The sequence below is a fragment of the Mya arenaria genome, chromosome 15 (genome assembly GCF_026914265.1).
Source record: "Mya arenaria isolate MELC-2E11 chromosome 15, ASM2691426v1".
Taxonomy (NCBI): Eukaryota; Metazoa; Mollusca; class Bivalvia; order Myida; family Myidae; genus Mya; species Mya arenaria.
In genome coordinates, this window is record NC_069136.1 from 5,561,288 (window position 1) to 5,633,376 (window position 72,089).

Consider the following 72,089-nt stretch of genomic DNA (forward strand, 5'->3'; position numbering starts at 1 on the left):
GAAAGATACGTCACCACTAATATATCTAAATATGCAAAAGAACATTCGAAATCATTCTAAGAGTATCAATGTTACCCCACTGCTTGAACATGTAAATAATCGTCGCCACGTGCAATGCTCGTGTCAATAGAAATTAAAGGTCACGCCTCTTTAGTAAATGGAGTTGTTGGCATGCTAGTGTAACATGCGAGTTAAACAAACACCAGCAGATCACTCCAGGGAAAAGCATGCTCGACTCCGGAGGGGTCCACATGTCTTTATATACACTAACTTCTCTAATCTCACATAGCCCGGGCTTTGCTAATTTGCACCAACCAAGTATGAACGTACTTCCGTTTTATACGGAATATTGCACATCCGCCTACAGCGGACCGTCACATTACTTTCCCCTCCGAAAAGACTTAGATTGTGAATCCGATGGGTAAAGCAACTCCGTTCCGGTATTTGCCATCATCCCACCGCTGCCACGTGCGAGCCAAACATACACGAGCAGATCCCTTCAGGGAAAAGCATGTTCGACACTGAAGGGGTCCACTGGTCTTTATATACACTAACTTCTCTATTCTCACATAGCCCGGGCTTTGCTAATTTGCATATTACCAACCAAGTTTACATCCGGTATGAACGTACTTCCGTTTGATACGGAATATTATGAACGCACATCCGCCTACAGCGGACCGTTACAGTAGGTATGAAATAGGATACCCTGTTGCGACCTACATATCGAGGGGTTTTAACAGGACGATAGTAAGTCCTTCTATATACTCGGTTAGTTGCTACAGTCTAGTCGGATCTCCTCGGCCATTTTTATCGAAAATAACCTCGGATGTATGTGGACGGTTTACAATGTCAGAAATCGGTACACTTTAAGTCCGCTGCAAGTAGATCGCGTAGTAATTTGATTTAGCAGTTTAGCTAAACTCTTGGGACTCTTTATTATGTTTGTAATAATGCACTTCACTGGAAATCAATTTAAACTAAGATTAATAAGTACAACCTAAAACACTACATTTAAATGATGATATAATTCAAAATATTACGAACTTCTTCAACTGATGTACTGGCATACATCCGATAGAAATGTTTTCGATAGAAATGACCAAGGAGCTCCGAATGTCTTGTCGGCACTCCCCGATAAACATGCATGAGAACATAATACCTAGTTAGTTTAAGAAATCCGAGACACACAGATGCTTGCTTTGAATTCCTGGTGACCGCGTAATATTTTGCGTTCATACGAAAGACTTGAAAGTGCAGAAAAATAAAATGTTATACTAAGTTTGAAATTGATGAAGCGAACATGTCAACTTGCCTTAAAATGGCATAAAGGGTCCATTAAAGCCCAAAGTCAGTTGAAATAACGAGCAATCAAACACACTACAATAGCTTTATTAATGATGAAGTTTCTGGCCATTTAAAAACATATTCGACGACCGTTCCCGCGATTTAAATTCTAACAATGAATTAAGGAAATCAAGCGAAGAATTACCGAAAAGGAATTAAAGGTACTAGAGGTACAAGAGTTATCTCCCTTTTAATTAAGATTTTTGAAGCAAAAATTGCACATTATGGCACATGGAACCATCAGAGAACTAGCTTATTTGATGGCCGGATTTCCTGGGTTAACATGTTTCGTATTTACTTTTTAGTAGTGGCAAGGTGGACGACGAAGAGAATGCCAAGAGGCTGATGACACTTCAAGACAAGAAACATGTCAAGGGAGTAATGAGACTGTCGAACCTGGATGACTGGTAGTAGTTGTGGAGCTGCACAAACATATTCTATATAAAATGTATACATGTTTGTTTTGAAAAACATTCATTGTAGCTGAGGTTGCATTTCATCTGTTTGCTGTTGAAAATAATAATAACATGCATGTTCTGAAAGATTAAAAACATAATTCTGTAACTGCTATTTCACCTTGAATTTTATATTCTGCAGGTATACACTAATGTTTGAAATATGCACTCGCACTTTAAATCTGTCTTAGACAGTTAAGTTAGCAAAATATAATATATAATATAAACTCGCTGATTGCGAGTAGTGGTTTTGCATCGAATGCGGAATACTTGTTATACTAATTGTACACGTTGAACATTAAAGTGGCACAACGAAGGTTCATGCAAAACATCTTTTTTAAGATTGCAAAGATGAATTTGTTGAACAAATTTAAAAATAAACAAACATATGATGTGAACAGATAAAAAATGATAGCCTTTATAAAAAAATAAATAAAAAAAAACCGCCATTCGGCCACAATTTTTTTCACAAGTTTTTAAAGCGCCAAACTATCGCTAATATTATTTTTTTTACATGATTTCAAAAATAATAATTCATGAAATTGAAACAAAAAAGCATCAACTTTTGTGCCCCTTTAATTAACATAGTGTTGATTAATATGAAACTGACATGTGTTGTTAATATCGACTTTATTATATACACTATATATTTATATTTTCGTATGCAATATAACCCGGTGTTTATTTAATAGTTTCAGTAGGTTTTATGATGTTGTCTTATGATATGCCTACCTGTTTAATTGATTTACAAACAGTTATTTCTTAATTTTGATCATGGGCCATTTGCTGTTGATTGAATATGTATTTACCAGCGTAAGTTATACCTAAAATAGGCATTCAACAGAGAAAGGTTTTTATAGAGCTCTGATATACCTAGAAAAGTATATTGATTTTTTGTGATTTAGATAAACCTATTTATAAGAATGCTCCACCATACATGTATATGTATAAGCCATTGTATTTCATTAATTTGATCAAGGGTCATATTGGGCTATTTCAAATATGAAGTGTGTTGTATATTGCTTTTGAATAAAACTTTATTCTTTTTCTATCTTCAATAATACGTATTATCTGAGTGTCGTGAGGTAGACCGGTAGCTTAGGGGTATTCGATATGTAGAAAAAATAAATTTAAATACCAATAACTTACCGAAAATAATCAAAAAAACAATCAGAACTTCTGTTGACTTTAGTGTAAGATCGTATTAGTGAGTTCTGTTTATTTATTTAAGGAATTAATTACGGGGTTGATGTCATTATCGGGGTATGAACGCGATTGGGGTGGTCAATGTGAATGGACTCCACGCGTACTTTGACCAACCCAACCCCGCAATTCATTCCTTGAATTACCAATAGTGCATTTTTCATTCTAGAATTGCTGAAAAAAATCTTCATTTCATTCAAGTAAACTTTTCAGTAATCCTTTCTTACCCATTCTCTTGATAGAATGACCCAACTGTAACCGGAAACATTTTTTTCAACTGAAGTCACAATAACGCGAGAAAAGATCAACCACTTGAAATCACTTTTAAACGTAAAATTGAAACACTTACGGCAAAAATACATTTAAAATATAATAAATTAACTTTCTAAAATATTGAATTATATTTTACGGGACCTGCTGACACAATACAAACAACAACAAGATCAATAGTGTTCATGTATAGTGTTATGCGATGAATTGCGATCCGAACATATCCGAAGATGTTGCGTTCATCGATCGATAAACGCAATTGCCGAAAGGCTGTTCATTTCAGGAATGGAAGTTGAGGTGTAAATATATAATAAGTGTATAAACAAAACCTATTCAAATTTGGTACAACTATGTTATTTATAGAATTATAGGTCTAAGGCCCAAGATCATCTGCCCCCTTAACAATTGTTGCTTCTTCTGATTACATAATATTAATTCAGTTAATCAAGTCAAGTCAACAGTTTATTGAGTAAGGGCGTTTTTGTTGGTTATAAACTGGTTTCGGTTTTATATCGGTTTCACGAACTGTGTATTTGTTGTAACAGTTTCAACTAAAACCAAAACCAGTTTCAATCGTTTTTTTAACGAAAACCGAAACCGGTTTTTGAAACTGTCGAAACCCCTACCGGAGGCGGTTTCATCGGTTCGTTCCATCCGAAAACTAGTTTACTTCGAAAACAACATGGCGGATAGTGATCAACTTCGTTTGTTGAAACTCAATCTTTTTTATAACAATACCTTACAATGGGCAAATGAGCTAAATGAAAAGGGTTACATTAGTAATTATGTAGCTCAGTAGCTACAGTAACTCAGCCATATTAATTGTTGAAAATGTACACAAAACCATGCATTTGTTACTTGAAGCAAAACTATCAAAACCGGTTTCGTAACTGCTGAAACCTTTCAAACCAAAACTGAAACTGGTTTGGTATCAACAAAAACGCCCTAAGTAAAGGCATCTGGCCCACAATACACACCATACAAGAAAGGCATGAGTTGTGTCAGGGTAATTTATCGATACAAGCAAAGTGTAAATAAAAATCATGATTACTTCCCCTTAATCTTAACCATAAATGTTCAGAAGGAGATGGTATACACAAAAAGCTAGTTTTCGTAAATGTTCAGTTTGATTTGTGTTTAATAACCTATAAATTGTCTCATGCTCCAATTTGCTATGCTTTATTTTCACTCATTAACATGTTCAACCCCAGTAAACCAAGTATGTTGTTAACCGTTTCAAGATACAGGCATGCGGATATATCAGTTTGTATACCATGTGATGAATTGCGCCGTAAATGCTACGTCGAAGGCAACTTTTTGCTTCGAATGAAAAAATTAAACAAAGATAACTTCACTATTTCTTCACCAATATAATTGAAACATAGCGCAGTCTACGCCCCTTACGGAGCACCGCCTTTGGTCTTTCACCAGAATTAAATTGCGAGTTTAGTTTCTTAAAGCACTTCGACAAACCTTTTCGAAAACAAAACGTCCGCCTGACGAAGCACTGTCAACACATTATTTTGGAAACAGGTTTATCAAAATGTTTGATGAAACTTATCACCTTATCAAACTCCGGTACTAAAACAAAGGCGGTGCTCCTTAAGCGACATAGACTGCCCTTTGTTTCATTTAAAATGGTGTAGTAAAAACAAGTTATCTTTGTTTAGTCTTCATTTTAAGCAAAATATTGCCTTCCTACGTAGCATATATAACACAATCACAACCACGTGGTATATATAAACTGTATATACGTTATCTGTATTTACTGTTTTGAGACGTTGTTTTTCTCTCGTTTATTGTATATTACTCTTTCACCCTGTGCCTCTTGACAGAGTACTCGTAAACACTTCACCATTAGCGCTGTCCCTGTAGCTCTTGACAGAGTATTCGTAAACACTTCACCATTAGCGCTGTCCCTGTAGCTCTTGACAGAGTATTCGTAAACACTTCACCATTAGCGCTGTCCCTGTAGTTCTTGACAGAGTATTCGTAAACACTTCACCATTAGCGCTGTCCCTGTAGTTCTTGACAGAGTATTCGTAAACACTTCACCATTAGGGCTGTCCCTGTAACTCTTGACAGAGTATTCGTAAACACTTCACCATTAGGGCTGTCCCTGTAACTCTTGACAGAGTATTCGTAAACACTTCATCATTAGGGCTGTCCCTGTAACTCTTGACAGAGTATTCGTCAACACTTCACCATTAGGGCTGTCCCTGTAACTCTTGACAGAGTATTCGTCAACACTTCACCATTAGGGCTGTCCCTGTAGCTCTTGACAGAGTATTCGTCAACACTTCACCATTAGGGCTGTCCCTGTAGCTCTTGACAAGTTCTTGACAGAGTATTCGTTAACACTTCACCATTAGGTCTGTCCCTGTGGTTTCTATTATACATTATCAATATACAATTAATCCTAATATTCGTCAAATTATTGATAACTGCACGCAAAAGCGGATCCATCTTTTGACCATAAATAATTTGTGCATATATGTGCTGAGTACATATTTGAGTTTAATTTTGAAAAATGATGGATATTTTTTACATTTGTGTTGAAATTTGATTGGTTTAGAAACATTATGAAATAAAATGAGCCGTGCATATGTGATAACTTTCATTTTTGTTTGTCATTTTTGTCTTGATAAACGTCATCTTTTACAAGAGATCAATTATCCGAAGTAAAAAAAATGTTTTTGCGGTATTTCAATATTTGCACAAATTGCCGCTGTTTGGATGATCATTCAAGATTAGCCTATATCGCTGTTGAACGGTAACTCAATATATTCAGTAAAACTGAACAAACGATACATCATAAAAACCGAATTGATTTTCAACAGGCACTTGAAAACAAAGCAAAAATTGAGACTTCTGAGATCTACTCCTGCCCAAGATCTACCCCTGTCCGAGAAATATCCCCCTTATGGTAGTCGAATTCATTTGAATTCAATATTTTAGCAAGTGATGGAGTCATATGAAAATTGTAGACATTTGACGATTATTTGAAATTCGGGATACTTATAGCTGGTGTCTCTTCTACATGGTACAAATCTGGGCCCCGTTTCAGTAAGACATCTTAGTCGTAAGCCTTACGCTGCTTAATAGTGTTCGGGGACAATCATAAAGTTGCAGGCAGAATCTATGCGATATATATATAATTACGTTACGATATTTTTTTTGAAACGCACCCGAAATTTACGATTGTACGCCTTATGCTCATTATTGAAACTGACCCCTGTGGCATTTTGGTCGTAGCTTTAATGTTTAAGTCGTTAAATTTTAACTACATAGCGATATTTGTTATCTGTAAGGGCATGCACTATTTTGCAAGTAATATCTTCATGTTAATAAAATTTAACAGGATCTTTCTAAGAAATTTCTGTTTTATAGTGTTATGTCTGTAACTAAAATATATACATGAGATTTCATGAATATAGGCAAGAATAATGTGCTTGTCAACTCGTCTCTATATTGCGATCTTACACTGAAACAAACAGTTTTGTTGTATTCCTAAAAAGGATTTAAAATGTCCATTTACTAAAGTTTTTTTAGGAAAGCGCGCCAAATTGTATGCGCACGTAACGTCATTTCCGAAATGACGTCGTAGAATTGGTATCTTAGCCCTGTCCGCGATGACGTTTGATTTGGTATTGAGAACGGGCTTAAATTTCAAAACAGTGAACAAAATTCAAAATGTTATATTTGTTATTTTACTCAAGGGCATTCTTGGCTATAGCGGGTTCATTTGTTTTATTCAGAAATGAATAAGTATATAACAGTATGAAAAGGGCATCTTGAACTCTTCCTAATCCCAATCTAGCTGATAATGAAAAATGTCCGCTAAAATGATCTACCGTATTCTAAAAAATGTTCAATAAGCATCAAACAAAACCAAAAACAAACATTCCGATGTTGACAGTTCATCCGCAACTCTAAGAGCCATCACAGGATGTGATAAGAGCGCCGGATGATATCATATTTGACAAGGAGGAGGGATGGTGACAATTTAAGAGTTAGTTCACCGGTACAGCCGCAAATGTGGACCATGCATTTAACTGTTGCTCTTAGAATAATAAACACTTTTGTTGAGACTATTGAATTGGATCATTATATACAAACCACGTGTGCAAATTGAACAAGGGGATTTGATTTACCAAAGACATGTAAAGTATGGTTTGACCATTTAAGAGTTCTTGCATCTGTTGTGCAAATTCACAATGCCATTTGCTCCAACGAAATACCAATACATTTTTTTCTATTATAAATATCAAGTAAGGTATCTTAACTTAGGGGCCAATGGAGTTCTACAATACAATATTGCTATAATCTTATTACGGATGTTTGCTTCCTGACATATTCATATACAGCATACTTGTTTGTCAAAGGATACAATATATGGAACAAAAGGACAATGATGTTTTTTTAATTGTGCACAATTCCCTATAACCATTGACCTCTCTGTCACTGTTCATACACTTCTCTTAAAATATTAAATGGTGAATTTTATGGGGGGCGGGGGGGGGGGTAGTTTCAAGCAAACAAGAGCTGCCGTAGGGCGGCGTGCTCGACTCCGCTTTGACTTTGTGAATTGTCTCTGTCTAGGGTGACCTTGACCCTAGGAGCCCCAAATGCTTTCCCATAAAAGGTCTTAAAAGTTAAAACACATGTAACAATTTTGGTCACTTCAAATCTAACTTAACTAAAAAAAGACTTCTGTGTTAAGTATAATGTCCATTGAATAAGCAGTGTTTCAGATCCTAGTTAAAACCCAAAGTTGTCCAAAAACTTTTACCAAACTTTTTAAGTCGATCTAGGGCAATCAAGGGCAATAATTTGTATTTAGGTTTTATGGAGTTATGTATCCTAATTGTGTGATGGTCCTGAACAACAGTGTGAAGTATTAAGAAAATTGAATGAAGGCTATTGGATTTGTAAGTGAAATTGCCAACTTGCCCTAAACTTTAACCGGACGCAGACGCCGACGCCGAGCAAGCTCACCAAGTTACCAGTTTTTTGTACAACACTCAGGATCGCATCACAAATAATCAAAATCAGATGGAAAGTAAATCCATATGTTAAAACACATTTCAATGAAGGCCATTGGAAATAGTAGGCTACAGATTTATGCTTCTTGAAATGTGCACCAGGCAAACACGTTGATTGTATTACCATTTCAGGTAAGAACACGGACTACAGATTATGAGTTACCGAGTTCGATTCTTGTTGCTATCCTATGTTTTCCATTATTATCCGTACATTTATAGACCTAACTTCATTTCAAACAATCTTACACATAAATGTCTAAAATAAGTATATTATGCTTTACATTTGATAACAACAAAACTGTATTCAGCAGAGCTGTAAACATAGGGTGTAAAAGACAACGTGTAGAGAGATGAATGATGTAGTTTATTCACAATGAACACAATCTTATGACACCATGCATCTAACATTTCACAAAGCTGGAAGTGAAGTCTCAATACATACAATAACATAACAGGCGGATATTATTCCAATATCCTGCACCGTTAAACAAACATTTTCTGCCCCATTTGTATTTTCTATAAAACTTCCTTTTACATTTTTATTGAGGAAGTACATAAGATAATTGCTACCTGATTTTCTATTAACTTTTTGGATTAGAGAACAGTTCGATATAACTAACAATTTCATTGTTGCCAGCACTGCGTGGAGCCTGCAGAAAGAGGCAATACTTCAGCATATTTTTTATTGTAATTATTTCTCTTATTCTTATGACAGATGTATGCTTATCCATGACCCCATTTCACAAAGGTGGATTGGTTTCTCAAGACCTATGTACAGAGTCTCAAGATATTTACAATTTTGACAAATACAGGAATGTAGCTATAAAACAAGCATGAATCAATCTGTAAGCCATATTTCAGTTCAACATTGCTCCACTCAACTAGCACTGTTCTCCATTAAAACAAGATGTATATACACATGATACTATATGAGCCGACACTATCTTCGGTAGCGCTCCCTTTTGAAGTGGAACCAGAGCTGCATGATGTTGTTCGCAAACTGACAACGAAAACTCCGCTTGTAAGAGTGTTCCCATTCCTTGTTGACGACCTTGAACGCAATATCCTGGAAAGATAAAAAATAATTTAGAACATGCCTTAATCAATAGGGGTCATCTACTGGTCAGGCCCAACCTTCATGTCAAGTTTGATGACCATACGTCCAGGAATTGTTGAGTTATCACTCGGACAAGCTTTGGTCTACCGACGGACCGACTGACCGACCGACCGACATACCAACATGCCTGTGCAAAGCAATATACCCCTATTCTTCGAAGGGGGGCATAAAAATAATTTAGAACATGCTTTCGTTGGTACTTATTTCTTTCAGCTGGATAGTGACAGAAGTTGACAGCTCATTTTATCACGCTCGAGTCTATTTCCTGGGCAGGACCAGTACAGGTGTATGTTAGGGAGGCTATGAGGAAGTACCTCCGGTGGGGATTGAAACCCACAACCTCTTTAGTGAGAGGCTAACACCTTCACCAGTAGACCAACCCTAAATAGTAATACTTGCTTTCAATTTAAGTTCAATTATTGTAAAGTAAATGTACAAATGTTTGATGATCCATTTTGATATTTTAAAGCTACACCGATTGACCTTTTTTTTATTTTTTGTCTTGGAGTGAGCCAAATTCTCGTGAATGTCTGGAAACCAGTGATATAATACAGCTTACAAAAACATCAGATAACATCTCACAGTCAGTCTGTGGGAGTGCAGCTTAAAACAATGAGGCAACTTTAAAAAGACCATATTACACATTTTTGTGCTAACACGTTGTAATGAAAATCTCTCAACTTAAAGAAGACTGGGATAGGTTAGCGCAAAACAAGCAACTTTGAGGCGTGGCCTTAGTAGCAGTATTTGATGTTACCTCATACGGTGGCCCAGCATGGAATCTAAGGATGGCAAAGTCTGGATTCTCAGGTATAGGGGTCTGTATAAGAAAAACATAGAAACATGTATCATTCAGGTTATTTTCGAATTCACATGGATTTTATCCATAAAACTCACAATTTCTGGATAGTTTGAAATGCACAGTCCTTTAACTAAAGGCGATAGGTTACTGTAAGAAAGTGAAAACTCTCCTGCATTTATAAAACAATAATTCGGTATTTACATGTTTTTTGCCAATCAAGTCAAGAAATTTATTAAGTAATCAAAGGCCACTGGCCCAAAATACGTCACATACATAATATACAAATAATAAACACGTCACATACATAATATACAAATAATAAACACGTCACATACATAATATACAAATAATAAACACGTCACATACATAATATACAAATAATAAACACGTCACATACATAATATACAAATAATAAACACGTCACATACATAATATACAAATAATAAACAAGTTTTGTCAAGAAAATGAATTCAAGCATATATCTTAACATGATTGTTTCCCTTTCATTGATAATTTCTAAAAGAAGATGATATACATAAAAAGACAAGGTACTTAGCAGACAGCATTTAAAATGATGGTTAATGTGTATATTTACCACTGTGTATTCTGGTGTTCTAGACTTGTCAATCAGATCAGGATAGAAGATCTGAAAGTAGAAAAGTATTGTAATAAATATTAGATAATTTATTGACTCATGCACAAAATTTTTGTTAGAGTTTCGTAAGACTTCATAACCTTACATCAGCATCAATCAAACTTCTTATAATAGATCAACTGTTCTTTAATGCACACGAAAGTAACGCAAAAAAACAAAGGGTTACATTTAGTTGTGTTTCAAGGATTTGACAATATATGTGAGTTCACGACACCAATCTGACCCACCCATCCCATTCTCAATCATCAGAGGTTTGATAATGATAAATCTATGGTATTTATAGCATCATCACTCTATTGTATGAATATGACCCATCCAAGACTGGTACATTTTGAGTGGGTGTGAAAATAGCCAAATTCTCTATGAAAATAATGGTTAAAGATGTCAGTATTTTTATTGTGATGTCTGATATCACAGAGTTTTCTTTGTAAAACAGACAAGCCATAAGCTATTAGTGCCCTTTTTTAACATGCCACTAACTATAGCATTACAAGTAAGGTACTTACATTGAACTTGTAGCCCTGTACTATCTTATGCCACTAACTATAGCATTACACATAAGGTACTTACATTGAACTTGTAGCCCTGTACTATCTCATGCCACCAACTATAGCATTACAAGTAAGGTACTTACATTGAACTTGTAGCCCTGTACTATCTTATGCCACTAACTATAGCATTACAAGTAAGGTACTTACATTGAACTTGTAGCCCTGTACTATCTTATGCCACTAACTATAGCATTACACGTAAGGTACTTACATTGAACTTGTAGCCCTGTACTATCTTATGCCACTAACTATAGCATTACAAGTAAGGTACTTACATTGAACTTGTAGCCCTGTACTATCTTATGCCACTAACTATAGCATTACACGTAAGGTACTTACATTGAACTTGTAGCCCTGTACTATCTTATGCCACTAACTATAGCATTACACGTAAGGTACTTACATTGAACTTGTAGCCCTGTACTATCTTATGCCACTAACTATAGCATTACAAGTAAGGTACTTACATTGAACTTGTAGCCCTGTACTATCTTATGCCACTAACTATAGCATTACAAGTAAGGTACTTACATTGAACTTGTAGCCCTGTACTATCTTATGCCACTAACTATAGCATTACAAGTAAGGTACTTACATTGAACTTGTAGCCCTGTACTATCTTATGCCACTAACTATAGCATTACAAGTAAGGTACTTACATTGAACTTGTAGCCCTGTACTATCTTATGCCACTAACTATAGCATTACACGTAAGGTACTTACATTGAACTTGTAGCCCTGTACTATCTTATGCCACTAACTATAGCATTACAAGTAAGGTACTTACATTGAACTTGTGGCCCTGTACTATCTTATGCCACTAACTATAGCATTACACATAAGGTACTTACATTGAACTTGTAGCCCTGTACTATCTTATGCCACTAACTATAGCATTACAAGTAAGGTACTTACATTGAACTTGTAGCCCTGTACTATCTTAGGTGGAGGGTTATCAATGTCGTAATGGGTCTGGTTATACTTGTTCCATTCAAATCCCTGCAAAAAAAGATACCATTACATTAAAGTTCCCACATTAACCCAATATTAAAGTTGCCATTCTGTCTTAGCTTACAAAGTATACTTTCAATTACTGCAGAGAGCAACAAGCCCATCATAAGAACTAGAATTCAACAAGGTGGATGTGCCTGCTGTCAGGTCTGAAGAGAACAAATATTGTTCTAGTAAAGATAAACAGGACCTTGGCATTAGACTTATTGAAACCAAAATCAGAATAGGTCATCTACTGACGATGAACATTGTGCATACCAAATTTGAAGCCTTCACACTGAGTCATTCAAATGTTATTGATTGGGAATAATAGTGTGACGTAGAAAATGTGATCGAAGTTGTAGAACAAAGTAATCCCTTTATGTCAGTTATGCACGTAGGCTCCACAAAAAATGAGAATCTAGGTTTGTGGAGCAGTAACAATGGGATATCAGGTAGGACTGTATCTTATGCATGAGCTGCACATTAACCTATACACCCTTATCGTTCTACATAAACAACACCTACCTACTGTGCACACATTGTTAAAAGAGAATCCTGTGTCTCAGGAGACAGCACTTTTTGGATCACTGTTTTTGCTCTTCATGCTGTACATATACCCATTCCTATGTATTGTATACTACCAAAACAACCATCACTTACTGTATGCACTCTGTTGAAGAATCGTGGTTTGCGGGGGCGATATTTATCGGACCACAGGAATGACTGTTTCTCCAGCTCATGTTGCACCGAAAACTGGGCCTCCTCATCGTCCATTCCCTCCTTGGCTTTCTCTATCATCTCAGTCTCCTGGTCCAACTGCATAACAAGAAAATGAAAACTTGATACATGTGGGTAGAAACAATGCCATATCAACATTAAAAATGCTTGGATGATAAAAGTGAAAACTGATGAAAATTCATAACAAACTTTGCATTGATTTTATCACTGATGCCAATATGTGTAAGGCAAAACAAACAAGACCTTTAATAGAACGATATAATATAATCAATACATAGAACAAAGAAAGAGTCCAAACTAGAAATGTGTCCATAGGACACGGATGCCCCCACTTCGATTTTTTGTCACAGAAAATAAGCCATAATGATTATTCAGGATAATCTGAGGGCCCTAACTCCTAAATGATTAAAGCGATTTCCATGGCTATCGAACTTGATCAAGAAATTATGGTCACAAACATGTGTTAAAAGTTTGGTGAGGATTGGACAAACAGTTTTCAAGAATTAGATCGGAAACAATCTTCGGGACGTATTTTTCAAGTCTTTTTTTGCAAATAAAGGGCCGTAACTCCTAAATGACAAAAGCGATTTCCATGGCTATCGAACTTGATCAAGATATTATGGTCACAATCATGTATGTAAAGTTTGGTGAGGATTGGACACATACTTTTCAAGAATTAGATTGGAAACATATATTTTTGAAGTATTTTTGGCAAAAAAGGGCCGTAACTCCTAAATGACTAAAGCGATTTCCATGACTATCGAACTTGATCAAGATATTATGGTCACAAACATGTGTTTAAAGTTTGGTGAGGATTGGACAAACGGTTTTCAAGAATTAGATCGGAAACAATCTTCGGGAATTTTTGGCAAAAAAGGGCCGTAACTCCTAAATGACTAAAGCGATTTCCATGACTATCGAACTTGATCAAGATATTATGGTCACAAACATGTGTTTAAAGTTTGGTGAGGATTGGACAAACGGTTTTCAAGAATTAGATCGGAAACAATCTTCGGGACGTACGTACGTACGGACAAGGGCAACCCTATATGCCGCCACTTTGTGGGGGCATAAAAAAATTGTTGACCTTAAAAAAAGTACAAAACTGGAATAACTATTAAAATGCCAAACAGTAAAATCTTCTTTCATAAAGATCAATTTCTTGAAAGCAATTCTTTAACGCAACATGATAATGATCAGTAAAATCTTTAACAACATAACAACAAGCAGCAGCCAATTCTTGTCAACCGTTCAAAGTCAATAAAGGGACATGTTGCTACACATGTATCTAGAGTGTCTTAGTGAACATATCTGAAATAGTTTTTTTTAAGTAATGGCCAACATATCATTTTTTCACTATCAGAACAATGTGTCCACAGACATCACCAAGACCATGATAACACTTTGACAATTTTCATAAAAAAATAATACATTTTTCCTTGATTAATTTTATATAAAAAACCGCACAAAATGAATTAATCAGTAAAACCACATACCCGAACTCTACCAGTAGACCTGACTTGAATTCTAGCTAGAGCCAGTTTCTTCATGTCATCAGTCGGGTCATAGATAACAGCTTCCAGGTCATCAATATCGGCGGGCCTGATCAGCACAGGACTGTAACTTCCCGCTCTGTAATCCAATACTGACTGATCCTCTATCAAGTCTTCTTCTGTTAGTATAGGTTCATCTTCAGAGTCTTCCTCTCCATCTGCTTGTCTAAAAACATAATTATGAGATTTATTACAAGGATGATAATAGATAAAACATTTCAAATCCTAAAGATCCTGAAATTTAGTTTCAAATTGAGGTTTTCAGGCCTAAAGAAGGGTTAAAAGGCTTCGAGCCATGTCAAAATTGTTTCCAAAGCCATCTTTATCCATTTCAAGGAACTTTTTGCTTCAGTAGCACTAATAAATCATAATGATGTGCTGAACTGCATATTTTTCCCTTAATTTAGCTAATATATAATAACAAATTAGTCTTGTACTTTACCATTGCAATTTCATGCAAATATGAATATGAGGACTACCAATAAATTAAGGTTTGCTTTCAAAACTTTAAAACTAGCATCACAAAACTATGCCAATGCTCATCCAATTTCAATGGTCAACAAAAATGCTCATCTGTTAATTTTCAATCGAAAAATTTGCCTAACTCAATAGTAAGTTAAGGCTAGAGATATGGGCATTGCTGTCCATATGCATTTTATTCTCTGGCACAAATTGAACAATTATTCATTTGAATATTTATAAAGTTTTTTTTAGTTATGGCCAATGCCTAAGTTTTTGCACACCAACAGTAATGACGCCAAGGCAAAAACAATATGTAGGATATAGCATTTTCCCATACCCTGAAGGTCCAGCCTCAGGCTCTTCATTCTCCTTTTTCACCTCAGCTTCATCCCCTGAGTCAACTCCAGCTGTTCCAGTAGTCTCCCCTGATTCAGCTACACTTCCCTCAGTTGCCTCCCTTCTCTTCGTGGGAGTTCCCCTGCCTGAAGTTGGAGTTGCCCTCCCTGAGTTAGGAGTTCCCTCCCTTTTCATTCCCGCCGGGAATAGGCCACTGGACTCAATTCCTTGCTGAAATGAAAGATACATATCTATATAAAATGGTATATTTTTTGGCATTTTGAAGGAGTTGCTTCATTGAATCAACTCAATAAACTAGTGTAAGTATTGTGAAACATCATTTATCATTAATACATTGAAATCACATTTATGACTGAAACTTATAAATTGTTTTGCCTAATTTTCTGTCAGCTGAAATTCTGTATTCATCACTGCTGTATGCTTTAATAAGAACATATTTTGATTTATACAGACAATCTATGAGTCATTTAGAAATAAACAAGAAACGTAGCAATGCAACAAAACCAGGTTTTCAATGATTGTCTGTCATCCAATGGGCCAAAACACAATTCCATGAAAGGTCTCCATAAACTCTTTCTATATTCAAGTTTTGCTCGATATATGTCAAACCTAACTAAAATTCTTCAATACCATAGGTAAGTTTGACCCCGCCCACCCTAACAACAATGTACAACATTCATCACCTGATCATACTTTGTGAAAACCTGGTTAATAAAGACTGTAGTCTCAATCAGTACGATTAAGATACTAACTGTATTGTCACCTTTGGGCAAGAACTCATTAACTGCTTCTTTATTATATGCACTTACTGAGTTCTTGCACTAGGATGAAGATATATTTCAATTTATATATTCATTACCTCCTGTTTCAGTTTAAACAGTTTTCTGCGTAGCACTTCCTGATGTCTCTCCCGTAGTCGTGTCTTGGCCATGTGGGCCTTCAACTGCTGCAGCAGGGACTCCCAATACCCTAGATAATCAAACATAGAAATAGTATTCAGCCCTTAGCTTCTCAAAACATATAATTAAGCGTAACACGTTGAAGTATCTATTCTTATTTTATTTCGCAAAATTACTCCCTTTGAAAAATTTGTGAATATCCTTAATTATTTGATTTTAGAGAATTGTTAATTACCTTATTTTGCAATTCATACGGATAACAAAAAAAAAGGTGCTGAACTTGTTTCTGGTATAATGAACTCAAGATTGTTGGGAGAAATTAGGGCCTGGTTTCACTCTGTTTCAGAGAGCTTTTTGTAATATTTTCTTGTATTCCTCTCTCTCTTTCAGTTCATATTAAATTAATACCGCTAAAAGCGGTATTACTAGTTAGCTTACCTGATCAAACTTCATACTTTTAGTTTTGTATCTTTATGCCCATACAATTCTACTCCATAATTGTATATGCCCATATGGACATGCCTTGGGTACATGTGATTTTAAAACCACAGTCAACTGTTCTAAATGCGCACCACCAAACTTCCATATAAGTGTCATTATTTAAATATTCCATACCAACGTCAACTCCCTCCCCTCCCTGGAGTTTCTTCTTCATCTGATCCTCCAGCAGCAGTAGTTGCTTCGTGGACTTGCCCTTGAACACAGAGACCACTTCTTCGTTTACTGCCTCGTTGATGCCCTGACGGCGATTACTGAAATCTGGAGGACATAAACTTCGGTGAATAAATGTATGTTCGTTTATTATTTAAATAACATAAATGATATACAGTTACTAAATAAACATGTTTCTAAATAAGTCTTACAATTAAACCACAAAATGATACAGAAGATTAAAAGATGACATGATGTCAAGTTTAAAATGGAGCAGAACACTTGTGAGAAGTTATTTAAGAAGTCAAAGTTAACATTCGCTTTGGCAACTTCAAACTTAAAATACACTGAAAAACATTTCATAACAGACTGGGAAATTGAAACTTGGGTTGTTCGAAACATTGGTTCCTTCGAGGTTTTAGCTCAGACCCTGGCGTCCTTGAGTGATTGCAGCTTTACTGTATTTATTGCTAGATCATTCATAATTAATTTTCATTGGACTTAAAAGAGAGCACATTGAAAGGCCAAAAAGAATGACTTCTTCACAGTACCTCTTGCATTTTCAAGCTTCCTGAGTTTCTGCAGTTCATCCTCCGTGACAGTGACAATGTCCCTCCAATACTCCGTGTTCTTGCCCTGCTCTAGCTCCAGGTAAACTTTGATATCCTCTAACAGGTCCTCAAGGTCAGTTATGGTGAGGCCCTGTAGTAGTATAAATAATTTTTTTTTTTTTTTTTTTAAAAGAAACTTCAAAATCATAAACCCCTGGTACAGTATAAAACAGTCTTTCAAGTGCTAACCTGTATAGTTCTAGGAAAAACTTTGATATCAAAGACATTTATCCTGTAACATGTTCTCGAGGTTAGTTATGCTGAAAACTTGGTACAGCTTTTTTTAAAGAATTGCCCTGATTATTTCCAGGTAAACTTTGATATTCTTATACTTATACATAGATGAAGCCCTGGCAGAGCGTAAGTAAAACTAAGCAAATAATTCCAGCAATTTTTCAAAGAATCAAACACTATAACTGGAATAAGGCCCCTACTGTCAATATATTAACTCTAGCAGTTTTCTTGTTAACTTGCTACATTTATGTATCAACTGGTAGAAATTCTACATGTACAAGTATGCATTTTATCATAGAACTAATAACTTACATAAAGGTATGTGTAAGGTTCATGCATCTCGATGGCCAGTTCATCATCTTCAGCGCTGATGTACTTGGCAAGCAGGTCGATAGGCTTGGCCCGACCATCCTGGATACGAATCTCAGATCTCAGCTTTGCTTGTTGTAAATGAAACTGAAAAGGAAAGAAAGTTGAGACATTTGAAATTGATGTCCAAGTATTTGTTGTTGTTTGGAGGGTGTATGGGAGACAGTGTTACCAGCATTGCATTGTCAGATACCCTGATAGACTACTGAGCTATGCTTTGTTGTGCACCGAAGGTGATTTGGCTGAGAAATTATCATACTCATGAATAATTACCCTGTAATGAGGGAGTTTCATTTGTTATGATGCACTGAACCAATCTGGAAATATGTACAGACACTGAACAGTAATTTTTGGCGAAGGACGGTATTGAACAGGACCCACCAGATCACCACAATTCTTAAAACAGCTTTACTATTGACTTACAATACAGGGTTATTGAAGAGTTTTTAGTTGTAACATGCGATTTCATTTGAAGACAAGTTGTCTCCCCTGCCTCGTGCATATTTATTAAAACAAGATTTTGTATTAAAGACAATTTTCCCACGGTATTTATCATGGGAGCAAAGAGGAAAGGAGTAACATGGTTACCAACGATGCTAGCATTAAAGACTTACTGTATCTTCTGATTTCTCCCACTCGCGATAATACTCCGCCTCCTTATCTCTCTGTAACATCTCCTGTAAACAAGTAGGAAACACTTGGTTATAAAATGCTTCATTATTTGATTTGATTTAATTTAATAAGTCTTAGTCATTATATTTCTGACCATTTGTTAAAAAGACATGCTGCAACACAGGAACACATAAATAAGAAATATAATCACGTCAATGTCATTACATAACAAACATATGATACTTGCTGTGCAACAATCTTTTGTTTGGGGTGATATTGCGAAACAATTTTATTCTCAAATGAAACGTTTTTAAGCAATCATTTCATAAACGTGTTTTTTGTTGACCATATTAAATCAATTTGAGTTTTTGGTAAAGAGGAGTGTTTTAACTTTGCACTTTTTTCCAAATATGTACAATTTGTTGATCATACTTTTTCCTTCTTTTGAAGTTTTCCTCTAACCCTATAGATCAATGTTTTCCAGGGGCTGTATTTATAAAGCTTCTTAGTAAAAAAAATCAACTTAGTGAAAATACTCGATTTATAAATAACAATGAAAACTTTAAAAACTCTCTGTTTTTTATCAAATTAAGTCTCATGCATTTATCATTTTGACCTTTTTCTTGTGCTTTTTCGTACTTTTGGTGTAAAAACATTGTTATTTTCCCTAAATTCCACTTAGAAAAAAAACACTCTTTACGACGTTGAAATTTTCACTAAGATGTTTCATGAATATGGCCCGAGTATGCTTTATGCACCAGTCAATGGTAACCATGGCACCCCAGGGACAACCTAGGTATGGCCTATTATAATGTGCATATTTAAAGCATATGTTTTGTGTTAACTTCATATTGATGGTTATTTAAGAGGGAGAAGCAAGTTTACAACTGACTTGTGCATTATCAATTGTTTTACTCCACACTTACCCTTTCATTATCCCTCTCTTCTCGTTCCCGTTCTCGCTCCAGGCGACGCTTTTTCACCTTCTCCAGTTCCAGCTGTAACAACAAAGATAATTAGGTTACAAAGATGGTGCAACAATGGGAATTGCAACAATTATACATACATGCTCGTTGAAACAATGTTATGGAAGAGTGTGATCTTGTATATGGAAAAGTGTGATTTTGTGTATGGAAAAGTGTGATCTATAGTTGAAGAAACTGCAGTATCTGCAGAAAAACTGCTAGTCACCAACTTCATTTCTAGGCAAAATTTGAAAACACAGTTTTAGTCCAAATGACACATTCTTTTCCAATCAAAATGGCACTGGCCCTATTCCCAAACCTGTTTGAAAGAACAAATTCTTTCTTATTCATATGTTTGTTGCTTTGAGTCTATATAAATAAAAACTGTTAAGCAAAAGACTTTAAAGCTGCTTGAGCTACGAAGAACAACCAGACCTTATGAACACAATAGCAGCTGAAGTAATCCAGTCATCCACATTGAAACAGTGTCTTAAGCCAAGAAAAAATGTCATATTTCTAGCTGGTTGATCTGCAATTCCTCTAACAAAGACTTCCTTTAAGTACCCCTCTTTCTTAATAATCTTTTGTACGTTATGTATGTCCAGGGATAATTTTATACATATTTTCCCTTTCTTTGAGATAATTACAATTTATAACATCTTTAAAGGTTTCACACCCCTTATAATGATTTGTGAGACAATTAAACAGACATCCATACCCTGGTCTCCTCCATCTTCTTCTTCGTCATCTGGTGTATCTCGTTTCTGTCGAGCGATTCATTCCCCTCCTTTGAGATCTTCTTACTCCACACGAAGGTCTCTGTGAGGTGCTCATCTCCAAATGGATTGTCACCATTCGTATATCCCTGAAGAAAGCAGGTATATTTATTATATAAAGCTTAACATTGAAGATTCATGTTTCTCACGTTAGTTGTAACTGAATTATTACCCTATTGTCCTTTACCAACATTAAAATGTGTGTGTATGTAAACAATACAAAATAAATAAACACACTTTGTACACTATTATGTCGGAAAATAGCTATCAGCTAGTGTTGTTTATATTTATCATAACCGACTTTAAATAAAGATTATCTTATCTTATCTTATCTTACACTACCTAACTAGCATGCTTTGTTTTTTAGGCAAGCAACAGAAAACACACCAGTTTGCTCTCATCACTCAAATGGAAAAACGCAATTTTAAGGATGTCATTGACCTGGCAGTCAAAGAGCTAAAACAATGTTGACAAGAGGCTTTGTGGCCACTTTAGGCCCTTAGGTTCAAAGATGGCAAAGCATCCTGCCGCAGATGCAAAACTGACTTTTAGATACCCATTTGAGGGGTCTCCTGGCTCTAAATTTGAAGTAAACCTGGGTATCATTACGAGCAACCAAAAGCAACCAGTTAACTTTACCAAAATAAGGAGGGGGTTCAATTGAATATATTTGGTCCTTGGAGCCATCAGATCTGCGGAAATCCATGGACAAATCCTACCCCTGAATTCTACTCACCATATACTCCTTATCCCAGCCCATTTTCTCTCTCCTTCTTCTCTCTTTATTCTCCTGAAAAACAAAACCAGACATAATAAATAGCATTCCGATTTAGACCATACAACTAGGTAACAGGACATACAAATACTTATGAGTTTCATTACTCATTTTAATATCGTGCAATTCTATTTGTTATGACGTTAAGTTAGAGAGTGGAATGCGGCCATATTGCACTGGAGTGGAATACGGAACTAATGTATGTTGACGTTAAGTTAGAGAGTGGAACACAGCCATATTGCACTGGAGTGGAATACGAACTAATGTATTTTGTGATATGTATTCTGTGTGATTTTATGATGGGTACACAATAAAAATATAAACTATTGATGTTTATGGATAGTATTTCTATCGCGAGCTCTATTTTTTCTTCAAACTAGAAATGTGTGATGGCTTTTTATTTTTTAAACAACTAGTCATTATTCAATGATTCATATGTTTTAAGTCAGATACTTCAATCATCAAATGTTAATATCATTACAAAAATCATATCATATTTATCAATATCAACATTGTCACACATCAATGTGCCCAAGTTTGGGAAAAAATATCATGCCCTTTATCAATCCTGGAGGAAACACGAAACACACAAACCTTTTTAGCGAGTCTTCTGGCACGCTTCTCTTCCGGAGCCTCCACTGCCTTCAAGTAACTTTTTCTAAGCCTGCAGAGCAAAGTGGTAGAGTAAAATCTTGTTGACATATTTGTTGTATAATTTCCCATTAGCATTTTAACAGCAAAGGTTTCTAAAAGTATTTACAAGCATATAATTACCGAATTTTTAGTTGAAAGAATATTGAATCAGCATTAACTACACATGAATGTAATCAAGCATGTATATTTTTAAACTCATGTGTAAGTGTTGTCTCAACAGCATAAAATGGTACATGTTTCAGTACATATTCCAGTACCATGGAACTGAATTGCAATTGAAACTGCAGGTGTGATCCCAGGAATCCTAAAAGTAACTATTAGTGGTGGGCCGATTATCGGCAATAGTACATTTACCATAGCTGCTTAACAATTCAGTCTGTATAGTGTAAACAAAACAATTATTGATGATGAACAACAGACAACCCACACCACATTAGCTCACCCTTAGCATAATCAGGTGAGCTAAAAATAAATGTTAAGATCTTATGCTTTATGCTATTGAAGTTATATCAAAAAAGTCTTTGCCAATAGGCACAAAGAAGTGAAAATGTTCTTACCAGATTTTCAGTGTTTCTGAGCATGAAGGCATGACCATTTTTAAGATGATATTTCACCCAAAAAAAAAGCAGAAAATCTATTAGAAGAGTGTACAAAATATATGTTATCTAAACGTATATATTCACCTTGCTTCATCTTTCTGTTTCTCCACATTGCCTGAAGTTCTTCCTTGATCCCTGCTGTCATCAGAGTCTGGAGAGGAATCAGAACTCTGCTGTCGCTTTTTCTTCTTCTTCTTTTTACTACCTGGTTATATTTTCAAAATATGTTTGCTATCAATGAAAAACACAAAAACAGACGGGTTAAAATAGTGTGATTTGTTTAGTTTTATTGACTCAAGTTTATTTCAAAGTTGCAAATCTGAAAAAAAAAACATTGTTCGCGAGATCAGATATGAAGTTCAAATTGCACAGTATTTACTCTTTTTTTTCAATCTAGAAAGATAACAATTACCGGTACAATCATTTTTTCAATTTATGATTAATGAATATGACAACATAATCCTTGATTTACAACCATATGCTATTATATATAGACAAGATAGAATCCCTTTAATTAGTCAAATGAACGAGGATCATGTTAATTATATGCATTAAATAAATAAACATTCGAAAGAAATAAACAGACTTAAGACTTATATGCCACTTCCATTCATCCTTTAATAAGAATATAAATTACATTACAACAAATAAACAAAACTACCTGATGACTGTGACCTATCTCTAGAATTGCTATCATCTGAATCAGAAGTTCTGTGTCTTCTTTTCTTCTTGTCTTTTGAAGAACGTGACCGCTCCCTGGAGTAACTGTCATCTGAATCTGAACTACCTCTATATTTTTTCCTTTCTCTCGGTGAACGTGATCTATGTTTTTTCTTCTTCTTGTGTCTTCTGTCCTCATCGGAGTCATACCTTGATCTGTACAAATTAAAACAGTGACAACTGAAAAGTTATTGCTTAAAGTACTTTTATAGAAACTGGCTTAAAATGTTTTAAAGAAGCAAAAAAAAATATGTAAAAACGGAAGCAATTATAAAATAAAAACAAATCCCTTTAAATAATTCAAAACACATAAAAAAAAATAACATATACTTAAAAGTATATAATCTTACACTAGTGCACGACATCATAATTTTCAACAAGTCCTGCCATATAAAACCCAGTACTTGAGCATGCCCGTAAAACATTTTGGATCAATGAGTTGACAATATGTCATAACTGAAGTTTTTTTCTTATTAAACAAAAAAATCTGTACATAAGATGTACTCTTTATAACACACAGGCCTTTGGTATTCACACTTATACACCCCAGGAAATTTCAGCAGCAGTCCTTTGACCTTCATGGTTGACAAAATCTGAGGGTCTATGGTTATTTTATAAGGTTCAATTATAACTATTTAAACTCAATGAATGTTTATTTTGAGGATCCCAGGGATGCACGGTTGGAACTGGAGGTCCCTAGCCAAAAATTAAGACATGAACTCGGCTTTTTCTGCGCCCTGCTTAACCTTAGGTTAAGTCTAATGATTTTTATCAAAAGTGTTATTGTTCATTTGAACAAAGTTGTATTGTCTAATTGTCTATAAACTGTATTCAACGTGTCTCTTATTTTGGTATATACCTGGAATGTTTGTGTTTCAGACAAACACCACTTGAATCACTGTCCATGTCTCTGCCCTCTGTAACATAGAAGCACATAAGTAATACCATTACCAATAGTACTAGTAGTGTCAGAAACTGCGAAACAAACCTTAACAATGCCATAGCAAATCACGCTACTTACTCAATTTTATCTGTTTTAATTTAGTAATATTGTAAAAAAAATATGTATATCCCAGAGCAACCTGTTTTTGATCGCCTAAGGATTATTGACATTTCAATCATAAATAAGTGATAATAAAAGATAAATGTTTGTGTGTACCATTTAAAGCAATCATTCATCTTTGAAAAAAAAAAATCTGTTTCAATCGACTGTTTACATATTGCATCCGAAATGGCGGCTGTCACATGTTGTATTTGACCTTAATACAACCTATTTTCGACCATGACCTTTAACTATACTTCACAACAAAAGTTTGTGCACAATATGTTTCATTTTAATTTGAATAACTTGTTTTAACTGTTTTAAGTATTTTTTTTTTTAAAGTAATTTAATGTTTACCTATTTGCCATACAGTCACTTGATAGTTACCTATCACCACAAGAGGGGCAAAGGAATGCATCATCCCTTCTAATGGCTTTCACATGGGTACAAAATGATAAATTCACCCATTATGAACCCTGGTATCAATGGCCCCACTCTGAATGAGCCTCATTTGACCTGCATAGGCTGCAATATGTTTAATTTATGATAACTGAGAGCCCAGTTATAATTCAATATAGTTACCTGTAGATAAATTGCATTTATTTTAGAATAAGCAATATACAATATTTTGATGCGCTTTTAATGTTGAGCACTATAGTAAGAAAATGATAGGGCATAGGTTTTAGGCTTTGGTAGAAATGATAAATCTGGTAAACAACAACAACACGATTTTAAAGAAGTATTTCACATGTAAAATCATTCTGAATGGTTTAATTTGGCATTAATTAACAAGAGGCCCTTTTCCTATGCTCTACTGGCATGGCTTTTGTGGTCATATCAATCCAGAGCATGTATGTATGGGCAAAAGGCAACAGACATATACTTTATGTTTTGTGTTTGGGTTACCTGAAAACGTAGCACGTTCAACATCTGAGCCCAGAAAGTATTGTAAGCAGATTAGTTGCATGAACTATTTTAATATGTGCCAAGTAAAAGTCATCTGACAAAAAAAAAAATGCTTTCAAAACTGTACTCATAGTAAAAATTTCTGTAGTTTTAGAAGTTAAAAAAAGTTGGTCAAAAGGTCAAAGTCAAGGGCATACTAGGACAACATTGATCAATTTGAACAAATATTCACAATCAATTGTGCTGAGATGGATGCACGAACACACAAAAAGATTTTCAAACCTTTCCAGATTTATGTTTACCAAACCTGTGAACCCTGGGTGTGGCCAGTAATGACACCAGGTGCATAACTTAAACATTCACAACCAATTTTGTTAAGATGAATGTGCAAACTACAGAACTTAAAGCTAAAAAATGGCCTTTGGGCTTTCAACAAGAACAAGGCAGAGTAATTCACAAAATCAGCTGCAGAAGCAAAAAGCAAATTGTCTCTCAAAATCCTAGACTTGCAAATTGTCTCCCTTAACTCTAGACTTGAATTTACATGTACATGTAAACTTGGCTAAAAATAGAATTCGCTCATGCAGACCTGGCTAAAAATAGAAAGCATTTCTTTAAAACTTTCATGGCCTATAATCTAGGCATTTATGGACGGATCTGGCTGGTTTTCGAAAGGAATCAAGCTCTAATGGATATCTATATACTGTACAAGTTTCATTGAGATACAATCAAAACTGAAGACTGTATCGTGTTCACAAGCAATTGTTTACAGACGCACGACTGCATGGACGCACGAACTTTCATGGCCTATAATCTAGGCATTTATGGACGGATCTGGCTGGTTTTCGAAAGGAACCGAGCTCTAATGGATATCTATATACTGTACAAGTTTCATCGAGATACAATCAAAACTGAAGACTGTATCGTGTTCACAAGCAATTGTTTACAGACGCACGGACGCACGACCGCACTGACGCACGGATGCACATACTACGTACACATTACCATCGCATAAAAAATGACTAATTGGTGTTGTTTCAAGTAAAACTGAAGTGTTTTAACACTAGCATTCCCATTCTTTTTCAAATGAAGTTTTCTGACAGTTCTACTGTTTAGGTTAAAAATTGAAGCTTATTTTTACCGAAAGTGACGCAAAATAGAAGAGTTTTACCTACTTTCAGGGGGCGGTCGAAAATAAGTTGTGGTCGAAAATGGGTTGTTTTGGGATACATGTATAAAATGCTGTGTCACCCTCAATACATAGTCTAAATTTATAGACGTGTTATACAGGATTCTTCCAATCCCTAACGTCTAAACGGGTTTGTGCCAAAAAAAGGGGGGGGGCTGGGGGGGGGGGGTTGAAAAGTATTGAAATTGTATTAAGTGAAGTATTTTATGGTTTAAATTGATCATAAAGGTTTATATTCATATTTTACCATGTAAGCGAAAAGTTATTTTGCACAAAACAAGCATTTAATGCATTAAAACACATTATTTACCTTTCCAATAAAACGAAAGTTGACGGACACAGACAACAATTATGCCAAGCGGAACAACTCAACCCTATCGTAATAACTCGGCCACCTCCAACAAGCTTCGAGATAGACCTTGTATATACAATCATAACAACTCGACCATGGCCGAAATGTTCCGATTGTTTAAAAATTGTGCCCTGAAGCCTTGCAGGTGCCCTTCATGTATAAATCGCTATGTTTTGACAGCAAGAAATGAAAAAAACACGTCAAACTCATAAATATGCGTAGGATATGACATTTTTATGTATGGAACTGATATAAAATAACATAATCTGGTAATATTTCTTGTTTTTATGATATTTTTTAGATGTTAAATGCTTTAACCCGGAATACCGATAGGAATAACTACCCACTTTTGATACTAAACAATTTATACGTGAAGGATTTGCCATATCAAAAAACTTAAAAAAAAACAGTAAACGTACAATTATTTGGACTACCTCAATACATTTCTTTATGTCAGTAGCATAGGTTTAAATGCATTGTCATAAGTCCTGGATGTTGTTGTCATCGTTTTTGATGCTCATATCCGTCTGTTGTCAATATTGCTATTTAATATTGGTACTTATGAGTGTATTGATGGTGAAGTGAAGACACTAAAGTCGGTTGAAAAGTTGGAGATTCAAAACTTAAAATCTGAAAAATGAAGATCTTCGCGGACTTTAAATATCGTTCAATTCTTTATAACTGATACATTTCAAACAACTATATTGCAATACCTGTGTTTGAAGTTGTGTTTTTTTATTCTCTCACTTTTCGTTGATTTGTCGTTGTTCACAATCAACCAGACGCATGTTTGTAACAGACAACACTTTTGTTGATGATCGAAGTTTTGGAGACGCATGTATTTGAAACAGACAACAAATGCTTCTGCTACTGCCATGCCTAGCCTGGGTTACCTGCCCTTACCATTTCATTATCTTGTTGTGCAGAGTACGCTGGGAACCAGATTACTGCCATGCCATGCAAAATCTACATATATGCAGCGGTTACTTCCCTTCAAATACAAAATATCTCTTCATTTAATACACTGGTTGTTAGATTGTTTTCACTAAGATACATGTTCGGACTAGTTGGATTTTTTCTAGCCAAGGCTGCCTCCATAAACGTATTGTTAATATGTGTAGGTGCATACAATTGCTCGCAAATTTAACTGTGACAGACATGTATCCTTTTAATAGTATGAATAACCACCAATTTCACCACGGTGCATCTAGACCATCTTACACAAATATGAATATTCCGATTAAATAAAAAAATTATCGTCTTCATTCTATTCTTTTGACCTCTTCGTACCTTTCGACAAATGATAAATATATGTCCACGATGCATAATAGTGATATCGATACGACATGTTCGTCACGAAAAGGTAACGAATATGTCGTCATGAAACCACATTTGTAAAGCTATATGAAATAAATGTACTCCAATAACTCATTTGAATTATACTTACATGTACGTTCAAATGTATCACCTACCTAAAATAATATACAGTGCCATTAAACAAACACAATATGGTGCACATATTTTGCATAACCTTTATATTGGACTAGGAAATTATATTCATGACGAAAATTATGGTATTGAAACACATTGAACGTCCTGCACCTGGTTAATATAAATATAATGCACAATGATATATCACACTTATGTCCGCCCGGTTAGCTCAATCGGTAGAGCGTTGGACTTTGAATTGGACAACCCGGGTTCGATTCCCGGGCGGACCGGTTCACCTCTGTTGTGATTGGTTATGAAATCCTTTCTACGACCATTCGCACTGTACCACTGCCCCTGGCATGTACAGAAGTTGTCAGTTCCTTGCAGAGGTGAAGGCACCTAGTACTGGTTCTGCCCAGGATAGGTGTGCGGTGGTTGAACTGTCACTCTGGGACCCTTCAATGCGCTCACGCCGGCACCCGGGGTATAAACTGCTAACACCACCATATCACACATCTCAAAGTAACGAACATTTTAGAATGTGCATATGATTATTATATAGGTGGTAAACCATTTTTTCTGGAAAAATGGAGCGCAAAAAATGCGCAGAGCTGAACTCCAAAAGGCGTACAGGTAGAGTGTCAACTCTAAATGACCCTGAGCCAATAAACAAATACACAGGAAATTGGACACCTGTTGTTAGACCACTGCAATAGACAAGAGATGCACAGCAGGGAGTTAGCATGCCAAACATTCTTTAAAATAACGACACACATCGTCATTAAATGCCGGTATCTCTTGAACTTTCGGCATGCTGATTTCGCTGCTATAATAACCGTATTTGCCCCATGATGTCACACCATAAAACCTGTCACCGTGCATGGCAATGTTCTAATGAAAAATAAATCCACCAAGCCAATAATAACTTTGCGATGATTTGGATGGGCATCTTATCACGAAGAAATTTATAAGCAAGCACATTTCTTTTGTATAGGTAGAAAAAATCAATATCGAAAATCAGGCTTAATTTCAGTCTAAAATCATACCTTGTACCTGGTGATTCAAATAAAGAGGATGGAGAGCCCCTACCCGCTCTCTTACGTACCCAATCTCCTTCATGTTTAACCTAAATTAGTAAATTATGTGTTGAAATAACGTTTACTCACTCAATACGTGAGTAAACTAATTATTCACTAATCTCAAAATACAACAACACAAACAGTTTAGGAATTGGCGATGTATTTGGTGAACATGTACATAGGGAAAGGCAGTATTCGGATGCTGGAAGATTGGTTATAGCGTCTGAGCACATCTGGATCGTAACCTCTTCAATCGTGGCCACGTCCGTCCTTAGAGTCAGCAACATCAATGATGACTGGTATCTTAGAAAACATCATGAAACAACTGGAACGAAACTTAACATACGATAAATCTTAAATCATAAAAGTAACAAATACGTTACTAACTTATGTTAGGCAATCAAACGGCGGAATTCTGTAAATGAAAATAAATATGCATGTTAATTGAGCACATGTAACAGGAAAATCAATCTGAAAATAGGGATGGGATGGGCGGGAAATATTATCAAATGTATATCTTCGCTTTAAGACATTTCAAAATAACTTCTTATTTCACCAAATACAAAACCTCGAGTGACGAAAACAACATCGTTTCCCCCATATACCCACAAAAACACGAGGAAATCATGTTACTAGTGTCCCGCCAAACTAATCCACCTAAGAACTGAAGTACTACGAGTACTTGAACCAATTTCCTGAAATCAATAAAGTTTATATTTTTCAAAACGTGAATAATTGTATTTAGCTATTTTAAAGCCTATTTACCAAATAATGTACTTTTCAACTTTTAACTTTTATTTCACAAAAGCATAAGGTCCCCACATAGGGACAGCATTAGCATACATACTCATATAAAGCACAATAGGTACGACTATAATGATATATTAAGTATTAATTTATTTTAAGGAGGTTTATCATATGTTTTATCTTATACTGTTACTAATAACTTTTTGGTAGCTATATAACTGACAACACTGGCCAGACTTATCTTGTTATCGATGGCATCGGTAAGTCATATGTCAAAAAACACAATCAACTATCATTTCCATGGAGACCAGCCATGTGGTGCTATTCCCAAGGTGACACGTTGTCCACAAAGGGTAAATTGATAGAAATTGAAACTTGCCGTTCTCCATAGCAAAGAGAAAGTTTAAGCCTTCTTAAAGTGACCCCCACCCCAAATCCGTATACCTTCTGTATATTTATCTTTAGCTGTCTAACAGATCACCGATCTGACTTTCCTGATGTGCAGTTCAGCTCAGAAGGCTTTGTCATAGAAATTAACAAGAATCTTGTTTAGTTTTTTGTTTACATTTTCAAATATTGATAATATTATGAGTACAATGCTAAGAATAAGAATAAGAGTAATGTTATATATAATAGCCCATTAATATGAGTTTGCCATGGTGCTGCACAATTTGGATATATCAAAGGTGACTAGGCATTTATAGCGGTTTTAAACTTATTTTTATAGAACTATTTCAAAACTAATTAATCTTATTTGTTTATCATTTATTTATAATCGGTTAAAATAATAAATGCATAAGGGGAGGGGGGGGGGGGGGGCTTATTTATCCTCGCCATCGGGTTTTACCCATTCGGCGAGCACGCTACGTTTTACAATAATTCTACAGTTTTTAAAACATTTTTATGCTTCGTTGATCGTAGCGTGGGTGCTATGGACTATATAAATGTGTTAAATTCTACACAATAAGTAAAAATCAATATTAAAATAATACCTTAAGATTCTATCACATTCATTTTAAAATCGAACACTTCAAAACAGAAATAGAAGTTCTACTAGAAAGTGTTATACTCTATTAATATAAAAAAATACAAACAGTTTCGGCTCATTCTAAATAATAAAAGAATTTATGAGAATAAGTGTTTCATATATATTTTTAGTTAGAACGTATCCTTGGTATTATATTAACTAGCTAGTTTGAAATTTTTAAAATGACGGATTTCTTACCAGCTAGTTTCCTAAACCTCCCCTATCATTGATAGGGACGGTATGTGCTGGTTTGCACTGAGGACTTTGCCTCTGGGCCACTGTTAAAATTTTAAAAAGTATTTTCATTATTTACAAAAAAATGGATTCTCACCCGTTAGGAACGATAAATAGATAATATGTAACAGCTGGTGAATTTTTAAAACAACATAGAAACAATCTCCACAACGCCCATTTCCCCGTAATTGTGTGGGGTTTAAAAATAGAAAATGAAAATATAAAAAGGGGTCACGGAATGCTTGTGCTTTTCAACAAGGATTGCTACGTTCAGTTTTATTAATAATTCCCTCGCCCCGGGATAGAGAGAAGAAGGAGTTCGAGAAAATGCATAAGCTATACATATTGTTTATATGTATTAGCGAGACAATGAGATTAACTACTTGAAAAGTGTCATCTTAAATGGCCCTGAGCCAATAAACAAGTACACCTTGTCACAGGAAATTCGACCCTTATTATCACACCAGTGCTATAAACAGGAGATGCACAGCAGGGGTTGAGCATGCCAAACATTCCTTAAACTATGTCTGCGAACGAAGTATAGTGAGTCGATGACCGATGCTTCTGCCTCCCTAGCCCTGATGCTTCTTTTTGTTGTTGTTTTTCAGGAGGGGGTGGCGATAAATTCATTTAAAGTAAAATCAGGTATCTATATAAGATATCTGGTTTAACTCGAAAGATTAAATATTAAGCAATTGTAACATGACTCTTAATTATCCATACATTTGAAGGGATTGACCTCGGTCCATCTGGGAAATAAAGATGCTATTTGACTTGAGAAACATGGTTTGTTTAGTCACGGTATAAGTTTTAACAATATTACAGTTTTGTGGAAAAAACACAACTAAGTTGACAACTACGGCAAACGAAAATGGCATTACTTTGTAATTATGTTGGCAAAAAAACGACGAGCTATCAATTTTAGCGACAATAACGATTATTTATAACAAGCATGATGCCATCGATATCAGGGGCAAATTAATGTTCCGTTCCAGTCCATATTAAAACAGAAAAGACTAAGATGAACTCAATCAGTATGTCAGAAACTGAGGTGAACATAACATCTCCCACCTGGAGTTCGGCATACAAGTATAACAATAGCTGTGTTTATAACTGTGATGAAACATATATGATCAGACAAAAATGCTCCTGTAGCGGTTACAGCATGGGAGCAATTACCATGCGTGCGCTGGCTGGGCCTATCAGTGATGCATCTAACCAGCTACCGATAAGCCTTTAGGCCGTTTTTGCTTTAATCAGATCGGGGTAGTCCATTGTCTAATTATTCCAATGTACATCGATAATTAATTTACATGATTAAACTAAGAGACATAACAAAATACTACCGAGATTCGCTATTCGGAGAACCTCTGGTTTATGCTGTTTTACTGACAGCTGTAACGTGCGATTAATATTTTACATACTGAAGACAAATTCTCGTAGAAATAATCAGTCAAATATATAACTGCACAACGATCAATCTCGTACCCGCGAAATGGAGTACTTTACATAATTAAGTTTCCACAAAATACAGATCCATTCTTTAGAGTTAAGTTTGAACATATATTTCGTATTACAATGATTTACGTAGCATTATAAGAGCTCTTGTTTTTAATAAAGATGATAAACACACACTTTTATTTATATAAAAACATTTTTTTCTCATTTCTGGCGAAGTGATTATTGGAGTATCAACACCTGGCCCTGATTTCTCGAAACTTCCTAGGCCTAACAGACTTTAAGAGCTGATTTTGTTTAGCAAAATTTCTTACTCTAACCTGAGTTTGATAGAGTCTTTCGTGATAATTAGACAAATAACTTAATACAAACCATTAAAAATATCTTCCAAAAAATATATTTCATAAATTATAGAAGAACAAAAATATTGAGCTTAGCAATAGCTTAATCGTGTTATAACAGAGAAATGTCGAGAAAATTGGCCCCTGGTCTTCTTTGCAGACGTCGATCTATGATATTAAACATATTCGAAGTAAGCTTAATTATAAATTGAGTCTGAAGAAAGTGTCTCACGTTAAAGGAACAGAACAGAACAGAACAGTTTATTTGGATTTAAACATACAGTTTATCATCCATCAACATGTTCATACATATAAAAAATAGTCAATACACCATTTCGTATTACATTTAGAAGACATTACAAACATCAATTATATTCTAAGGAGAACATGCATCTAAACATAATATGAAAGCAAATATTATACTTGTATCAATGATAACAAATATTCAATTTATAAGCATATAGCTTAGTTTGACGTCTTATTTTTATGAAACATACATAATACAAAGGTTTGAAGAACTTATTTAAAAAGCAATAACCTGAATAAAATGCCTCAGTGGTGTTTTCTTGGTGCGTATATGAATGTCTGTCTCGCTGATGATTTAAAACTATTTTTCATTTTTAGTTGTTTTTTTTTAGACCGGCAGCGGTTTCGGATTGCAGATAATTTGCCATGGAGAGAAAACATTTACTGCCACCCATCCGATATACACTCCCTGTCTCAGAGTTTGCGTTTACAATGTGTCGGCCAATGAGGTTGTATTCTAAGTCAGATAGATGACATGAAGTAACATCTTAATAATTAAAAAGGCTCGTTCGTTATGCTTAATCCGTCCAATTCTTAATCATTCAGATGTTACTTCATGTCATCTAACTTTTACATTATTTTATTTGCCTTACAGTCCTATTGTATGTGCTATCACTTTAATAGCATCCAGTTTCTCTTTTGAAGTACCTTGGCTAAACTCCTGCATTCTTGTTTTACAAATTTACCATTGAGATAAAAGATTATTGAATATTGTGAGAAAACAAACCTGCGTGGTGATTGATTTCAAGAATAAAACTGTACCCCACGAACTTTTGAATATTACAGTTTTTGCATTCTGTATCAAAATAAGCCTAATAGTCCATTTGGTTTAACCAGTATTTCATTCCTAATAATAATACATCCAACATGAGTATAAACTCCGATAATAATAGGGTATTCAAATATGATAAATAGCAATGTATAGCAATACTATGGAGAACTAGCTAGAAACAGTCGTTGTCTCTCTTTGCTTCCATTCTCTTCTCGTCCATTTCAGGTGAATTCGAAAACTTAATAAGTAGTGAAGTACTTTAAAGATGCACTCTTCCTCCCAAATGAGATTTGCCACAATAGATACAATAGCTTTAATATACCGAAAATGATGAATACATGTCGAAATCAATGGTTTTTATGATGGATGTCTAGTGTAATTTGAAAGAAATGTGCAATCAGTTAATATTTTTGCGTATTCAGCTATTCAATACACAGTTACAATCTTGTTATCAGTAATTCATATTTTCCATAAATGCATTATGTAGGAAGTAGTTGAAAGCCTATCATTTAAAAATCAAGTTCGTTATACATATGTATGTTTTGATTTTGAATTAAAGTGTCACTCTAAAACAGTCGCCGTAAGGCCAATATAAAATAATTGCTAGATTTTCATCCAATTTATTTTTTTCAAATTGGGGCGGGGTAGGGGGGGGGGAGGATTTTATTTTTATTCGTATTAGATGACTGTTTCACCGTTGAATATGAAGAAGAAGAAGAAGAAGATTTTATTAACTATAAGCTTACAGCCCATGAGTTACATATAATATAGACATGAACAGTATATAAACATTTCCGATAGAACAACATTCAAAATCAATCATAATGTATAAACAAAGTAAAGTTATATCACATTTGCTTAAAATACTGAAAAATAGTTAGTGGAGAAATGTGTCTAATGTCTAAACTGACGTAATTTAAATAAATGTCGTTGAATATGTGTTCATGCTCTTTCCTATTGCATCATGGATCATATACATGTTCTATACGAACCAAAACCACCATTGTAACAATATTCTCATTTTTTACATGTGAATGTTTACCCCGATAGACGCCGGCTGGGTATGAGTAAATGCCGTTCCCAGGCAGTACCGGACCGATAGCAAATACAGACCCTATTTTTTATTGTGTCAATAAAATTTAATGGCCGGCGGAAAAAGAGGGGGCGGGCGGGGACTAAAATATTGCAATTCAATTTGAGTTGCTTAAATAGCACAATTACATGAAATCAAACAACGTATTTTCTACTTCTATATTCGCATGATTTCGCATGAAACACGGTTAAGCCTGATCCCGGAATGTGATTTTTTAATTCATTGCTTTGTCTGGTTCAAATAAAGTTGTTTACCGAGCAGGTGCCGTCAGTCATGTTTTTGCTGTATTTACAAGACAAAGATGGCATTGACAATATAATGTGCGCAAAATACAGGAGAGTCTGCGCAAAATACAGAACCCCTCTTGCCAGTAAATCAAATTGTAAAATGTGGCCGACCAAAGTTAAGGTATCTCATGATATATATTGAAAGCGTTGTATTCGAAAGGTTTTCTGCAATTCAGTCTCAAAATGCACGTGCACATGAACCCTAACGATTGTAAGAAAAGTAGGGTAAATTGATAAAATAATGGACCAGTTGGGGGTCCCATTACAGACAGCAAAACAGACCCCACTGCGTTTCTGTGGAATGTACAATCGTCATATTAATCGGTAACATATATATCTGATTGATCTGCACGAATATTGTAGAATAATTAATACTCCATATGAAAGCAGGCTGATACTCAGAATTGAGCTTGGATCAGATAAGCAATCTGTTGATTATTAGCTCCCTGTCAGAGCCTGCCAAATGATGACTTACCCACAGAATGGCAATGGAATCGTCCGTCCCAGGTATGGCTTAAAAGCCTGCATTTTTCTGGAAACTGCAGAGACTCACAAGACTTTTGTTGCGTTCATATCGTGTCTAGGACTAAGTACATCTACAACATGGTAAGTGAAGATATTTAGTTACTATCAGTCTTTGAATATTTTGTTTGCTTATTATTGCAATCTATACATTATTTGTATCTTACAAGCATAGATTTAGTAATAGAATAGAGCCGAGTTTGATAGTGAAACGTGCATTGTTTATGTAGTTTCTTAGCTAGAAAAAAATCATCTTCTGTATATTATTGCAATTGAAGAGCAGTTTATATTTTGCAATATTTTGAGAGTCAGTCTTTATTTGTGGCGATTAACTTTAAGATGACAGTACTTCATATCTAAGTTATCATTTCACCAAACTGATGACTGTACGCACAGGCAAAGTGATTTAAAGTTATATTGATTCTATAACAGAACTATGCGCATTTAAGGACACTTGGTAAGCACTTTCGACCTACATTGTATATAATGAAGTTGTAATCGTTTACTGATAACAAGCCAGCTGGTTATAAAACATTTTACTGATAAGCCAACTGATATTTCAGAGCGGTCTTTCCGAAGGAGAAATTGAAGGTAAGACTGAGTGAACCCTATTTAAATACCATTTTCAAACCACCTTACCCCTCCTCTCAACACCTCTACCCTATCGACAGTGTTCTAACTAGATTTCTTTATCTTTATTTGTTTTACAACTCGAGCATTCTGCTCGTTCTATCGTGTTTTAAATTAAGGATTTGTTTTCTTTTCTTGAAGCCAAATCTTCAAATCTTGTATCTTCAAATCTTGTATCTTCATTGACTTTTTCTATTACATGTATAATCAAATATGGCTAAGAATGGCATGCAGCTTACTTTTTGAACAGTGCGCTATAAAGAACAATACAAGTGGTTTCCACTAAGGCGAGCATTATGAGGTCAACAGGAATGTATACTCTACACAATGCTAACTTATGTTCATCTTTTTGCAATTGCATGTGTGCCTAATGTTAGTTAGACTGTAGGCAAATCATGAAACAAATTTTGGCCTCATTGCAATTTAACCGTAACAAATCTCTTTCTGAGAAAGATGACTTTTAATTTCATATTTTATCAGTCATCAAGTCTGTTTCTGTAATAAGATTTTGTTTTTTAACCGATTGAAATCTTATTAATGGGAATTTGAGATATCGCCATGATCAGAAACACAGAATATATTACGCATGGGCTTATCAGTAAACACACGTTTGCATACCTGAGTCTACAGGAATCTGATTTATATGCTGGCTTTGGCACAAAGACAAAACATTTTTCCCTAGCAGCAGAGATCTTCTTAGAAAAAAACGCTCTTGGAAAATAACTGTTACTTTCGCGAATAGGTGCGTTTTTTGCAAACTTGCAATTATTGAACCAGAATGAGATCATTGGGTTATATTGCTCTTTCGATACGAACTATTCAGATAAACTAGTATGTCTGCTTGAAACATAAAGATTAATAATCAAATAAATGATAGGCCCTTGTACATTTGTAAGTGAAGCCATACAATTGAATGGCAATTAAGGATTAACGATTTAACGTCATGAAACTACGAAAGGTAGAACTTTTGAACCGCCTGAAACGTTCGTTAAAACGGTTTAGCTACTTCTACCGTAAAATAATCTTTCAGGTTCTTCACTTTTCACAAACATCGTTAATTTTACACTAGATAGGTGTCTTCCCAGTTTTTAAGTTACCGTTTTAACTAAAACATCAATTGTACTGCATATTTTCACTTTTCATTGCAAGCGTATTGATAATTTCATATACCGAGTAAAGAACATTTTAGCTAATTATCTGGACACATATGTTTTCTGCAACACAGAGTTATACTAACCACACTACCTATGCCAGGTTTCCATGGAAATATTAATACAGCAAATTCTGTTAATGATCTACACGTGCGTATTATTATTGCCCGCCAGGTAGAGAGATAACAGCGTATGCCTGTAATAAGAGCCCGCCTGTTCTTCTTCGTTCAGCTGATAAGCCCAAGTGTCATCGCCATGTATGGCAATGTCAATGACGCGCGCGGATACACGTAGGGCGGGGAAATTATTCGGGAGATGTCAATCAAATCTATAATTAGAAACACGAGCGGGGGAGTGTTTTCTGAGAATGTTGCATTACTGAAATAAGATGTATACATCTACATGAATGTACATGCATGTATGATTACGACTCAGTGTATGGATGGTTCGACATTGCAATGTTTATATCTTACCTTCTAGTTAGGCTGTTAGCACGTGCTATGCTATCTAGTTATAACTTTGCTGAGTAATACAAATGCAGTTTTATTTATGAATATTGGATTCTTGCTTTTGATAATTTACATGAAGCATTCAATTTATATTCGCATTTATTGGAAACATGTACAGTTAGACACTTAGACAAAATAAGTTGATGATATTTTTAAGTTTGATATGGCTGCTTCATAAATGACTTATATAAGACATTGAAAAAGAAATCAAAACATTCCTTATTGGAATAAAATATTTAAATACATATTGATTTTTAAAGTTGATTTCTGAAATATTGTTTTTTGATATGGGAACTTTGAAACATATTTGATTAAATTTATTTATTTTTGAATTTAATACAATAACTGAGTTGGAATTTGAAATAAAGTTTACTGGCTTTGGTCAAGTAGCTTTTAGGAAGATAATTTTAACTCTTAAATCTTGATTAATTGTTTCTCTTAAAGAGTGTAATGAAGTTTCAATTTTTATTCTAATAAAACACCATGGTCGATATTGCATCAAGGGTTGGTGTCATTACTATTCAAACTATAATAAATCCGTACCATTCTGAACTATGACGGTTCGTTCAGTCATTATTTGAACCAGAGTGTTTCGTCTTATACTATTCGCACCTTCACATTTCACACCACCAATTAGCGTACCAGGGCGATTCATTCGCACCATTTAATTCCGTTTCATACTTGTCGTCACATTTTCATTTCTTACTGTAATAAATTGTACAACTATGATTCGGCCCTCTACAGTTCGCATCCTATCATTTCGTCCACAATATATATGGTTTTTTTGCACAATTTCATTTCGTACCACTATTAAATCGTGCCATGATACTTCGCCCCACAGATGCCCGTGAGGTGTTCGACCTGTTCGATTTCTGGGATGGTCGTGACGGGGAAGTAGATGCCTTCAAACTTGGAGATCTTCTGCGATGCCTGGGCCGCAACCCGACGAACGCCGTCATTTCCAAGCACGGTGGCACCCAGAAGATGGGTAAGTGCCTTAGATTAGATACATATGATAAAACATTGATATCCGTCTGATGTCACTTAGATAATTATACCTTAAGGTTGACACATTTATTATTAGTGTTTGGTTAAACTTAAAGTTGGCCAGTTGGAAATGCTAACTTTTAAGGCTACAGTGGCATCATGCAGTCTTATAGGGACCTCATAAGTTGGCAAAAAACAACGTCGTTTGGAAACGTTGTCCTGAACTATATGATAGAATCGCAAATCGTAGTATAAACTAGCTGTGCACATGTATCATTACCCTGTTGTTTTACTTTTTAGGTGAGAAGTCTTACAAATTCGAAGAGTTCATTCCACTGTACAAGGAGCTGTTGAATGAGAAGGACACCGGCACCTTCGCCGACTTCATGGAAGCATTCAAGACTTTCGACCGTGAGGGACAGGGTTTCATTTCCGGAGCTGAGCTTAGACATCTTCTTACCTCTCTTGGTAAGTTCAATGTTCTAGATTATTACTCTTTAAACACGTTTGCAACGCGGTACTCTAATTAACAATCAGAGATAATAAAGGCATACATCATTGAAAATATGATTTTTTACATACAGAAGATGTTAATCAACATGATGATATTAGATTATGAAAATCAAACCTTAGCCTTAAGATAAAATAGGGATAAGTTAAGAATATTGTGATTTTAATCACTGATATGTTACGAGACCGTTTCTTAAAAATACAGAAAAGGGCAAGTTTCATCATCCCTTACAGCGAGGTTCGAAATATTTGGACGAGTATTAGTCCTTTAATTCCACGATTATCCACTATTTCAGGCGAGAAGTTGACCGACTTGGAAGTCGACGATATCCTGAAGCACATTGACCTTACCGAGGATCTGGAAGGAAACGTCAAATACGAGGGTAAGTCATTTGTTATATCGCATCATGGAATCTAAGTGATCTATTAGCATTACAAGCTGAAGCAAAGTGATGCCGTTAGAGCCTGACCGCCCTCATATAACCGTGGTCGGGCCCAATTTCTCGAACAAATTTAAATCCCCTATAACAGGATCATGCTTAGCACACTGATGTTAGTTCTGTATTTTATATGTTACATTCTCATTTTGGAGGGACCTGAGACTTTGAATGATATTATTGTATTGATGATAATTATAATGAACTTTGTAACTTGGCTTCTTAAAATAAGATACATTAGCTTTTTAGGCTTAAGACTATTCGAGAAATTTGGGCCATTATTTCACACAACAACCTGTTATGAGGTTCATTGTAAAGTTTAGTTAATTTAAGATATAAAGATATTAATTAAAATCTCTATGTCCATTATGAAGGGATTATCGCTTTAAAGTTGCACCAATTTGCTCGCAAAGTGCTCATTATGTTTTCCTTCTATTTTCAGAGTGCATCAACAAAGTCATGGCAGGACCCAACTAAATGTTTTGTGTGAAAAGACAATTTTGAAACATCCAGTATCATTTTCATCCAACCAACTGTGAAATAATGCATACTTGAACATTCAACAGCTGTCGAATTTTTCGTGCTCAAGTGACAGTCCCCAAATTTAGGAGCTCCTAATGTTGTAGGCAATGAACGGTTTTACTGGTCACGTGACCTAGTCTCTTTGTTTTACCATCCTGTCCTAGTTAAGAAAACAACAACGCCAGAATAATACGATATAATGAAAAATGTAGAACCGTTCTTGCAAGAGTTTTTTTAATTTAAAAGGCCTATAATTCGGCGTGTGTCTTTGTTATGATGTATCTGTTATAAAACTGTTGTTTTTATATTATTATTTATTGACATATTTATTAATATTTCAAAAATCAAGTAACAACTTTAATCGGTACCGATTCCAGTTTGAACAGTGTCACGTGTCTCCTCATGTGATTTGTGACCAGAACTGTGATCGAGTCAGCTTTGACACGTGTATAAATGAGAGTGTTTCCTTGTCTGTTCCTCGATGAATGTTAAGAAAAGATTCTGAAATAAAGTGAATATTTTCCCGATATTTGTGTTACTTTTCAATGCAAAACATAACATAAACATGCACCAGTACGATTTATGTGTCAACGGAAACATCGATTGGGCTTTTAAAAGCTACTTAAGGCTTATCGGCTGGTAACAAAAATGACCAAATTGGGACCGAATCAATCGTATGCTAAACGAAATGACCAAAAAAATGGTATTCGAATCGCACGGTTGGTAAATACAATGACCCAGAATCGGATCCTAATCGATCGGTTGGTAAACCCAATCACCCAAAATGGGACCCGAATCGATCAACTGGTTAACGCTATGACCCGAACTGGGACACTGGGCGACATGTCCAATTCAAGGTGGATTAGAGCGCGATTAACAGCAGAGATCGCAATAGGAAAATCCTCGGCTGTTTTCCATCGAATAACAACCTCTGATGTTTATGGACGGTTTACAATGTCAGAATTCTTTACATTTAACTACGCTGCAAAAAGTTCGTTTTCGTAATTTAAATTTAGCAGTTAAACTGTAGGGAATCTTAATTATCTTCGCTAGCAATCCATTTAAACATAGCAATACAAAATACACGATAAACACTACAATTAATTAATACAATAATTCATACGAACTATACGAACTACTTCTACTGATGCATCGGCATGCGTCCGAAGCTCCTTTCGATGGAAAATGACTGAGGTGATCTGAATGCAGTGATCTAGTCTTTATTCGACCCAAAGGGCAAGCCAAGCCCAAGCATTGGCATGCTTAGCATTACAAATTGAGGTTAAGAACGGCTGAGAACGTATTTGAAGAGATGAATGTCGTGTTTAAGAACCATTTGATGGAAAGCCACCAGTAAACAACAGTGGTGACGCCACAGATACTGACACCAATGCCTGGATAGCGCATCCCGCATACTCCTTAATAAATTGCCTAAATATTCTATAGACAATTGGCCATTTTCACGCGAATGAACACTGATTTATAGTGCTTCCCGAGCCGCCAAAATATATATGGGGAGAAATCTTAACATGTGTTACGCGTTTAAACAACGCTTTAAAAAAGGCTACGTTTCTTTCCAAAGTTGAGTGTATGAGTAGAATCAATGTTGTGAACATGTAACCCCAAAAATGTAGACCAAGAAGATCCAGCATGTTTTTGAAATTTCAAACCATTCTGTTTCAAACCTATAAATATGGAAAGTAGCCAATGTTCTGAGATGGTTAAACCATGGTTTTATTCACTGTCATGTATCAATAAGGCATGTAACGATGAGTAGGAAATGAGTACGGGAACTTCCGAATTGGTGTGATCTGCCCTACATCTATATTATTTCGTTAAGTAAGGAAACAAACACCTGAGATTACATGATTGTTATCAAAAAAACATAATTAATAACAAAAACAAGGCATGATAATTGTTATCGCCACTGTTGTTTTCGAATGTCTCAGACGATATGCACAAGCCAATACCATACGCATTGAAACGCAGTTCACCGACACACAAAACACATGATAATCACGAGTGGTAATCGAAAATAAAAACATCGATTTTTAAAAATTAGAGGCCATTCATAAATCACCTTAAGCCATTTCCTTACTTAAGTCATTCTCCTTAACTAAATTTCTCAGTGGTCATTTGCTATGCTTAACTTAATCATATACAAACTTTTATATTTACATTACACTTCAAACAAAATTCAAACTTGTATCGATTTTTTTATTAGAAGTTGACGACGAAAAGCATATGGCATTGACTTTAGTTAGAGAATGACTTAAGCTGTTTTATGAATACGAGACCATGTATGTTTTACTGATTAGATGCATCGCTTGCTAAATAACGCCATCACAGGTGGGTTATGCTGGTTAACTGCTAGGTCAGCAGTTTGATTTTCATCATCATGTCTGCGTCCGTAACAGTGCCAGTTCATGATGAAAATCAGGCTTGTTCTAACACTCGACAAGTACATTTACATCAGTCAATATATAGTGTGCAAAAGTAACAGGCGTAGATATGCTGTCTTATACAAGGTACACACCGCTACATGCCTACTAAACGCCAGCTCCACCACTTATAAGTGGTGCACAGAAAATGAGCTGTCGACACTTCCGTTCTGCACTGACCCTTTGTTTATATGTACACAGGTGAGTATGACTTATACTTCATCTGATATCTTTATTAATTGGACTTATTTCGAAAGTCGGAGAATGTGGTACAGTGTTTGAACACTTTCACTAGAAGTTAGCTACGATTTCGTTGCATTATTGTTCGAACCGTTGTTGCCAGGTGCTTTTCTCCCGATTCGTAAGTGTGCATACTTTGAGAGCATTTCAACTAAATTTTGGTGCATAGATACACCATTAGAACATTCTGGCGCATGCGAATGTAGCAGTAATTCATAGTACTTACGATGGCACACATCAGAACTTATTAATTAACCCTTCTTAAAAGGGAAATATGCAACTATTTTTTAAAAGTGGTGGGGTTTTTGTTCCAGTGATGGCGCTGTGGAGTAGTGGTGGCGCTGTTAAGTATGAGTATGATTAGCACTGAAAGTTGATACGATTTGAAGCCTTTGGTAGACATACAGTAGTGGGCCGTGTTTACCATGAATTGATATAATGCATGTATTTTTTATTGAAGTAATGGTCAAAAGCTAATAGACAAACAAAAATACAGACCTGAAGCACGCAAAGCACCGATTAAACATCCTTAACAATATTCATCAATATGATTCCGGTAAGAGACGGTATCAACTATGTCTGCCATATGTGTTATCAATAATGGAAGACGAAAAGTTAAGACAAATGTACTTGGCGTAATCTTAAACCGTTCTAGACTTACATCCCTTACCCTAGAACTACGTACTAGTATAGAATTATCATCTAAAACTGCACTCTCACAGATTGTTCGTTTTGGCATTTTTTTTTTGTCTTGGAATGAGCCAAATTTGCCTAAAAACCAATGATATAAGACTGCTGACAAAAATCAGATCGCAGTTTTTATATTTACGTTCGGAATTGTTTTATTGCTAAAAGCGTTACATACACTGTAAGAAAAAATATTCGGCATTTTTCCAAACACACATGTGAGATCCGTTCTATTTTGAGTTTTGCCAAATGTAACCAAATGTATGCCATTCTCAGCTGATTCTGCGACAAAAATGTAATAAAAACGTCAAAGCTGTCAATCTGTGAGAGTGAAGCTTTAAGATAATATTGACGACTGTTCCAGGATATAACATGCTAAGCCTAGCGCATGGGCCCCGCCCCTCCAAAAATAATTTATGTTATTGGCGAAAAGCCAGATGTTGGAAGGGGACTCCAACACAGGCGCCTTGTCCCACTCTATGATCTGTACCTTTGCAAGATTTGCAAACAAGCGACCCTCATTACACTAGCTGTTAGCAATTTAAGTTTGTAAAATACTCTTTATACGGATTGTTTTATTGCACTTTATTTTATTTTATTTTATTTTATTTTAGTATGACGAAATAAAGTGTGGTGGTGTCTGACCTGGAGCTGACACTTATTATGGACTATGAACATATATTTGTTAACAGAGAGTGTTGAACAGCTGCAGCCAATTGTATAAAATTGCTTTTTTATAAAAGTTTTCCGAAATGTTTATTGATTGGTCAATATGTGTCCAAAAATACATAGTTCAAACCAATCAAATCACTTAGAATGCATACAATCAATAATATAACAAGTCAAAAGTTTATACGATTGACTGCTTACCAATATCGGTTCGGCTCTTCGTTAATGTTGTTATAGTGTCATAAGTGTGTCTATTGTTATCTTGGTTACTCGGAATGTTGGCCTAATAGCTTCTAGACATTGGGTAAGCATAAATACAGCTCTAATTAATTACGGATAAGGAAAATTACAGACGCAGAATGAATGATTGACCACTTCTTTTATTTCCATGATCTCACAACCGCTGAGTTATGCAGTTTTTGCTGTTTGTTTTTTATTTAGAGCGGCAAAATAGTGAATATAGCTTTCAGGTTATTTAGAACATTTCAATGGCAGTTCGAGGAATTTATTGCCTGGTTTACGACAAATCTGTGGCAGTATTTGGCTTTACCCCTCAGCATTAAGGACCACACTTTGCATAAAATATATCTTATTATGTGCAAATCTTAAAACTGAAGAACATACAGAGTTTATTTGAACATGTATGACTGCGCCGATCATGCAGTGGTAAAGTGTCTGCTTATTGGGAAGGAGGTCCAGAGATCAATCCCAGCTGGCGTTATACCACAAACGTGTATAAAATGGTTCCAGTGGCTCCTTCGCCAGGCGTTCGGCTTTAAGAATACAAGGGAACACCTTGAAGGACTTCAGTACTGGTTAAATCAAAGACGGTTGCCTCCCGTGTATCGTTGCTTTACGCCGGGTACATTAACAAACTGGGTTTATTCGAAATAAGAGCTGTAGTTATCCCTTTCATCTTTTCCACTCTACGGCCTCTTTTGCAACAACCAAAGGATCCCAGATTCAGTGTGTGTATACCACGTGATAAATTGCGTCATAAATGCTTCGTCGGAAGGCAATATTTTGATTTGAAAACAGACTTTAAACAAAGATATCTTCACTATTTCTTTACCATTTTAAATGAAATATAGCGCAGTCTACGCAGCTTACGGAGCCCTGCCTTCGGTTTTTTACCAGATTTCGATTAAGAGTTGTTGTTTTTTAAATTCTTCGACAAACCTTTTCGCAAAACGGCCGTTTGACGGAACACTGTCAACACATTATTTTGGAAACAGGTTTGTCGAAGTGTTCGATGAAACAAATGACATTATCAAATTTCGGAAATAATACACATGCGGGGCTCTTTAAGCGGCATAGACTGCCCTTTGTTTCATTTAAAATGGTGTTGGAAAAGAAAAGTTATCTTTAATTTAAGACTTAATTTTATGCAAAATTTTACCTTCCGACGTAGCATATATGACGTAATTTATCACGTGGTATACACACACTGAGATTGTTCTCTCATGGGCTGATCTAGATCACAAAATATTACATATCCACGCATACATCGTACATTCCTGCTTCCGATAAAGCTATGAGTAATTTTAGTCATTTTTTTGTTTTTAGTCATAATACAACTGGTATACTAAGTTCCAAAACAAGTTAAAATTTCTTTAATTGGATTTCACCACATACATTTTTACCAGTTATATCATGATAATAAATTGATTGCTTTAATTTGTGTACAGTGTTTCTCATATGTGTATATTGATGTTTATATTGTATGTGATTGCTTTAAATTGTTGCTATTTAAATCACTTTAGGGTGGAAACAAAGAGCTTGTAGACATTCGTGTAGTTTTCAATGCTACTTGTCTGTATCCTCTTTCTTGGGCTGTTGGATTCAGAAATGACCCAGGCGATACGGCCATAACAATGTCGCATGGACGTTATAAACAATCACTACAAACAATGCATATAGAAAACACACACCAACTCACTGTTCATGTGGGTTTCACATTCAAAAAATGCTGATAGTTTCTATAACAAGAGGACCATGATGGCCCTAGATCGCTGAAGAAATTTATACTGAATAGTGAGAACTGAGATCTGTGACGTATTTCTTTACCCATAATGACCCAAATTTGAACTTGACCTAAAAAGGTGGTTTTACAATAACTTTGTATTGAGCTCACAATCAAATCACGTTACCACGCAGAGTAGTAGTTTTGAGTTGTATCAGGTAGGTCAAAATCGTGACACCGCGTTACTTCGGACGTCGCGTAAATTTGGATATCGCGTATTTTCGGACGTCGCTTAACTCCGGACATCACACAACATTACACATCGGGCAATTATGTTCATCGCGTTACTTCGGACATAGCGTAACTTCGCACATAAGGTAATATCGGATATTTCGTAACTTCAGACATAGCGTAACCTCGGATATTGGGGTTGGTCGGACATCGCGTTACCTCATACATAGCGTAACTTCGCTCATCGGGTAACTTCAGACATATCGTTACTTCGCACATCGGGTAACTTTACAGATAGCGTAACCTCTGACATCGCCTAACTTCAGACATAGCGTAACTTCAGATATAGCGCAAACTCGGACATCGCATAACTTCAGACATAGCGTAACTTTAGACATAGCGTAACTTCAGATATAGCGCAAACTCGGACATCGCATAACTTCAGACATAGCGTAACTTCAGATATAGCGTAACCTCGGACATCGCCTAACTTCAGACATAGCGTAACTTCAGATATAGCGTAACCTCGGACATCGCCTAACTTCAGACAAAGCGTAACTTCAGATATAGCGTAACCTCGGACATCGCCTAACTTCAGACATAGCGTAACTTCAGATATAGCGCAAACTCGGACATCGCATAACTTCAGATATAGCGTAACTACAGATATAGCGTAACGTCTGACATCGGGCAATGTCGGGCATCGATTAACTTCATACATATCGTTACCTCTGACATATTCAAACAATCCACACTTTTCATGAGTTTGAGTTATCCTTTATCAATATATATTTCATGATGCAAAGCTTGATATTTACAATTTTGATGACGTATCAACTTCGAACAAAAAGTAATGACGTATAAATGAAATAGACTTTTATGAAATTCTTTTATTTCTATCAAATCTAGTTAACGAACCAAATTATGCCAACTATCTGTAACATTTCACTACTTTGCCTAATCAACGTTCTTTGAGAGGACATCGATACTAACATTAAACAAGTTTTTTCGATAAATTTTGTTCGACGAAATGTTTTAGAAAAACACATGTGCATGTATGTATAAATGTATCCTAATAATGGCTGTTGATAGAGAGCGATTGATTTGCCGATATGAAAGAAGTGTTAATAATTAATTGGTGAGATAGAAGAAGAAGAAGAACGTTTATTCATCGAAAAAGTATATGCAAACGATGTGTTTGAAATAGGTCAATATGACCCCTGATCAAACATTTCAACAAAATACCACGCAACTAACACAACGACGAATATGTTGATGGATACTGTTTTTAGTAAGAACTAAATATGTTTTGTATGATCGTTCACTTGATATGGCGGCTGATGTACTGATTGACGTATGTTTTTTGCGGTCACGTGACATTGTTGTTCATCAACACTGAAAAGAAGTTGATTGTGTTTACTTTATGATTAGACCATGCGTTCAGATTTAACTCATCACAAATGAATGGAATTGCAATCAATATTGTCCCAAGTGGATTGTCACCTGCAGATGTATTATATTTAGTATCGGATTTAGCGACGTCAACCTGGTGCTAAATAAATCGAGCATCGATATTTTCAAATTGAAATTCGTAATCTATGCGGCTATTGACTTAGAGCAGAGAATTCCTTGCCAGAGTGGATCTGATATATCAAAGGGACATATTCATGTTATAGAAGAGTTGACAGCAATTGTTTTTATTTCATGGGCAAGTGTGATTAAAATGCTTGTTTCATTGATTAAACATTACCAATCAAAGCCCTATTCTGACGAAAGCATCGGAGTCGAAGATGTTTTTTAATTGTATTTATTATGCCTTACATCAGGTTTATTTAGCGGGAAAAGCATTAAAGACATAAACTGTATAATTGTATACATGTAAAGAATATGATCTAGAATCTCATATATTTTGCCATTTTTTTATGTTTTTTGTAGGGTCTATATTAAGTTATTTATGTGAAATATGGGGTTATACTGAATCACTGGAAATAGAAAGAATTCATTTGAAGTTTTGTTAATGATTATTGTAAGTATGAAATTACACTGTTACTGTTAGTGTACATTAATATGGTAGATTAGTACAGATGATTAAGTTCTGGTCGAAACTTGCAGATACATATTATATATTGTTGTAAATTTTAAAGGACTATGAAATAGTACTAAAAGATATCCTAACTGGGTGACTTATTCAAGAAACTTCTAAATATTTTTGGTTGTTTGTATGTATTTGATGATGGTTTGACAAAATATAAATGTAAATGCATTTGCTCACGAAATCAAATGTAGGGTTAGATACGTTTAAAAATCAATGGCATGCATCATTAAGTATAAGTTTTGTTCTTGAAATGTATAGAAATTTTATAACCTCATTCCAGTATTAAGAATATTTGAAAATATTACCAAGGAAATATCGTTTTTTTTTTTTTAGTAGATTGTGGATGTCTGTACGGTATGCTGGAATAATATTGCAATAATGAACGTTTTTGCACTTTTCAGTGTGACCGAATTTATATTAAAGACGAGTTCCATTTTGTGTGTGTATGCCCATGAGTTATAGTTAAAGGCCAGAAATGTATACATCGTTTATTATTATATTATAAAACGTCTCTGTGTGTTTAAATACCACAAACTTTAAAACCAACTTTGAAACTCTTTTTCTAATAAATGTGAGCTGATTCGGCTCTGTACAAATGTTAAAACATCATTGTGTATTTGTTAAAACTATTCTTAAAAATGCATTTAAATAGTGTGCATTCACGTTGCCATACTGTTTCTCATACTGCAATATTATTGCGTTATAAACATACATATATCTACATCTCAAACAACACTGCTAAGTTAAAACACTGTTGATGTAACATGGGTCAACACCAATTGTTTTTACTTTCGTAGGCGAACGAATTTGTTTAATGTAAAAACGTTTAAACGTCAGACATTGAATTTAACGCGGCTTAATTTCGCTTTAATATTTAAACATTGATGTCGTTCACGATCGGAGGTATGTCTAGGGCATCGGTTGCTCCACTTTGATGAATGAAATGGCCTGAAAATGGGACAGCATTATGTGTTTACAGTGCCTCATTTGAATTCCCAAATGACAATGTTGTCGTGTTAATGTAGTTGTCGGGCAGTGTGCCTTGGATGTACGATTTTATGATTTCTCGCTGACAACCGATCCGATTGCGTTCTCTGAACAAATGATACAAACTTAATTCAGTAGTCAACGATCATATATGATTGTTATATGCTACCTGACAGTATTCCATTAATCTTTATTCTAAAATGCATCATATAAAGATGTTTGTATATTTGGAAACACAGAACACATCTAGCTTGTCTGAATATAAAATAGCATCTCGCAAACTTATGAATAATTTGGATTGTTTGGATATGTCAGAAGTCACGTTACGTCTGAAGTTACGCGATGTCCACCATTACCCGATGTACAATGTTACGCGAAGATCGAAGTTAGGCGACGATTAATTCACAAAAGTACAACACTGTTAAAGCCGCCATAAACCCGAAAGATCAGAAACAGTAGCTGCTCATTTATTAGAATGAAGTAACTGTTTTATAAATGTTGCTTCCCTTGGGGGAAACTGTTCGTATTGTCAACCCGATGCAACAAGGCAACACTGTCGACCGGGACTTTATTATACTGAACAAAACTTTCTTTCTCTCTTTAAATGTGGGTTTAATATTTTACTAAAGTCACTCAGCCAGTGCCGTCTGATATCAAAATATGAACAAAGCGCTTAAATGACCCAGACTAAACGGAATCATGTAATCCACGAATCGAATCGTCATCGAGTAACAGTGCGCTTTGGGTAACATTATGTTAGCGGGTGACTGTGCTGGGTCACAGTCACATGTCATGGTTATTTGGGTCACAGTCAACACTGTTGTCCCGAGGTGGAGGGAATGACATCTGAACTGTTGCCTAAGGCTGATAGGCAACAGAATACCATTACCGACTACAAGAAACTCATTTTTTGACTGTTACCCAACTACCATAAAATAACGCTTTGCTGGAAATCGATTAGAAAAAGAACATTTGGAAATATGTTATTTCCTCATTGGCAGCTCCAAGCTCTTTACAGTTGTGTCGTTGTGATGAATGGAGTGTACGAAAGTTTGACTTAATTGTCTTATTAGTCCGTCTCGTCGGAGTTCTGCAAGCACATAATTAATGACTAAATGATGACGAGTGGCTATGGCAGAATGACTTTGACAAACTAGGAGGATAACTGAATTAGGACTTTGTGTAAGACGAATGTTTGTGTTATTGCTTAGTATTGGTACGTGTATAGATGTGTAAGAAATGCAGCTCTGAATGATTGTGATGCAGTTTTGTAAAGTTATCTAACAGATTGCACAAATTGCTTTGTGCACCTTCCGGGGTTCGAACCCAGGACCACTCGCTTTGCGGCGGACACTATTACGTCGCTATAAAAGCTATTTCTAAGGCGAGACAGTATAAGTGCCGTTATATACATATCGAGTACCCGGTTACAGAAGGACGTATGCACAGTTTATATAAAGCAAGCCTAGTAGTAAAATTAAATCAGTATACAGCCTGTTTATAGCCAAAATGTTAGGGCCAAAAAAGACATGAAACAAGGGATATAAACTTACAAACACTTACAGTATGCGACGAGTTTTGTCGAATTTAATCGCAGTATATCGTGTGGATACCAAGTTAATGTATATCCCTGAGGAAAATAAACACATTTTTTCGATGTTATTTTACAGCATACTGTTTCACTGAAGCTGGATTTTCTTCCTTCGGCTAATTAACTCAAGTGAATACAAATGAACCATACCAATTTAGACGAACGATCATTACGAGATTCAGGCCCGACTTATGAAGCGTTCTCTTGGCATGTCGAAATTGACACGGGTGTTTATCCAGGAAATAGACTCGAGCACAGTGGCTTGATGACAAAGGCTCATTAAAGTCACAATAAATAATTTCAACTAGCCAAAATTATATTGTATACATACTTGAACATGTACAGTATAGGGTATTTTTTTATTTTTTTCAAATCTCATTTTATGTTAATGGTAATGTATTATTTTGATAATATACATGTTCAAGTATGTATAAAATATAATTTTGGCTAGTTGAAATTATTTTTTGTGACTTTAATGAGCCTTTGTCATCAAGCCACTGTGGACTCGAGAGGAATATAAATCAGCTTTCAGCTGCCTTCACAAACACAAATAAATTATACAGTGTGTGTATACCACGTGATAGATTACGTCATAAATGCTACGTCGGAAGGCAATATTTTGCTTCAAATGAAGACTTTAAACAAAGATAACTCTACTCTTTATTCATCATAATAAATAAAATATTAACGACATCCAAAAAGCTATAACATTTTATCATTTGTCTGAATTTAAAGACAAAATTGCTTACTTTGTTGTTGAAGACTTTTGAAAAACAAAATCTTTTAAGGTTCTATAATTTTATTGTATAATTTAATAATAACTTCTATATAACAATAAAATATAATGTATTGCCCTAAAACAGTTGCAGTAAAAACTGCAGGAAAACTATATAATACTGGGATACAAACGTGATAATTTATAACAAAGATGAAACAATATATTTCAATTCTGACACTAAACTGTTAACGACAGTCCGCACCTACCGTATGACAAACAAATGAATGTAAAATGGAGTTTTAGATAAACTAGAAACAATGATATAAACATGAAAGAGTATATATATGAATCTAAATAAAATTGCAAATACACATAACGTGTTAAAAGTGATGTGAACATGTAAACAGTCGACCCCCGTTGGCTCGAACACGCTTGGCTCGATATCCTGGTTGGCTCGAACTGAATTTCAAGGACCGATTTTTTTCTACTGAATGAAAGCAATCCCGCTTGACTCGAATTTCCCGAGGCTAGCTCGAGCCAGGTTCGACTGTGTGTCATAACTAGGGCGTTGACGGATATAACAGTATTCATTGCACCAACAAGACTCTCATTGCTACACTAGTAGAGATATTACAACCGGATTAAGAGAAGTAACAAGCTTAAGGCATCTTTTCGATTTGTGTAAAGTGCTATTTTTGAATAATCCTAAAATTGGCGGACACTAAGCGTAACCGAAATCATTCGAATTGACTTCGTGTCGATAAAGTTTGTCATTTTCCATTCTAAGGGACTCGCTCATGTTATTGCACCATCAATTAGTTCACTCTTTCCTACAGAAATTGCAGAACATTCAAAGGGACTTTTACTCAAGTTTGCTCAAATAAATGGACATTTAACACTTCTGCATACTACATGTATTTTAAACGTATGTATTCTTTTAAAATTATATTGATATTGACTACGCTATAAAAATAGTACAACTTACCCAACCAGCACTGATCGAGAAAATTCCGAAAATACCCCAAGAACCTGCAGTATTGTCACATGATAAGAGTGATAGTAAAGTGGTAATGTCAGCTGCGCATGTGCACACTTTATAAAAAAAACTAGGTATGTTTATCAGGATTGTTAGGTACCGCCTTGGAACTTTCAGTAGAATGTAAATTTACTGGGGGTTTAAACCAGTTTGTGTACACAACCTCACTCTGGTGTTGCTTCTGGAAGAATCCGTATCGCACTAGACTCGAAGTGATACAACACCACGGACCAACCCACTAACATAATTTTCCTTTTATTAGATACCTTTAAACTATTTCTGAATAAAACAAAAATCTATGTGAACGTTTTTATTTCATCGAATCCACAAACACGTATTATTCTAAGCAACTAGACAAAATAGTACCAAGTATACATGTACAATGCAAACTATGAATAGCGTATGAATATAATATAATTCACTCGACATTGTGTGACGTCGATTATGAATTGACTAAAGCGAAAGTAAACGTCCTCCATTGTAAAACAAGTAAACGATTGAACTGTCGAACTGGTAAATGTGTGTTTTATTCATGGAACTAATAACTTTAAGCGCACTCAATCACTGTCACTTTCGATTACACGTTTGTTTTTCTTTGGTGATCTATCGTAGATGTTGATAGAGATGTAACTAACAGTTGAGTAGCCAAGCAATTTGAAGTGTTTGTGGAAATTACACCGGACATGTGGTTTGCGATATTGGATGGCATTGGGGCGGAGATATCATCCGATCGATCCGGTATTGCCAACGTCTTATTGCTAAACATTTCTTTACTTTATTAGGATTTGGTGTCATAAACAACTGAACAATAATACCAATTCAACGATTTATAAAGGTTATAAGTAAACCAGATCAATCTTAAAATAGAATCGGAATAGTGGAAATTACCGAACATGTACGCTCGAAAAATAAGGCCCGGTTTTGTGTGTAATACGTAAACAGAAAGCTACAGTGTGTAATATCTAATTTTTGTACACTCTTTTGTATTGTTCATTTAAAAATGCAGATTTTTTGACAGAATTTTTATAGGTATATATTAAATGGCGATTATGCATGTTGGACATCGCGTATTTTTGCACATAAGGTATTATCGGGCAACGCGTTACTCTGCACATCGGTTTTGCGTTACTTCATACATAGCGTAATTTTGCACGTCGTGTCATGTCGGATAATGCGTTTCTAGCACACCGGATAGACATTTACGGTGAATTCAGCCGTGCTGGAAAACTCCATCTGGCATCCCCCCATGCCAGATGAGTCACGCGCTGTGACGTAATAATTTCAATTTCTTTTATAATACACTTAATGTTATCATAATTATGAGATTTGAATAGATGAGTTCCATTAACATTAACTTTACAAAAATAGACTTTAAAAAACAAAACAAAATAACCCTTAAAAGACGTGATGTCGAAGGAACTTATTGACGTATGCCGTGAATACAAATTACTGCGCGTCATGACGTCAGTAAACATCATCGCACGCATAACTTCGCACATCGGGTAATGTCGGACATTGCGTCACTTCATACAAAGCTTAACTTCGCCGCTTGGGTAATGTCGGATATCGCGTCACTTCATACAAAGCGTAACTTCGCAGGTCGGGTTATGTTGGATATCATGTCTAATCATACAAATCGTAACTTTGCAGGCCGGTAATGTCGGACATCGCGTTGCTTCAAACATAGCGTTACTTCGCACATCACGTCACTTCAAACAAAGCTTAACTTCGCAGGTCGGGTAATGTCGGATATCACGTCACTTCATTCAAAGCGTTACTTCGCACGTCGGGTAATGTCGAATATCGCGTCACTTCATTCAAAGCGTAACTTCGCAGGTCGGGTAATGTCGGATATCTCGTCACTTCAAACAAAGCGTAACTTCGCAGGTCGGGTAATGTCGGGTATCGAGTCACTTCATTCAAAGCGTAACTTCGCAGGTCGGGTAATGTCGGATATTGCGTCACTTCATTCAAAGCGTAACTTCGCAGGTCGGGTAATGTCAGATATCGCGTCACTTCATTCAAAGCGTAACTTCGCATGTCGGGTAATGTCGGATATTGCGTCACTTCATTCAAAGCGTAACTTCGCAGGTCGGGTAATGTCGGATATCGCGTCACTTCAAACAAAGCGTAACTTCGCACGTCGGGTAATGTCGAATATCGCGTAACATCACACATAGCGTAACCTCGGATATTGGGGTATGTCGGACATCGGGCAATGTCGGGCATCACGTAACTTCATACATATATCGTAACCTCGGACATATTCAAACAATACACACGTTCATCAGTTTGCTTAATCCTTTATCAGTATATACTTACAAGATGCAAAGCTTGACATATTTTTTACGATTTTTTTCCATCAAAACTATTTACACGGTGGAGAACCCACGTTATTTGGTAAAGTGCACGGCTACAAATGTCAACAAGTCTCGATTCAGGTAAGGTTTTAAAAGATAACTATTTTTATATTTGGAGAATTTTTGTGAAATAAAGACCAAAAACCCCGCTCTATCCACAGTATTAAAGAACTTTCTCTAATATTCTAAAGTTTTCCTGAAAATCTTGACCAACTGATTTCTGTACTTTATCAATTTGGTTTTAGTTCATTTTTACCTTTGAAATAACTAGAAGTTAAACAATACACACTGAAAACTATAAAATACATAAAATTTGCTTAAAATAAGATTTGTGTATGAATTATTTACGGCTAACATGAAGTAAATCGATAGATTTGTCAAAAGCCGTGTACTTTGCCTTAGATTTCAACTCTGAGAAATCAGTTGGTCAAGATTTTCAGGAAAACTTTAGAATATTAGAGAAAGTTCTTTATAACTGTGGATAGAGCTCTTAAATGCGGGGTTTTTGATCTTTATTTCACAAAAAGTCTCCAAATATTAAAACAGTTATCTTTAAAAACCTTACCTGAATCGAGACTTGTTGACATTTGTTGCCGTGCACTTTACCAAATAAGTCACGTGGGTTCTCCACCGTGTATTTAACACACACAAGTATGCACAATAACTATAACTATTCACATATTTACCTTATCAGTGTTTTTTGAGAACACATCGATACTAACATGAAACAAGTATTACGGTTCATTTAGTTCGAAAAAATGTTTGATTGAAACACATGTATGCATAAATGTATTGATAGAGTGCGATTAATAAAACGATATAACGAAAGTGTTATTTTTTCGTTGGTGTGGTATGTTGTTAGCTATAATTCTAGTAAGAACTCAATAATTTCGTATGAACGTTCACTTGATATGGCGGCTGATGCACCGATTGGCGTTTGTGTTTTGCGGGCACGTGGCATTGTTGTTCATCAACACTGAAAAGAAGTTAATCGCGTATACTTCATAGTTAGACCATGCGTACAAATTCAATTAATCATAAATGAGTGGAATTTTAATCAATATTGTCCCAAGTGAATTGTCACCTGCGTATAAAGGCTATTTATCATCGATTAAAAGCGACGTCAACCTGGTGCTAAATAAATCGATCATCGATATTTTCAAATTGATAATCGTAATCTATGAGGCCACTGACGTAAAAGCAGAGAATGAAAAAAAATGTTTCCTTGTCAGAGTGGATCTGAAATATCAAAGGGGAGCATTTATGTCATATAAGGATTGACAACAAACGTTTCCATTTCTTGTGAAATGTGACTTAAATGGGGGTTTTTCAATGATAAAACAATTATCAATAAGAACTGTACTGTGGCTATTATTATTATACTGGTTAGTAAGCCTTGCATCAGGAATATAAACCTGGAACAGCAATAAAGGCTTAATATGTATTATTTGATAAATGTAAAATCTCTAAAATATGATCTAAAATCTCATATATTATGCAAATTGTTTGATGCTTTGTAGGGCGTATGTTCAGTTATTCATGGGAAATATGGGGTTATACCAACTCAAAAGAAATAGAAAAAAAATCATTTGAAGTTTTGTTATTTATTATTATAAGATTGAATTTATAATTGTACTGTAAGTAAGTAAGTAAATTGTTTATCACCGTGACATGTGCTATATACATCAGTAAATGAATTAAGGAAGACAAAATGAGAACACCCGGCCACATGGGCCTATATGTCACCATTATACAAAGTTAGCTATAAATGTACAATCGCGAAGTTTGTAATTGGTAAATAAGTACAGATAATTAAGTTCTGTTTGCTTGTCACAGCATTAAGAGTTGTAAATTAACAAGCACTAGCCAATCGTACCAAAGTATATTCTAACTGGGTGACTTATGTTAGAAACGTCTAAATGGTTATGGTTTTGCGTATGTCTTCGATGATGTACAAATATAAATGTAAATGCTTTTGCTCACGAATTCAAATGTATACTTAGAAATAATACATTTAAACAGGAATTGCATGCATCATTAAGTAATAGTTTTGTTCTTGAAATGTATAGGATTTCATTCAAGTATTAAGCCTCTTTGAATGTTTTACCAGGAAATATTGTTTTTATCTTAGTCGATTGCGGGTGTCTGTTCATCAATTAAGAATTCAAACTGGACGATATGCTAGAATATTTTACAATAATGAACGTTTTTGAATTTGTTGTGACCCAATTTATATTGAAGATGAGTTCCATTTTGTGTGTATATGCCTATCCGTAATAGTTATAGGCCAGAAACGTATACAAGAGTATTATTATATAGGGATATAATGACGCTTGACGGATGGCGGTAAATTAATTCAAATTGAAACCGAAAAATACAAAGGAATAATTAAATAGGCAGGTATATAATAAACGGGATATTAAGATAAAACGCTTTTCTGGTGACCTGTATCACGTCGAGTTCGGTGTGTAAATACGTATCCGTCTAGAGTGCAGATCGAGACGGATACATGTTTACTCACCGAACGAGACGTGATACGGGTCACCAGAAAAGCGTTTTATCTTAATATCCCGTTTATTATATACCTGCCTATTTAATTATTCCTTTGTATTTTTCGGTTTCAATTTGAATTAATTTACCGCCATCCGTCAAATGCACGTATGAATTCGAATGCGAATTTTGTGTAATGAAGTCAAGGGAGGCTACTACAGCGAAACGAAGTCAGGAGTTACTGAATTTACTTTATTGAGCAACATAAGAACAAAATTGGACATAATATAATGATATTTGCACATAATATAATAAAGTATGGACATTATATAATAAAGTATGCACATAACGTAATAAAATGTCTACATGATATAAAGATGTATCCGCATAATATAATAAAATCTGTCATAAGTACACAACCACAACATATAAAGATAAACTGACATAACATAACTATGTTTGTTCACCATGTAAAGCCCTTGATACATAATGTAATAAGAAACAACGCAATCATAAAGTTTTTGGACTACGAAATACAGTGCCGGCGTTCGATAGAGGGATGTTCGTGAGGCAATCGCTTTTTCTATCGATGACGCGAATACGCCTTCTTCTTTGTATTGGCGAGCTGCTCAAATTTATGAAAATAAACATGTATAATGCAACAATTTATGGACTTCGAAATGGCAAACAACTAAATTGAAGACAGTGAAGTAGCTGTCTAGATAGACTGTGTTCTCTGCTTCATGCTAATCCTCATGCATGGTTCTTTGAAGAACATGAGAACCATGTTCCTTAATATTTCACATGTTTCTGGAGCGTGAGTAAAGTTCGATAATTTACAGTATTTAAAAGGTAACAGGTTTTACGAGTTGTTTTTGGTCACGCTATTTTAAGCAACGCGAACGTAGTTTCTAGATTACACAGGTACTCGCAAGATACGGAATCAGAAAACGACAGTATCATGATACGGATTTTTCAATACGGCGTGCTGTATTTTCACTGTTGGATATGGAAAAGGAATTTGATTGGCATATGATAAATTATAATACGCCTTCTGTGTTTAAATACCGCAAACTTTAAAACCAACTTTTAAACTCTACTAATAAATGTGAGCTGAACAGGCTCTGTGCAAATGTATAAAAAATCATTGTGTATTTGTTAAAAATGCATCTAAATAGTGTTCATTCTCGTTGCCATACTGTTTCCCACACTTCAATATTATTGCGTTATAAAAATACAGATATCTATATCTCAAACAACACTGCTAAATTAAAACACTGTTGATGTAACATGGGTCAACACCAATTGTTTTTACTTTCGTAGACGAACGAATTTGTTTAATGTAAAAACGTTTAAACGTAGAGTCAGACATTTAATTTAACGGGGCTTAATTTCGCTTTAATATTTAAACATTGATGTCGTTCACGATCGAAGGTATTGTCTAGGGCATCGGTTGCTCCACTTTGATGAATGAAATGGCCAGAAAATGGGACAGCATTACGTGATTACCGTGTCTCATTTGAATTCTCAAGCGGCAATGTTGTCGTGTTAATGCAATTGTCGGGCAGTGTATGCATTGGCTGTACGATTTTAAGTTTTCTCGCAGACAACCGACCCGATCGCATTCCCTGAACAAATGATACAAACGTAAGTCAATAGTCAACGATCATATAAAGGTTGTTATATGCTATCTGACAGTATTCCATTAATCTTTCTTCTAAAATACATCATACAAAGCTATATATACATTCGGAAACACAGAACACATCATACTAGTCGGAATATGAAATATTATCACACAAACTAAAAATGCGGATTGTTTGGATATGTCAGAAGTCACGTTACGTCTGAAGGTACGCGATGTCCGAAGTTACGCGATGTCCGACATTACTCGTTGTACGATGTTACGTGATGTCCGAAATAAAGCGACGATCATTTGGGATTCACATATGGTCACCGCTGGTAATGCTCTTAAGCCCCGAAAGACCAGATACTGTAGCTGATCATTCATTCAAATGTTGTCACTGTTATATAAATATTGCCTCTCTTGAGGAAAACAGTTCATCCTGTCAACCCAAAGCAACACTGTCGACCAAGACTTTATTAATCCGAACAAAAATAAAAAAATTCTTTCCTTAAATGTAGGTTTAATATTTTACTAAAGTCACCTAGCCATTTTCGTATGATACCAAAATAAACCAAAATATTAACAACGCGCCTAAATGACACTGACACAGACGAAGCCACAAATCGTATCGCCAGCGGGTAAGAGTGCGCTAGAGGGTAAAAGTGCTACGTGACAATCTAGATGAGTTATCGGGAAACAAATTGTGGTGCCAAAACATGAGCGAATCCCTTCAACAATGTCAAATTGCTGAATTTGACAGACCCCGTCTTTCCACATAATAAATTATAAGTTTGAAATTAGACACAGTATCTGTGTATAAATGCCGTGGTATTTTGAATATTAATTTCTTATTGTTTTTCTTGCAGTTTGATATCAGAAGCTCTATGTCGCCTTCTGTATCAAGTTTATCAAAAAGAAACTACACACCATATACAGGAATTTAGCTAAAGAGTTATGGAAGGGTGCTGCACCCTATCCTTTTTTGGTTTTGAAACCTCATTTTACTTCAATTAAGCAGAATTCCTAACATTTACTGTCCCAATCATCAGGGTCAGATTCTTCACAGCCTCACACAATGTGCCTTTTTCTCCCTTAGCACCCTTTCCCTTTTCTCCCTTAGCACCCTGTCCCTTTTCTACACCACCCAGGCCCTTTTCACCCTTAGCACCCTGTCCCTTTTCTACAGCACCCTGTCTCTTTTCACCCTTGGCACTCTGTCCCTTTTCACCCTTAGCACCCTGTCCCCTTTTTTACAGCACCCGGTCCCTTTTCACCCTTAGCACCCTGTCCCTTTCCTGCAGCACCCTGTCCCTTTTCTGCAGCACCCTGTCCTTTTTGTACAGCACCCTGTCCCTTTTCTACAGCACCCTGTCCCTTTTCACCCTTAGCACCCTGTCCCCTTTTCTACAGCACCCTGTTCCTTTTCACCCTTAGCACCCTGTCCCCTTTTCTACAGCACCCTGTCCCTTTTCTACAGCACCCTGTCCCTTTTCACCCTTAGCACCCTGTCCCCTTTTCTACAGCACCCTGTCCCTTTTCACCATTAGCACCCTTTCCCTTTTCTACAGCACCCTGTCCCTTTTCACCCTTGGCACCCTGTCCCTTTTCTACAGCACCCTGTTCCTTTTCACCCTTAGCACCCTGTCCCCTTTTCTACAGCACCCTGTCCCTTTTCTACAGCACCCTGTCCCTTTTCACCCTTAGCACCCTGTCCCCTTTTCTACAGCACCCTGTCCCTTTTCACCATTAGCACCCTTTCCCTTTTCTACAGCACCCTGTCCCTTTTCACCCTTGGCACCCTGTCCCTTTTCTACAGCACCCTGTCCCTTTTAAAACCTGGCCTAAACCCTAATGTAAACGGACATGCCTCCTTTCTGGAAATAGATTTGAAAAGGAACATTTGGAAAGATGTAATTTCCTCATTGGCAGCTTTATGTGGACCTACAAGCTCTTTGCAGTTGTATCGTTGTGATAAATGGAGCGTACGAAAGTTTGACTTAATTGTCTTATTAGTCCGTCTCGTCGGAGTTCTGCAAGCACATAATTAATGACTAAATGAGGACGAGTAGCTATGGCAGAATAGCTTTGACAAACTAGGAGGATAAATGAATTAGGACTTTGTGTAAGACGTATGTCTGTGTTTTTGCTTAGTATTGTTACTTGTATATATGTGCAAGAAATGCAGCTCTGGGTGATGCAGTTTTGTGAAAGTTATGTAACAGACTGCACAAATTGCTATTTGCACCTTTCGGTGTTCGAACCCAGGACCACTCGCTTTGCGGCGGACACTCTATCGCGTCGCTATAAAAGCTAGCTCTAAAGCGAAACAGTGCTGTTGTTATATACATAACGGTACCCTGTTACCGAAGGACGTATGCACAATTTATAATACAGTAAGCCCAGAAGTAAAATTAGATCAGTAAACAGCCTGTTTATAGCCACAAGGTTAGGGCGAAAAAAAGACATGAAACGAGGGATATAAACTTAAAAACCCTTACAGTATGCGACGAGTTTTGTCGAATTTAATCGCAGTATATCGTGTGGATACCAAGTTAATGTATATATCCCTGAGGAAAAATAAACACATTATTTCGATGTAATTTTACAGCATACTGTTTCACTGAAGCTGGATTTTCTTCCTTCTGTTTATTAACTCAAAAGAATATAAATGAACCATACCAAATTAGACGAAAGATCATAACGACATTCAGGCCCGACTTATGAAGCGTTCTCTTGGCATATCGAAATTGACACGGGTGTCTATCCAGGAAATAGACCCGAGAGGAATATATATCCGCCCTCAGCTGGCTTCACAAACAAAAATGAACAGTGTGTGTATACCACGTGATAAATTACGTCATAAATGCTGCGTCGGAAGGCAATATTTTGCTTCAAATGAAGTCTTTAAACAAAGATAACTCTACTCTTCATTCATCATATTAAATGAAATATTAACGACATCCAAAAAGCTATCACATTTTATCATTTGTCTGAATTTAAAGTCAAAATGGTTTACTTTGTCGTTGTAGACTTTTGAAAACAAAATCTTTTAAGGTTCTATAATTTTATTGTATAATTTAATAATAACTTCTATATAACAATAAAATATAATGTATTGCCCTAAAACAGTTGCAGTAAAAACTGCAGGAAAACTATATAATACTGGGATACAAACATGACAATTTATAACATAGATGAAACAATATATTTCATTTATGAGACTAAACTGTTAACGACAGTCTGCACCTAACTTATGACAGCAAATGAAGCTAAAATGGAGTTTTAGATAAACAAGAAACAATGATATAAACATGAAGGAGTATATATATGAATCTTAATAAAACTGCAAATACACTAAACGTGTTAGAAGCGGTGTGAACATGTAAACAGTCGAACCCCGTTGGCTCGAACACGCTTGGCTCGATTTCCTGGTTTTCTCGACCTGAATTTAAAGGACCGATATTTTATCTCTGAATGAAAGCAATCCCGCTTGGCTCGAATTTCCCGAGGCTAGTTCGAGCCAACAGGGTTCGTTGTGTGTCATTACTAGGGCGTTGACGGATGTAACAGTATCCATCGCACCAACAAGACCCTCATTGCTACACTATAGAGATATTAAAACCGGATTTAGAAAAGTAACAAGTATAAGGCATCTTTTCCATTTGTGAAAAGTACTGTTTTGAATAACCCTACAAATGGCGGACACTAAGCGTAAGCGAAATCATTCGAATGAACTCGTGTCGATCAAGTTTGTCATTTACCATTTGAGGGACTCGCTCAGGTTTTTGTACCAAAACTTAGCATTCCTGGTAAAACATCTCAAGCCAAGTATATTATAATTAGTTTACTCCTTCTTACAGATATTTGAGAAAAAAACCCACGCAATTTAAGTATAAAAAGAAAATAAATCTGGATTTAATCTTGAGCGAAACCCCGCTAGTACAGTCAAGATCTCCTTTCGTAAATCGACATTATACCCTCTCAATTATATAAACTTATACAGAACGTGCTTGATAGTTCAACCTTTATAAAAATACATTAAAATTATTACGTGATAATGCCAATCAGTCAATCACGCTACAGCCTTTTGCTGGATTGCGTTAGCAACGGTTTTGATAATCGTGGACTTAAAAGACAATATTGGAGTTTCTTAGTTTGAAAACTACTGATGATTTGACACACTTTATTTACGAATTTACCCACACACGCCCCGTAAAAGTGCATTTAACCATGAGCATATCCCTTCATAGGAACTTTCACGTAAGCCTACTCAAATAAGGTGACATTTAACACTTTCACATACTACACGTATTTTTAAACGTGTTCTTTAAAAATGATATTGATATTGACTGCACTATACAAAAAAGTACAGCTTACCCAATCAACACTGATCAAGAAATTTGAAATTTAGCCCAAGCACCTGCAGTATTGTCACATGATAAAGTTGATAGTATAGCGGAAATGTCAGCTGCGCATGTGCGGCACATATCCGTGACTAAAGAAGATTAAAGAGTTTAAAAATATACGACAAAATACTTTTCAAAAAGTTCATATACCTTTTCATACATGCTGTATTCAGCGTGAATTAAACAAAATACCTATATCATGAAACGTGTCAGTGGTTCTTCTCTTGATATGCCAAATTATTGTCATATGAACATTTCCGGTCTCCTGCAAGCACTCATTTACATAGTTTCAGTGCACAAATGGCGTTCTGTCTCGGAAAACATTTCCGTTCAAAGTTGGAGCTAAATCCCATCACCACGAAAGCTATTATTCCGAATCTTCATTTGTTTTGGAACAGCTGCTACTCCTTCGGTTATAACAAACATATATTTCACAAAAACATATTACATAAAACGTTTTATTGATAGAGTGAAATGTTTCTAGCGTCTCTGACCACGCCGAGTGACCACTTCCTAACTTTTCAATTATCTCTTTTGACTCCTCCTTCCACTTTTCTTATGCAATCTATATAATTTATTCCACTTTAAAAAACGTCCATACATCATGTTTTCGATTATGCACCATGTTGTTACAGCATACATAAAAATTATCTATCTCTAATTCAAATTATTTTTTGCCAATATTGATATAAAGCGGCATAATGTAGAATTTATCTAATGGTTAACAGAGCAATAATTCTTAATTACGTGAATTCGAATATGTTATATGCAATTGACTTCCTTGTTAATTTTAACTAGTATCTTACATTTCATATTATGTTGTATTCATTTGCATACACAAGCGTTATTGATAGTCCTTAGAATTAGGTATATGTGGTTAATCAAAACGGTGCTATTTGACATGTTCGACAGAGTCCCCTTTACAACATCCTTATATAATTGTAATCGAGTAGTTTGTGTTTGAACTGTTTTACCAGTGTCATAATTATTGATAAAATTGTTGGTTATAAAACAGTCAGACGCTTATAATTAATAAACGATTTTTAAACGAAATACAACATTGAGATATAGCATGTCTTTACAGTATTAAAAAATAATATGGCACAAACAGAAATTGCAATTTTCACATAAAAGCACAGATATGATTTCCTGTTAAAAGAAAGGTATCAATATTGAATAACAATAAATTGCTACTATTCAAACCACGGAACCACTGCAAGTAACACAATTTTGTGAAAGCTAAAACATAGAAATGAAAAAAAAAAAAAAAAATGCAGAATACACGGAATTTCTTATATCATGGTAGGTCGAGAAATATCAAGGTAGGTATCGACACGATTTCCAATCAATTAAAAAAAACTGAAGTCAACAAATATGAACAAATGATTTATTTAAGATTCGATTGTTACTTAATAAGTTAATATTTAAGGAATGAAGTACCATTTCATTTGAGACAGCTCGTTACTTAAAGGCGACAAAAAATCAAACCTTTCAAACTCCAAATAAGTTATCCATATCGACTGCCCACTTTTATTTTTTAAAATGGAAATACGAGATACAACATAAACTGTATTCATAAGAACGAAACATATAAAAAAATAGTTCCGAAATTCCCCCTTCTTTTCCCCTTTTCAATGCGGAATTTTACCGATTTTGAGTCTGAATGTTCGTATTTTTGTGGTACAGTCGAACCCCGTTTGTTCGAAATCCTTATTGGCTCGAGCAGGATGTAAAATACCGATTTCTATATATTAAAGATAAACATTCCCGCTTGGCTCAAACTTTCCGGTGCTCGAGTTTACTCTCTAGGAGTTCGAGCTAACCGGTTTCGACTATACTTCATACATTTCTGTCGCAAGTATTATTCTTTATAAATGGTTTTAAATGAATTTGGCAGTCGTTAGGTGTCTATTCATTTAAAATATTTGATTGTTTCAATATAAACTACAGCACAACTCGTAATTTTGTTTTAATACTAAATTTAGTATCAAATATTCTTACATAACAATAAGCATTTTGATAAAAATTATAGATAGGTGTAAAATTGAACCACAAACCACTTTTGTTATTGCTGAGAGCACACCAAACTGTCCCTGTTCCGGTACCGGTGGTTAAACCATACAAACAACAATTACAGGAAACGCTACGTTGCACCTTCGTCAAACGCTAGTAACCTTTGATATTCTCCTTGACGAATCTCCTGAATCAAGAGATTCTGTTGCATCGTCAATGGTTTCCTCAGACTGGACGCTGCTTTGTTTACTAATACTCGCAGCGCTTTCCTTCTCTGGTTCCTCAACAATCTGAGTCATGTCCCTTGGCACATGCCGGAAACCAATTCCTTCAGTTGGCTGACCGGAGCGGAGGTAGAAATGTTCAACTTGAGATTTATATTGGTGATCTTCTTCTTCCTCTTGCCTGTGTAGCTGTGGCTGATTTGGCAGTGGTTGTGTCTGTTTATGGGTAGGAAGACTGTATTGCTGCAAAACAGATGATGGGGTAGATGGCTCATGGTGTTTGTAACCTAGTTCTAAAACGTTCACAGACTTGTAAGATGGAGGTTCATCTTCCGTTGAGTAATTTTCTTTTGTGATTTCCCTGGGATCATACTGTTCTTTGACATTGGTGTAGGCTGGTAGCCTTTTGGGAGATTCATGAGCTTGCCTTTGCATTATGATAATTGGTTTCGATGCTTCAGTGCTAGCCCCAAAGATATGTGGTTCGTAACTTAGTTCTCGAATTTCCTGATCTTCAAATTGTTTATGTGAAGAGACCGGACGAGTTCCCGAAGATCTCTGCGGTGACCCTGTTATACTTGCGCTTTCTCGAATTAAAGTCGATAAAAGTTTCTCCGGAGTTTCATATGGATCTTCCTCTGGTTCAGAAATAACTGTCGGAATAATATTGAACCGAAGATCTTTCTTTGCCTTTGCACCTCTTTCTACATCGCGTTCCTTTTCTCTAAATAGTTCATCCGTGTCACTGATTGCATGCTCTAATATTTTTCCAAGGAAAGAGCTTGCGTAAACTGAGTTTTCATCTTGATATGTAGGTTTTGTTGTAGGAGATGTTTGCGAACTTGCTGAGTGAGTGGTTTCTCGTATAGGGTGCGATTCTAAGCAAATCTTTTGATTTCTCCATCTTACACTTTCTATGATTCCATTTGTTATAAATTCTATTGCGTAACGAGTTTGAGATTGAGAGAGATGCCGCCGAGAATCGTCAGCTGATTTGCGAGACGTTTCTGGTTTTCCTATATTAACAACCTTACAGTCAACGTCTGCAAACACGTCACGTAAATCGGAAATCATCATCACAGCATAGATATCCTTATTGTTTTTTCTCCTCACTACTATGGGCGCCTCTCCCGTAGGCATACGCATTAAAGTACGCACCTCAAAGTCTGCGACAAGTTCGTCTTCATTAACTAATAACTTGGCATTTGTCACGTGATTTGGTTCAACAGTGACGTCACTATCCACTTGCCACGTAAAAGTGTCTTCGAAAGTTTCACCTCGCGGTCTACAAACGCGCAAATAACCATCTGCACTTGCACTCACGCCGAAATGCCCAATCTCTGGTGGGATTTTCAATTTAAAGTTAGTATTTCCCTTCAAGGTGAACCCCCGCTGTATTGCAACAGCAGTCGCAGCTTTAGTTTGTCGTTGTGTTCGAAGCTTATAAACTTGGTCCTTATTGGTATTATTTGTAAAATCCGTTCTAAACAACTCTACTTGTTTCCGCTCTCTGTAGCCACCTTCAGTGTTTCCAGTCCTTAGTTGAAACTTAGTCGTTTTGTGATCAAATTCAAAGAAATTCCAGGAAACATCAAAAGTAAAGCAATTTCTCTTCATGCAATCATACCACTTGATCTCCCGCTTAAGCTCCCGCCAAGCATAATCCGTGATGACTTTTTCAAGGTCGATTATTGCCCCTGGGTCCATTTGCTGTGCTGTTTGACCACACAACATTTTGAAGACACCAACAGTCATCGATAAATTAATCACTAAAATATTTACGTATTCTCATATATGAAAGCATCTTAACGTGTAAAGAAGCATAAGCTTAATGGAAGTTATGCGAGCCGTAATTCAATTTCCAATTTCTAGGATATTTCTTACTGGTTTTGTCTAGGGCATTTCAAGGGCAGACGGAGTCAGTCTCTTATAGCTTGCCGGATTCCTTCGGCAATATAATTGGTCATTTGTTTTGTGTAATGACCACATTGTGTTTCCCTCGAAAGTAGTAGAAGGCATTATAATAGGGCTCTTGCCAATGTCTACACCACAAGGCACTTTTATGTATTTTGGCCAATTGGAACTGTTCCAGCTGGTTCATTTGTCTGTCACATACATTCTTATACAGGCGGGATATCAGCCATTGTTAAATGTTTTCCTTTCGATGATATGCCACCTCTTTCTCGTGTCATTTGTTAGGTTTTCTCACCTGAAAATATACACGTTGCATGGCGTTACTAAAGAAGCAATTCCAACGTTTGCCTGAACTATTATACGTAAATAAAGGGTCGTGATGAATGGTGGCCTCAAAGTTTATAAAAACGATATAAACATTTACATTAACTGTTTTTGTTGGATTGTGTATTTCGTTGTGAATGATCGTCTTGTGTGTTCCGTTGTGAGTGCTCTACTTGAATGTTTCGTTGTGAGTGGTGATCCTCTATGTTTCGTTGTGAGAGGTTTCTTAAATGGTCGTTGTGAGTGGTCGTCTTCTGTTTTTCGTTAAGAGAGAACGTCTTGAATGTTCCGTAGTTGTGGCTGTCTTGTGCGTTTCGTTGTGATAAATGTTCCTGACTGTTTCGTTGTGAATGGTCGGCTGGTGAGTTTCGTCGTTAGAGGTCAACATGAATGTTTCGCTGTGGGAACTCGTCTTTAATGTTGTGTTGTGAGGTGTCCTCTTGTGTGCTTGTTGTGCCTGGTCTTCATGTGCGTTTCGTTGTGAGTGGTTGGCGTGTGTGTTTCGGTGTGTGAGATATTTCTTGACTGTTTCGTTGTAAATGATCGGCTTATGAGTTTCGTTGAGAGGTCATCATTAATGTTTCGTTGTGGGTAGTCGTCTTAACTGTTTTGTTGGGAGAAGTCGGCTTGGGTGCTCGTTGATAGCTGCCGTCTAACTGCTTTGTTGTGAATGGTTATTTTGTGCGTTTCGTTGTGAATGTTTATTTTTGCTTTTGCCTTTGATTCATGTACCACAAACCAGATACAAATAAGTGTTCGTCTGCTTGGCTTGTCACCGAAGTTTCCAATGTGTCATTATTTACTTTACAGGCGCAAATGGAAGATGGTATTTATTGTCTAGACTATTGATCTCATAAATTAGCTTCAGTCGATGATAAAGCACGTTGTTGTTAAAATTAAAGGAGTTTCCACCATGCAAAATGTGGGTTTGAAAGTCCAAAACACGAACACTTTATAAGTTGAATGTAAGGTGGTTTTGAGGTTACATATATAGCAAGCATAAAATCCGTGCCATTTAATACATGTGTAGGTTAGTATTTTTAGATGTTTTAAAATTTTATGAATGAAGATTTTATCCGATTTGGGTCGAACAAGCATTCGCTTTTGTTACGCAAAAGAGTATCTAGGGTGGGACATTTTTCAGGTGCCAACACCTTGATGCTATCCAATAAACTATATTTTAGGCTTTGTGGGAATTGTTTCTGTTTTGAGGAAAATCATTGTAACCTAAATTTAAGTTGCTATTTTCAGTATTTCCTTCCATATCTTTCGTTTTTTGAATAAGAAAGCAAAAATAAATTGCGGAATCGATTGACTGGGACATCCTTGTTTATAGTATCATAAGACTCTTCCCTTAAAAATGCAAACGAAATTTCAACAACTCTTTGAAAAAAACACTCCTTTTTAATAACTACTCAAATTCTTATTACATCAAAACATGCGAGTCATGTATGGTTTTTAGCAAAATATAGTACTCCAAAACTACATTAAAACGAAAGATCTTATGTTGGCTTTCACACAGTTTTGAATTGTGACAGGCCCTTAATCATAGTTACAAAGGTGCAATGTCATTTAGATAATGAAATCTAAAAACGGTTATATGAAATATGCGAAATAAGTTCAAATTACGTCAATTATGCCAATTAACACCAAGTTCTCTCCAGCAGGTGCGTCCGCATACATAAGATAATCTGCTGGAATAATAACTCAGTGTGCATCATTTCGTTATTGCAGGAAACAGGAAATCCCTGCCACTCAGTAATCCAATATATTGCTGCATTACGTTGTGTCAGCCCAAAGGAGGCACATCATTTTTCTATCAAGATTAATTTCAGATTGAGGAATCACGTTGATTCAAAAGGGGTTCACACATGGACCACCACGGGTCGCAATCGATGTAAACAAACAACTAAGTGACGTTAATTTGTGAATTATTTTTGACAGAAAAGTCAAGAAAATATTTCTAAGCCTATAAAACACTATGCTTTTTTCTGCTTCTACACGTGTGAAATATTTTAGATTTACTTGTATTTTAATGATGCAATCCTTGGCATATGTGACGGAATATTTGTTGAACGATGCAACGCTGACATTTTGCGCAACAAACCATTCATGTCTGGAAGGACATATTAATAATGTTTAACCATTACTAGGTAATATATATTTAAAATCCCCCGATAAGATCTAACAAAGTAATATTTCCACGACTTTCTATTATCATTATTTTCTGGGAAAGGCATCATACCAAAGTGATTTTGCTATGAGTCAGCTGCCAATTGTAAAACCAACCTACCTGGCAGTACATTATTCTACTTATGGCATTTTTTGGATATATACACTAGACACTGGAAATGTAAAACATTACAAGAACGCTTTATACTTTAAGGCTCGCCAATGTGTAAGGCAAAATACTTGAATGGTCTTTGAAGTGCTTCATAACTTGTTTCATTATTACATTTATTTTGTATTTAAGCTTTTTAAATGGAGTTTTCTTGTGAATATTAGCCTTCGCCTACTGTCTAATGTTATTCCTATTACTGCTGCAGGCTTTTGGACATAGCAGAGGTGTGTTTAGGTAGCTGTTTTTTTAAGAGCTGTTTCGTTTGCGTCAATAGAAAATCCCCTTGCCAAATGTTTCTTTTACGATTTGTTTTCAGAATTAAATTACTACTAGGTCATATGCCAGAGAGAATGCAGTAAGCAACGCAGGCTAGAGTCATCGCTGGGGATTCGACGTCCTCGATAAATGATATGATTAGGTCCGCGGAGGTTTTATCTGAACACTGAAAAGGAATGAAAATCTCCAAGTCATTGTTTGTAATTTGAAAACTAATTATCTATTAAATCGTTACTTAATTACGTACAAAATCGCCAACCTTTTCTATAAAATCGCCAACATAGCTAAAAAAGTGAAAGGGATGAGCCCAGACATCAAAAGTAAAAAATTTAGATAAGGGGATGTTTCGATGCACACAGATCAATGCCCAATTATTTTTATTTTATCTATTATAGCGAAAAAGAAGCTGCGCGCTCATACGAATGCAGTTTATTTTGTTAAACTGGGACACGGAGTTCGGTTTCATGAGCCTAGGATAACATTTTGGGTTCGAACCTAAACCTTTTGGATGATG

The 72,089-nt window shown here is 35.7% G+C and overlaps 2 protein-coding genes across 2 annotated transcripts; one reads left to right on the plus strand and one right to left on the minus strand.

Moving 5' to 3' along the window:
- Positions 1–8,664: 8,664 nt before the first annotated feature.
- Positions 8,665–27,707, minus strand: LOC128220620 (splicing factor Cactin-like). Its single transcript, XM_052929091.1, has 20 exons — positions 27,613–27,707; positions 24,270–24,327; positions 23,352–23,566; positions 22,775–22,895; positions 22,032–22,101; positions 21,399–21,452; positions 20,605–20,751; positions 19,848–19,919; positions 18,924–18,986; positions 18,253–18,396; positions 17,647–17,797; positions 17,060–17,203; positions 16,405–16,514; positions 15,526–15,755; positions 14,670–14,892; positions 13,096–13,251; positions 12,358–12,441; positions 10,832–10,882; positions 10,192–10,254; positions 8,665–9,383 (listed from the first exon to the last, which is right to left on the minus strand). Exons 2-20 carry the CDS (start codon positions 24,314–24,316, stop codon positions 9,258–9,260), a joined length of 2,271 nt encoding a protein of 756 aa, XP_052785051.1. The 5' UTR covers positions 24,317–24,327; positions 27,613–27,707; the 3' UTR covers positions 8,665–9,257.
- An 8,404-nt stretch (positions 27,708–36,111) lies between these two features.
- On the plus strand, positions 36,112–41,469 carry LOC128220517 (myosin essential light chain, striated adductor muscle-like). Its single transcript, XM_052928940.1, has 6 exons — positions 36,112–36,280; positions 36,760–36,787; positions 39,328–39,474; positions 39,774–39,941; positions 40,280–40,366; positions 40,863–41,469. The coding sequence occupies exons 1-6, from the start codon at positions 36,278–36,280 to the stop codon at positions 40,895–40,897; spliced, it is 468 nt and encodes a 155-aa protein (XP_052784900.1). The 5' UTR covers positions 36,112–36,277; the 3' UTR covers positions 40,898–41,469.
- The last annotated feature ends 30,620 nt before the right edge of the window (positions 41,470–72,089 follow it).

Bases quoted from the DNA above. Each gene is read 5' to 3' on its own strand.
- LOC128220620 (XM_052929091.1), bottom strand. From the start codon at position 24,316: ATGGACAGTGATTCAAGTGGTGTTTGTCTGAAACACAAACATTCCAG. The intron at 15,756-16,404 runs GTAATGAATATA...CTTTCATTTCAG, and splicing joins TGTTTAAACTGAAACAGGAG to CAAGGAATTGAGTCCAGTGG. The intron at 9,384-10,191 runs GTAACATCAAAT...TTATCTTTCCAG, and splicing joins ATGCTGGGCCACCGTATGAG to GATATTGCGTTCAAGGTCGT.
- LOC128220517 (XM_052928940.1), top strand. The intron at 39,475-39,773 runs GTAAGTGCCTTA...TTTACTTTTTAG, and splicing joins CGGTGGCACCCAGAAGATGG to GTGAGAAGTCTTACAAATTC. The intron at 40,367-40,862 runs GTAAGTCATTTG...TTCTATTTTCAG, and splicing joins AGGAAACGTCAAATACGAGG to AGTGCATCAACAAAGTCATG.